The sequence below is a fragment of the Lupinus angustifolius genome, chromosome LG09 (genome assembly GCF_001865875.1).
Source record: "Lupinus angustifolius cultivar Tanjil chromosome LG09, LupAngTanjil_v1.0, whole genome shotgun sequence".
Taxonomy (NCBI): Eukaryota; Viridiplantae; Streptophyta; class Magnoliopsida; order Fabales; family Fabaceae; genus Lupinus; species Lupinus angustifolius.
In genome coordinates this window covers 20649160-20707583 of record NC_032017.1, presented here as the reverse complement: position 1 = coordinate 20707583, position 58424 = coordinate 20649160, and the positions used below count along the sequence as shown (strand labels likewise).

At 32.1% G+C, this 58424-nt stretch overlaps 10 protein-coding genes across 14 annotated transcripts; 6 read left to right on the top strand and 4 right to left on the bottom strand.

The window, feature by feature from the left end:
- LOC109355913 lies at positions 7288-9814 on the bottom strand. 4 transcript variants are annotated; one of them, XM_019599193.1, is made up of 6 exons: positions 9659-9814; positions 9500-9595; positions 9181-9266; positions 9071-9123; positions 8215-8284; positions 7288-7661 (listed from the first exon to the last, which is right to left on the bottom strand). In XM_019599193.1, the coding sequence occupies exons 1-6, from the start codon at positions 9759-9761 to the stop codon at positions 7515-7517; spliced, it is 555 nt and encodes a 184-aa protein (XP_019454738.1). In that variant the 5' UTR covers positions 9762-9814; the 3' UTR covers positions 7288-7514. The 4 variants fall into 4 exon arrangements, with proteins under 4 accessions (XP_019454738.1, XP_019454739.1, XP_019454737.1 ...); XM_019599194.1 differs by having other exon boundaries at positions 9071-9152; positions 9210-9266; XM_019599192.1 differs by having other exon boundaries at positions 9071-9266; positions 9500-9550; positions 9641-9814.
- LOC109356057 lies at positions 10398-12519 on the bottom strand. The gene is made up of 4 exons (XM_019599385.1): positions 12357-12519; positions 11976-12104; positions 11688-11858; positions 10398-10710 (listed from the first exon to the last, which is right to left on the bottom strand). The coding sequence occupies exons 1-4, from the start codon at positions 12429-12431 to the stop codon at positions 10615-10617; spliced, it is 471 nt and encodes a 156-aa protein (XP_019454930.1). The 5' UTR covers positions 12432-12519; the 3' UTR covers positions 10398-10614.
- On the bottom strand, positions 17391-20661 carry LOC109355772 (sodium-coupled neutral amino acid transporter 5-like). Its single transcript, XM_019598982.1, has 5 exons — positions 20202-20661; positions 18612-18764; positions 18329-18529; positions 17760-18231; positions 17391-17651 (listed from the first exon to the last, which is right to left on the bottom strand). The coding sequence occupies exons 1-5, from the start codon at positions 20575-20577 to the stop codon at positions 17531-17533; spliced, it is 1323 nt and encodes a 440-aa protein (XP_019454527.1). The 5' UTR covers positions 20578-20661; the 3' UTR covers positions 17391-17530.
- On the top strand, positions 23160-27194 carry LOC109357216 (alpha-soluble NSF attachment protein 2-like). The gene is made up of 9 exons (XM_019601008.1): positions 23160-23438; positions 23573-23622; positions 23903-23975; positions 24458-24537; positions 24725-24876; positions 25411-25570; positions 25659-25706; positions 25915-25995; positions 26867-27194. The coding sequence occupies exons 1-9, from the start codon at positions 23294-23296 to the stop codon at positions 26945-26947; spliced, it is 870 nt and encodes a 289-aa protein (XP_019456553.1). The 5' UTR covers positions 23160-23293; the 3' UTR covers positions 26948-27194.
- Positions 29080-30949, top strand: LOC109357215. Its single transcript, XM_019601007.1, has one exon. The coding sequence runs from the start codon at positions 29143-29145 to the stop codon at positions 30769-30771; it is 1629 nt and encodes a 542-aa protein (XP_019456552.1). The 5' UTR covers positions 29080-29142; the 3' UTR covers positions 30772-30949.
- Positions 34740-35844, top strand: LOC109356437 (protein SODIUM POTASSIUM ROOT DEFECTIVE 2-like). 2 transcript variants are annotated; one of them, XM_019599758.1, is made up of 3 exons: positions 34740-34888; positions 35001-35076; positions 35588-35844. In XM_019599758.1, the coding sequence occupies exons 1-3, from the start codon at positions 34880-34882 to the stop codon at positions 35734-35736; spliced, it is 234 nt and encodes a 77-aa protein (XP_019455303.1). In that variant the 5' UTR covers positions 34740-34879; the 3' UTR covers positions 35737-35844. The 2 variants fall into 2 exon arrangements, with proteins under 2 accessions (XP_019455303.1, XP_019455302.1); XM_019599757.1 differs by having other exon boundaries at positions 34740-35076.
- On the top strand, positions 36205-39163 carry LOC109356096 (cation/H(+) antiporter 15-like). Its single transcript, XM_019599435.1, has 3 exons — positions 36205-36442; positions 36621-37619; positions 37874-39163. Exons 1-3 carry the CDS (start codon positions 36230-36232, stop codon positions 39089-39091), a joined length of 2430 nt encoding a protein of 809 aa, XP_019454980.1. The 5' UTR covers positions 36205-36229; the 3' UTR covers positions 39092-39163.
- LOC109355921 (arogenate dehydrogenase 1, chloroplastic-like) lies at positions 41185-43681 on the top strand. The gene is made up of 6 exons (XM_019599203.1): positions 41185-41640; positions 41974-42129; positions 42849-42931; positions 43024-43093; positions 43188-43262; positions 43375-43681. Exons 1-6 carry the CDS (start codon positions 41320-41322, stop codon positions 43465-43467), a joined length of 798 nt encoding a protein of 265 aa, XP_019454748.1. The 5' UTR covers positions 41185-41319; the 3' UTR covers positions 43468-43681.
- LOC109355767 (PRA1 family protein B3-like) lies at positions 44979-46045 on the top strand. Its single transcript, XM_019598974.1, has one exon. The coding sequence runs from the start codon at positions 45050-45052 to the stop codon at positions 45701-45703; it is 654 nt and encodes a 217-aa protein (XP_019454519.1). The 5' UTR covers positions 44979-45049; the 3' UTR covers positions 45704-46045.
- LOC109357271 (sorting nexin 2A-like) lies at positions 49001-52952 on the bottom strand. The gene is made up of 5 exons (XM_019601101.1): positions 51900-52952; positions 51278-51487; positions 50823-51083; positions 49328-49414; positions 49001-49225 (listed from the first exon to the last, which is right to left on the bottom strand). The coding sequence occupies exons 1-5, from the start codon at positions 52860-52862 to the stop codon at positions 49145-49147; spliced, it is 1602 nt and encodes a 533-aa protein (XP_019456646.1). The 5' UTR covers positions 52863-52952; the 3' UTR covers positions 49001-49144.

Genomic DNA, 58424 nt, shown 5'->3' with positions numbered 1-58424 from the left:
GTGGAGATTGTTAGATGCCTCTCATTACTATGCCTTAAAAGAATTTTATGACAATTTTATGCTCTCTTTAAGGGCATTTTATGTCACTTTTATGGTTTTGTTTCCAAGCATCCAATGCTTCATATCCAAGATACCAAGACTTTGCTTGCCTATAAAAGGACACATATAGAGAGCTTCAAAATCATCTTCACAACACACAACATCTCTTTCATTTACACATATATTGTGAGTGCATTCTTGGTGAGAATTCTTATTCCATTTGAGAGAGTATTTGTCAGAAAAAATATTGTCATTTGTCCTCATCATTATAAGAGGATTTCTTGTACTCTTCTTTTTTACATAGTGGAATTTTGCTCTTGATCGCCCGTGGTTTTTTTCCTCTTACACTGAGGGGTTTTTCCACGTTAAATCTTGTGTGTTATTTTCTTTATCATTTACTTGCTTCTTTTTTGTTCTCAATTGATTCAATCCTATACTTCTGCATTGTGCTCTATCCTTAACAAAATATGATAGGATAGGACCCTTACCTTCACAATATCAAAGGGTATATTCTTTCCTAAAAGTGGAGTTAGGATATCTGAGAATAAAATCACCTGCTAATAATGAATTAATACCAAGAAAACTATGAATGACAATGAAATCAAACCTATAACAAAAATGTCCTACAAGTTCATAAATATATAGATGAGTGGTAGAGAGTTGTCTTACCCCATCAGACTTGAAAACATTCCATGGTTACAATGAAATTCTACAATAAGATCAACATTTTCAGATCTTTCACGAAATGATGGGCATTTGTCACATAGGATTTGGCAACTCCGGTTAAATTAAAGGTAAACAAATTATATATATGTTAAAAGAAAACAAATGATATTATTTATATAAATGGAAAGAAGAAAACATATGATAGAATAGCCTACCATATCTGGTGCACAATAAAGACTTATTATTGTGACGGATAAATTTGATATAATAGAATATTTAATGGATAACACAAAAGTTATGAAAGGGAAAAACACTAACTTCTCTTCATGCATGTATATCAAACCGAAAAGGAAGTTCTCAGTTTGCAGTTGAATTCAACTAATATAGAAACTATAGGTATACTATAACAGGCAGTGATGAATGATAACTTGAAAACAAATAATGTATCTAGCTAGTTTTATAGTACAATCAAATTGGACTATGCCATGTTTAGTGGAGCAAGGTAACCCATGAAAATGATTTCTATAACGTTTGATTTTAATTGTGCATACCATTTAAAATAATTAAAAGAGATACAATGTAATGATTAGTGAATGATGAAGGTCTTTTGCCAAATAATTAAATTGAAGTATGTAGCAGCGGGTTTCATTCTTCACAAACTTCAATGCGTCTAACTATTCAAACTCACAAATAAACGTGAAGAACCCTCTATCCCATGCAAAGATGCACCATTCATACTTTGTTATTCAGCAATGCTTTGTTATTCATTAGAACTCATATTTGGTTTGATTTGTATAATATGGATCACAATGTATAATTTGATTCGAAATGAATCAGTAATCCAAACTAAAATAAAGTAGAAGATTGGGGGCTAATTACATACGGTATAATCCCTATATATATACACGAATCTTTATATCTGTCACAAATTTTCTCAGATTCTAAAAACACAAAAACCCTAAAATTTCAATGCTCTTAGGCTTCAATAATTCGATATGAGTGAAAGATATGCGTTCCACTTGGCATTTGAAGATGTAAGCAATGTGTCAATTCCAAGTTACAATGTGAATATATGTCTAAGTGAATATCGAAGTATGCTATATATAAAGATGGAATAATAGTGTATGCAAATGTAGTGACTAAATATCATTTATAAGGGTTTACATAATGGAATTACTTGCTGACATGCCTGCATCATATGCATTTATTCATTCAAGATTAAAATGTTCGATTTATCACAAATACTAGATACCACACCAGCAAAATGCAAATTAATCTTGTCCAACATTTCACCAAAATATATGAACTGGTGTAGTTATTATCATTCTCTATGTCAAATTACATATCAGCAAAACAACCAGAATTATACTCTTCCAGAAGACCTTCACAATAAATTCCAGAACGAGGTTCCTGTACAAGAGCAAAATTATTTGCCATTTAGAAACTGCATATATACAACTAAATTTTCTATCAATATGTTGTTCCCACATTCAACATAAAGTAAGAGTAATATAAATATAGAATCTAGTTTCAAGGTTTATTTGCATTTTCAGATATTCAAATATTGAAAATTTGAAGTTACTCTAGTTAATAATGAGAATGAGAGAATGATGTATTTACCGTTCATGGAAAACCAGTACTGGAACCGGAACAACTTCCGCTCTCTGAAGATGAGTATATCACCTCGTACTGTAAGCCATTCAAACAAGCCATTACTGAATGATGTTTCTGTCAAAAATGGAATATTCATTTTGAGATTAGATGTAGGAATTTACCTTATCAAACGTCCCAGCCATTGATGAATCTGCTTCATCATCCACCTAAACCAATATCAATTTGTCAAGGATGTAGTGAAAATCTCAAATTTGAAAGAATGAACAGCATCAAAATATAACAAGCAATGAGACGAGTGTCACAATATATATATATATATGAGAATGGGTGTGAAAATAAAGGATTTCACAAATCAAGCTTCATTTCCACCTCTTTCCTTATTATCATCTTGGATTATTGCTGTTATTATTATTATTATAGTTATTATTATTCAAATCTACTTAATGACTATGATCATGAGGAAGTGGTGTTGATAGAATATTATACAAGGCAGGATATTGAGAAGCTTTGCTTCATGTTCATAACATCTCATAAACAATGAAAAAAAGATAATACTAATGTTAAGGTTGCAAACAAAAATGAAAGACATGAATCTTAGAAGCTGAATGTTTCATCCCAATGTCATCCATAAGAATTAGGCTTGTAATTTGGGCAAGCAAGATGTGATTCCTGTGTCTGTCGATTATGTTCAGAAAGCCAACCTAGCTAGCGAAAAGGACAACATCGAAAGGATATAGTTCAATAAGCATCTACAACGTAGGAAAACCTTCCTATACCTTAAAGGTTAGGCCACATTGCCTGAGAAGTACAAGTTCACATTGTCCACACAGCAACGGCAGACCAAAGCTACAATAATGTTACTCTAAGGTGGGATAAAGTCATGTCGTTAATAATGATGAAAGCACATATCTTAGAGTGCTCCCTATAAATAGAGGAAGTCAATCATAAGGAAAGATATACTAATTCTCACTTTACTAAAGCATACACATATAATGAATTTTGAATATTGGAGTTCCTTTTTAGGTTTCCATCGAAGACGATCGACCAAGATCAACCCTTTCTCAGATTCAGTAGGAAGATTCAATTTCTGACAAACTTCTTCCATATCAAAGGACACTAAATAATAACAAAACTCATATTTGAGGGAATTTGAAAAGGCAACAATGTCATTCAACTATCAGTCAATGTCAATAATCATCAACATTATAAATTAAAGTGTTAAAATTCACTACTGTAGTAACTAGTAACTTCAAAATACAAGTCTCTCAAGAACCCACAAATAACAATTTGAAACTCATTGGATAGTTTCTTATTAGGACGCAAAAATCAGCAAGCCAAAATAAATTTCTGAAGGTAAATGGTTATCAATATGGCCATTGTCTAGTTACCTTTACAATCTCATTAGCCTCCTTATTCAAAGCTTCTTGGTGGAAAAAGTCCAACATCTTGGCACGAGCAACATATGGATCCTTCTCCTGCAAAGAAAAGGAAGTTATGCTCCAAACAAAGTAAACACAAACTTCATTTTGATGACATGAAAATAGGGCAGGTTTAAAGTTTTTACCTCCTTGGGCATGTTCAGCCACTTCTCATGCCCTTTCCTATCCATTTCAATGAAATTTTCAGGTTTACAACCCTTCATGAAGCTTTCCCTAAGAAAGAAAATTAATCAATATAACATGACTTTTGCCATAACCAAGCATCAAAATTCCATGAAATTCTACTAAAAACAAAGGTTATGGTTAGTGAATATAGAGAAGAAGCAAAATTAAAATCTCAATGATCATATCTTAAAAGTAAAACACAACTACTATGTACAGCAAAATCTAAACTAAGATCAAGTATAAATAAGAATCACTTTATAAAATGTACAGTTTTAAAATACAATACCCTATACATAATAATTGCAAAGATATGAACACAGATCTGCAACCATTACCAGTACAAAATCTTCACAAAACAAAACATCATATATATTTAAAGCCAACATTGGACTGAATTTCAATACTAGTCCAATGACCAAACAACATGGGTAGAAAGAAACAAAATAAAATGATAAAGATTAGAATGTTACATAAACAAACGATAAGGAGAAACAGGTTGGTCCCTAAAACGATGTTGAATAGTTTGGAAGCGACCATGGATTCTGATCGTTCGCACGACCTTGCCTGAGTTGTTCTTGTTATCCATTTTGTATATCAGACAAGGCAATAGCTACATGTTCCACTAATATATATACTTGCATAAATAAAACAGTCATGTTCTAGAAATGTGATAAGAATGAAGAACAACCTTAAAATAATAATAAACATATACAAGGAAAGTAGTTCAAGTATTAAAAACGAAATAGCCAATAATATAAAAGCATTAATGTTTTGTATATATTTGATGTCCACATTAATGCAAAGATAAATTTACCATATTTGAAAGGCATATACCCTTTTCCTGGGTATTGCTCGTATGGCCATACGTTACTTCATGCAGTTTTTGACTAGGTTGATGGTTCTGCAATTACAAGCTTCAAACTTGTTCAAGTTTATTGTACAATGACTCATATCTCTAGATAACAGTAATATAAGTTATGGGTTTGGGGTAGAGGGCTATACATATTGATGTTATATAAACCTAATGTAACAAAAGGAGAAGAATAGTAAAATACTAATCTTTATTCTCTAATAATATATAGGTGTAACCGTTCAACGCTTCGGGGACATAGGCACAATTGGCTGAACTTAGTTACCGAATCTATATTCGTTTTTCCCAACAAAGTTATCATAAGAATTTGGTGGTGGAAAATGTGTATTGATTATTGGAATGTTCTACTCTTTAGTACTCATCCGAAACTTTCATCTTGGCGCCTATGCATGCAAATTTTTACGGCTCAATCCGAAATTCATTTTCTTCCCAAAAGTTTATTTTATTTTTGATGATTTATAAACAATTAAAAACAAAGGGGAGAATATTATTAAATTTAAAGGTCAATTAAAAGCATTTATATAACTTCGTATGTGTTCCAAGAAGTATTTTATTTGCCTAACCACTCTTCTCACTCCAATTTCAGATTGAGGATTAATCTGACAATTTTTTGTTTTTGGTTCTTTTGATACTCAGTTATGTTTGTGTCTCCTATAAAATACATTTTTTTAATAGTCATAAAGTACATAGGTTGACTTGATATATTGGATTATCTTTTTCAAAATTTTAAATGAGAAATATATATGGTTTTTATCTATTTTTAAATAAAAATTATTAATAGAAAAAGTTGAATTAATAAATATATCCATAGTGCAAAAACATATTACTTTTATAGAAATATTAAGTTATTAACATTATAGAAATGGGAACAATTAAGATTGATTCAATATAATAATGCAGTGATACTTTTGAATATAATGATGATCTCAAGCTGAAGTGTCAAAGTCTTATAATTTTTGTTAGTCTTATTTTTGTGAATGCTCTGATAATAAAATAAATTGTGATTCTTTTAGTCTTTTACCAAAGGTTCATGTAATTTTGGGACGAATTAGCGAATGTAAATAACTAAAGTATATAAAAAGTTATAAATGATATTTTAAAAGTAACACACATGGAATTTAAAAATATAAATTTAAAGTATGGTACAATAATTTATTCAAGAGTAAATTACACTGATACCTATATTTTATTTAGTATAATTAAAAATATCTCTCACTATATGGATAAAAAACTAATTCATTTTATTGTGTATAATTGTTTCTATTAACAAATACATACAAGACTCTGGAACAAATGATATGATGTATTTTGGAATTCATTCAAATCTTGAACAACATCTCATTAGTCATAAACCATTCATAATATATATGCATTTATTACACTTGATACATTGTATGGGGCCTATGTAATAATTTAAAGAAGATAATAATTAATGTAATTAAATTATATAAGTGCAATTTAATACTTATCCATTATGCAAGAGTTTTGTGAAGAAATTTGATTTTTGAGGTAAAATTCTAAGGTGAAGAAATTTGGTTCAAAGTTTAGAAATTTGTGTTTACTATTATGCACTAATATTGTACTTAGAAAAATCTTAAAAAGCTAAAATGAATGTTTTTTTCTTGGAACTAGCAAGGAGGAAGATGAACAAAATGAAGTTGTTTAGTATTATTTTTTTTAAAAGATCAAAACGATATCCTTTCATTGAGTTGTCAAAACTTGCTAACGTGGAATTGCCACTATGTCAATGTCAACACTTATTAGTGAGACATAGGCAAATTTATTAATGTTAATAGATAAGAATAGATGAAAGGACTAACGTGGTTTCACATTAAAAACATTATATTAGGAACTAAGTTGGTAATTTAAAAAATTTGGAACCTAATTGATAAAGTTAAAAAACATGAACGACTAAAGAGTGTAATTACTTTTTTTTCTGCCTAAAATTTTATACGTATATAGCAAATATGTAAAAGAGAAAAAAAATTATGCATGTATAGTATATTAGTTTTGAACATCATCACTATATCATCAACTATTTATATTTAATCATCATTTACTTTTCAAACAAATTATAAATAAATAGAAAATAATGTAATAATTGTATATGAATTTTTACACATTAAACTCTATCCAAAATTCTCTAGGTGTTATTTACCATGCCCGTATATCTCTATATTTATTACTGACATCCAATTAGTCAACGCAAGTTTTTTCATTTGAGAGTTGATCTTGTTCAAATAATCAAATTGACTTTTTATTTTACTTGACTAATATTATCTTTATTGGAGTCAAGTGTAACCATCCTGCTTTATTTTACTTGAATAATATTCCATTATTACTTGACTAATATCTTGTATACTTCTTTGACATGATTTTTTTAGTTGGTACATCAAGTTGGAGCACGTGTTTAATATTTCTCTTCCCCTGTTTGGTGTATAAGATTAATCCTTGAAGAAGAAATATGTAAAACTGTAAAGACTCCACATGTTCTGAGGTGAGATGGATTTAACTCATTTAATGACCATATCTTTCAACTCCACTTTTTACTCATTTTAACCTCTACCAGCATCCCATTATTTTTTTAAAAACTATGCATTTATACATTTGATCAAGGTGGCAGTTACATCATTGTGAGGTATTATATCACAACTATACAACCAACCTAAAACAAACAAGTTTCAAATCCACTAGTTATACATGTACTACACCTCTTCAGGTTAGTCTAGCTCATCACCAGATTCAACCTCCTCCTCTGACAGTTTAAATTCATCAATTGCTTTAAAGTATGCTCTCTGTTCTTCAATAAAATCTTGCAGAACCGGATCCTTTAACGCGTCTTGTCCAGAGGAGACAGATCGATGCTTCTGAAAAAGCAAATATGCACCAAAAACTTCAGCAAATATACACAGTGTTACCCTCCAATGGGCAGATAGATAGCATATGTGTCTTGCAGCAATGGGCAGATCACAAGCCAAAAAAACCTTACCATTGTGTTAAGGTTCACTCTTCACATTAATTCAGATACTATAAATAGTGAAAATTCATTTTTATATGTTAAATATGATATGAGCCAATCAACAGACCTTCCTTAATCTAAAACTTTCTGCATAATATACTTAGAATTGAAGCATCATGAGACGTATATGCAAAAGTGTCCCATGTAATCACGATAAATATAAAGATCAATCATGCTGTAGAAATGTGCATGCCAACTGCAGCTAGCCAAGCAGGAATATGCATCTTATACAGTATGTGTAAAATCCATGGAAAATGAATATTGCAATATTTTCAAAATGGAAGATTTCAGAACAGATAAACTTATTGTTAAACAACCAAATCAACATCCACATACTCAGAAGATATTTGAAGTTAAAAAAACCCACAGAAACTTGGGAACATATTATAAAATTAATATACCTTTCTTAAAGGAACTGTCAGTGCTTTGGCCTTATGTACATTCACACCTTCAAACCTGCCACTTTTCTCCCTGTTTTGCATGACAAAGGAACATACATGACAATTTATTAAATGATAAACCTGCCACTTTGAATCCCTCAATTAAGACCACAGACAGACCTACAGCTACGGCTCTATCCAAATCCAACCATATGATAGATACCACCAAAGAAATGAAGGAATTATGAATTTCAAGGCTAAGATGCTCTCTAATGGAAAAGTAAGACAGGGGTGAAAGAAACAGATAGACCTTTAAAGTGTTCCCATAACATGTGCTTGCTCAGGTGAAGGAAACACTGAAACAGAGAGACCTTTTAAGAGTTCAATCAATATCTACTACTCCATGAATTCCAAACAACCATCTCCAATTTTCCCTTTTATCGTAGTTTCTTAAACTTAACAAAACTTCCAGTGCAGCACTATGGTAGCATTTGGTATGCGGATATTAATAGAGTGGTTTATAGTGTTTCTTCAGTGCCACCTATTTTAGTGGAACCAAAATGTCCCACTTTTCAACTTTACATCTTACTCTATGCTTTTTATAAAATCAGTTTTGCTATCTATTGTCCTATGGTAATGGAATAAAAAGAGTAAGTATTATTGATAAACTAAATACCGTTATTTCTTCATTTATTAAGTGCACTACTACTTCCCTATAAAAATGTACCCTTTTGAGTTCCTTAACAAGCAAAACCAAAAATCAGGTATACATCAATCAAACTATTTATAAAACCCATATGCTATGTTTTGTCTCGTTCTAACACATTTACCAAATTTAACCTATCTCTATCAGAATGTTAAACAGAGAGAAACTTACCAACTATTAGAAATTCTCAAATTGGGTGTGCTACTGAGAGGAGTGGCTATTGCCTTCCCCTTATCCTTTCTTCGATTCGAATAGCTACTACTAACAGGAATGACTACAACCTTCCCCTTATCCTTTCTTTGATTCGATTTGCGCCTCCGGCTGTACTTTATTGAAATACAACCAGAAGCTTCAACATCACCAGTCCCTGGAATCAAAACATAGAAAATTATCAGTTCTAAAAGTAATAAAGAAACACCACTAACCACATATAGTACGGAACTTTGAAGCTCAAGACAAAAATAAAACCCTATTCTAACTACAATACCAGAAACGCAGAATAGTAACAAACAATATCAATATGCCCATACCTAAAAGATTAATATAGAATCTGATTTGAAATGGTAAATTATGAGATGAGATGTGAAATAATTGAAGTACCGTGAAGTGAGGATGATGAATTGAGGGAAGGCGTAGAAAGAATAGGCGAAGTAGGGTTTGAAGGAGTATGAAGATTTTTGGAAGAGATGCGTTTAGAGGGAGTTTTATTGAAGGAATAAGAAGGTGGTGGTGGTGGCGGCGGCGGTGGTGGGTTAGGTTTGATGGGAAGAGAGGGAGAAGAATGAGAATTGAAAGTGTTGGTGCAATCAGAGAGAGGTTTTCTTTTGCGTGTGAGAACTCGTCGTGTTGGGTCTGGTTCCATTCTTAGGTTGAGTCACATGAGTCAATGTTTCTTTCTATTCCCATTCTTATATCAATGACTTGGAACGCAAAACCAATATAATATATAATACTCCAATATTTATACAACGCTCTCAGATATTGTGTGCTTCGTGGGCTAGGAGTGTTCAATGTTTTGAGGCCCATCTTATCACATATCATTTCTTATAAATCGTGACTTGTCATGAAAATATGTTATATTAATTAAAAAAATTAAATATTTGGTATTATTATTGTTCTTGGTTCATTAATCCGATACAACATATGAGAAACAGATCTATGTTCGTATGTAACTACACAATAGATTGGCCAATCATTAATTCAGGACAATGTGATTAACATGTACAAGTTCATAGATAATCTAAGCTAGGTTTGACTCCTTATATCACTCAATTGACAATTTTAAGTAGAACTTTAGTGTGAGTTGAATCAAGCAGGCTGAAACACCATATTCATACTTACTTAGTTAACTTAAAAGGAAATTAGTGGAATGTTGCCCAATAACTCTTTCTGGTTATTATCATGATTTTATGCCCCTACTCCTTATTTTTCTCTTGCACTACTCGCGTTTAGTTTCATTAAAAATTGCAGAAAGGGATTTGAGATTGGGAAGCTATTATATACAAAGCTTCGTTCATATTATTCTTAATCAACAAAATTGCGCCATGGCAACATAAAAGAAAATGGGAAATCGAAAAGAAAAACAAATGGAAGACACCAAATTATATAAAATATACATATAGCAGAATCTCGTAGTCGTTGATAATATACTATGTCAGATATCATAATTAACAATGATCATTTATGATGATTTAACAATGGTCATTCATGATGATTTACTCTTGATTGACACTTTGGGTCCAATTCTTTATTGCTTCTCTCACTACTTGTTTGACAGCTTCTGCATCAATTGTCTGAACTGCTTCTTCATTCTAAAAAAGTTACAACACTTACACTGTCACTTTCAAGCATAAAATCTATATCCAATAAACTTGAATATCTTTCCTATAAAATAATGTTATGGGCTTTATACCTATTGTGATAAATTCTCACTTTGGGAAAAGAAATATAGAAATGATAAGATTGTATATAAAATATTTCTCAAAGTGAATGGTCTCCATCCTAAATATCAAATTCAAGTGCATAATAAAATTGTCCAATCCTTAAGACCATAACATACATGAGATTGATTCTATTCTTATTATTTATATAACTCATTATGGTAGCTATAATTTTTCATATTAAACCGACCATTTTTTCCTCAACTCTAATAACTTATCCTTATTTTATATTTTGTTTGATTGTTTAATGTTTGGATGTTGTGTTTAGGAAATTATGGAATGATGTGAGGCTATTACTTAGTCAGCATAATGATCTTAATATTTATGTTGCTACCTAGCTATTAGGATCAATTGGATAGTGATAGTTACAGAGTTTACAATAATTTCTCGTTACATGCATGTTATTGGTATAGGCATCTAGCATTTACCGAAGCTGTTCAAAAAAAGCATTTCTGCGTTCTTGTGACACAACTCATGAAAGAGAGAAACTTTTTATGCAGAGAAATTCTGAAGTCCTCTTATAACTTTTCAATATATCATTAAATAAATCATGTTTTAGTCACTAATCTTTTCCTATCTCATTGAAATGATATATGTTTGTTCCAAAAAAGTGATAAATCAATTGAACCAATATAATTAAATTAAAAATATATTAGTAACTAGTAAAACTGAAGTATTAGTCAAGAATAATGTCTTCATTTTAAGGTAGCAAAGAATTCCTCTTCTATAAAAGGGCAATGCATATTAAATCCTAAATTAAAAGTGTAGTAAAGGGGGATATAAATCAATGATATGCATGTTGAAGTAATATGAAAACTGTGGTAATATTTTTTTATTATGTTTCTTACTTCTCCTCCAACTGCTTGAAATTGAAAAGTGTCAGTACAAGAAACCCTAGCTTCCAGCAATGTAACACCCATATCTTCAAAGGCTTCAAGTATGAAAACCAGTAAACCTGGACAACTTTTTGCTGCAAAAATATTTATAAGAAGCCCCTTTTCTAGGGTTTCTACTGTAACCTGCACAAGTAGTGCACCCATGAATTAATACTGCCCCAATCAATTTTTTTTATTGGTGGATGACTAAATATACTAGAAATTACATTGTTGACTTTTCTTAATTAGTTAAGAAAGTACCATTGGCAATGGATCATTGAGGTTACTTGAAGTTTCTGCAGTGGCTATTTCTTCATTTAGTCTTCCTACTTTTTCCTTCAGCTCTTCTATATACTTTGATGCATCGATTATGATCGAGGTTTTGTTTAGCTGCCACCCACCATGCACAAAGAATGAACATGACATTGGTCAATAAGGAAGAAAGAAAAAATTGAGCTGTGAAAGATTTAATTGAAAAATAGAATACAATAACTCAAATATATAAGAGGAGGATAATAATAATCAAATATATATATTGTCTAACTGAACATTCTTTAAGGGAATTGGTTGATTTCCTTGAGAATATTCATGCAGAAACCCAATGAAAAGAAAGATAACAGAAGATAATGCAGAGAGAATTACAGCATGAGAGTTTGTAATAGAACGAAGGAGTTGTAGCTTCTCATGTAGTGCTCTCTTTTGCTCTGTAGAAACCATTTAGATTATTGCTCTCTTTTTCTCTCCCCAGTTATGGTTTTTTCTTCTTGGCTTTATTTTTCTTGGGTGTTTTTCTCTTGCATGTGTTATCACCTCTTTAGAGTTCTGTGGTCATTTTAAAGAGGAGATGAGTTCTCAAATCTATATGATCTCGTGTGTTTTCTTCCCACATGACTGTCTTAGTTTCTTCACAAACAGGAATACTATATTGAATTTGTCTTTTCACTTACATAAATACCCTTCTTTTGTATTTTGGAGTCTTCCCCTCGTCTCGTTTTGTTAATCTCAAGAGCTTCATCTATTCTTAATTTGAAAAGAGTTAATAATTCAGATATTATTATACAAGTGTAATTTGAATTTGTGCAAGTGAGGAATTGTACTTTAGAAGTGAAGAACACTAAGATCAAATTATAAACAAAAATTAGATCCCACATATATATGAGAGAGGGGGCAGTCTTATAGATTTTGAATTAAGATATATATTTTTTGGTACGGTTTCTCCTCACCCTTTTTAATTAAGTAACTAATCATTTTCAGGTACGTGACTGTCTTTCTCAACAAGTATCGTTCCAATGTCAAACTTTTGACTTTTTGGTCATCTTAAGAATATAATGAAATCTTACACTATTAGACCAATACATTGAATCCTCGTAGCCCAATTCATTGATGTGGTTGCATGTTAATGTTGTGATTATTGTATATCAATAAACATAGAGCATTTATAAATCATATTCAACTTCAGTCACCTTTCCATTTGATTAGTATATTTGATATTAAGGAATAGATGAAGTTAAGTACTAGCTAGCGAGGGATATGTTAGGGAAAATGGAATATCTGACATAAGTTTTGAGTTGGAATAAATGGGAGAAGAGGAATGGTGAACTCGTGATAGAAAGAAGTGAATCATAAGCAACAAAATAAAGCATACATATAGTGACCGAGACTCCTCTCCATTAATAGAGAGATAAGTGATGTATAAAAGTAAATAAAAAATAATATATATTGACACTTATATCTCTTTTATGTGTAAAATATTACATTTCTATCTTTAAAATATAAAGGAAAACGTCATTTGTCTGTCTATTACTTGAGAGGAGTCCTCTATATACTATATTGTGATATTGGAATGCCTCCAAACACTTCTCACGGGGGCTTTTTTAGACTCTCCTCAACTCTCTCATTTCCTTCTCACAACACCAATCAAACTTAACTTTTGTCTTTTTTCTCCCTCTCTCTCCACACGTGCTATCATACTCTAATTTTTCTCATCTTATGAGCCACCTAATTAAACTCATTTTCATTTTTTTCATCTTCAAAGTGAAATCTAAATGTTATGTTTTTATATATATAGTCATCTCAAATATTTTGCTGTTTTGTGCTAAGATAAATAATAAAATCAATAAAATTATTCAAAAGAGACGAGAAAACACAAGAGATAAGATTTTGGATAATAAATTTCTATTTAAACTCTTTAACTTAGAATCTAGGACAAAACAAAGAAAAAATGACATGACCCTTTAGATATAATGTGATAAGACTTTTTAGCAAAGGAAAATTATGAAATTCCCTATCCAGAAAATTCTTTTTCCATATTCATATACCATTACCATGCATGTGTTCCAATAAAGAGATCAACGTCCAATTACCCAGGAACAGCATTAATTGTCCTAATCAATTGTATGCTATCAGTCTTCAATTCCCATCGAAATTCATCAATAAGTTGTTGGTAAACCATATACAAGTTACATTCCAAGACATATTTTTGTCAATATAGGGGATTCAAATCCTTAAAAAAGTATTTTTAATAGAATTAGCAACCAATTTTAAGAAGATTAGTTTTGAGTTTCTGCCTTCAACAAATCTTATAAAATAAGGGGCTAGTATACATCAAGTATACAATCAATGACACGATTTTCAATCAATGATATGTATATATATATATAGGTGAATATAGATTCAGATTTATACATAATTACATAGAGAAGATCAGATACAATGACACAGATCATAAGATATGAAATGTATTTAGAGCTGTTACTTTTTGTTGCTTCCGTCTTCCAGTATATTGTCATCATTCCACAAAGACAAATAACGTACCCACCTTCATTCACATGCATTCCCATTAATCATCACAACAAAACAATTTTCTCCATACACTTATCCCTGCTCCTACATTGTCTCTTCCCTTACACTATTGTATTTGTTCCTCTTAACTCACTCTTTTAGATTCTATATTATTACTTCTCAACTAGCATTTCCTTGTGACCCCCCATTTTTACCTCCACAACAATATTGAGGATAAAGCTTTCTTGGTAACCTTATATATGCCATGCATGAACCATATAATTTAGCTTAGTTGCATTTTTATCTCTCACCTTTTGTGATTAAGATGATTTTCTTACCAAATGTTGAGAGAATAAGATAGTTTCTCATATTATGAGGAGATTGTTGCTGATTGTCTTAGTTTAAAGAGTGCTTTTAATTTTTGCTCTTTACCTCATATTACTAGATCAGCAAATAATGTAGCACACAGGTTATTTGCTAACAAAAATGTCTTTCTCTATATGAGACTTGGGGTATTAACATTCTATTTTTACATGTAATAGACCTTGATTATAAGGATTACATGAGACGTGAAACTCATTCATAGCCACTGCTATTGAAATCCTAGTCATTTATTGATAAGCAAGCAAATTCATTGATAAGATTACAATTGATATTCACACAATTACTATAATTCATGTATTGTTAATTAGAATAGATGTTGCTGACATGTACCCACTTTGTCCATTTGTATAAAATCTCATGTGACCAACATGAGCACACCATATACCAAAATCAGAAAAAATTAGGGTCCTACTATATATAAAACTATATTGCTCAATTCAGAAAAGTTCCCCGTGACATTCCAAATAATATGAAAATGTGTATAAATTTGTCTCTTTATTTGAAAATGAAACTGTAGCACATTCACAGAATTCACAGAGCCAGCATTTCATCCACCTTGTTAATGTAGATATATTATACCATGCATGCATGGTAATTTTATCTGCATATTCCAAATTCTAGGATTCTTGTGGCTTACAAAAGCTACCAAAACTCACGTGATTTTTTATTTAATTTTTTATTGATAATACTCACGTGAATTGCACTTTGGAAAAGTACATTCACATGTCAATGTGACACAATGGAAACAAAATTTACAAGATCAAAATGTTTTAAATAATAAGAATGTTTATTACTTAATACCTAACAATATAAAATTGAGTATGAGAGCTTCCCTTGTTCATGTATAAGTAGCAGAAAGAGAAAAATGTTGCATTTCCCACAATGCAAGAATCTATCAAGACAATGTAAACAACAAAAGCAAAAAATCAGACATATCACATATGTATTATATTATGTGTATAAAAGCTGAAATTAATGAGAGAAAAATATATTAACAACTAGTTCAAATATTTCTTTCCCCTCTTCTTGCATTTCCCTTTTGATCCGAAAGATATATGCAATTAAGGGTCATTGTCCATTGGTCTTGGTATAGGTAAACATAAAATTATTGTTAGCTACGTTACACCCCTACACATATCTTTGCTGTTGTAAGTGTGTTCCATTCAAGAGAGAGCAATTTCTGCAATCAGATAACATCCTTGCACTATGGACAACATAGCACTTTGTCCTTTCTCTGACATGTTTTTGTTGCTTATTAACTTAATTTAATATGCTAGCTATAATATTAAATCATCAACTTTGTTATCTTCTTTGTTATTTATCATCTTAAATTTGAATGTATACGGACCACGAAGATGATAGGATCATAAGTATCAGACTTTAATTTAACAATATCTTCATGTCAGCTTCATTCAGATTTTTAACAACTATGTTATATAATGGCTGCGGCAAAGGGAGTACAACATGGTCTCATATTTTAACTATTATCAGTATTTTGTAAAAAGTCACAATATATATATATATATCTATATATATATATATATATATATATATATTGTATATAGAATAGAACAGCTATGTAAAATGTAACATATAAAGCAGATAATACTGGATGATATCCAAATTTTCAGTTGATAATGGATACTGGTGTACACATTAGATATCAGTTGAATTATTTTACAAAGCTAGTGATTACACAATTATCTATCATTGCTGTGAATGTGGAGGATGAGCATGTAACATATTGTTGTATTATTGGAGAATATTTTCTTAAGAAACAAGATGTTCTAGTCCCATATGAGAGTTATTTTAATATTTTTATTGCTAGGTTTAGTTGTGTTAGAAGTGATTCTCGTGGCAATAATTCGGGTAGGAAAAGTTCAAAGATAAGTTCTATGTCAAGGTCATATTATAAAAGATGAAGAGTGCTATTATTGTTATGTGATAAAGCTGAGTACTATTATGTATGTAACCTTCCTCCTTAGTCGATGAGATCGATCATTTCCAATATTTGATTTATGATCTTTTAGTCACTAAACAACAAGTTTATTATTATGCTAAAACTCATCGAGTGATACGGATGTACGAGATTAAATTTTATTGCAGGAAGATGAGAGCAATGTAGCTTAGGGAGTGAGCTGAGTTGGTTCCAAACCCCATTACGAGTTTCTAAATTTCAACTAACTTAGCATTGGTAATGTCAAGACCAATAAGCTAAATTACTCACCAAACCACTCCCTGTTCCTCATATATTGAACCTTATTTTCCAAGTTGAGTACTCTAAATATCTACTTCCCACATTAAATGGGCATATACATACTTCATTTAACTCAATTCAACTGGTTAGAAGGTTACTTCTCAGTTGGAATGTAAAAGTTTTTTTTTATCGGCAATTCATTTAATAAATAAGAAAATAGTAGGTATTAGAAGAACAAGTGATACTCTTATCCACAAAAATATTATACAATATAACTCAGACAACTAGAAGGTTTCAATGTCTGTGTGCATATTTATATAATCCTCTACCTATAACAATGAAGTGATTTCAGTTTTCAATTGCACAATTATCAATAAATGTCTCAATAGGGACAGGAATGAAAAATGTGTAGAGCAGGCCAAAGATTATCATGTGTATGAGATTATGGTTATGGCTAGTGAGCAATTGAACTATACAAGTTGGTCCATATAGCAATTGCACTTGTCCCCACAGCCAAAACAATCATCACTATTGCCACCACCTTATCTTTTGTGGTTGAGATGCCATGCATATCCCTATGTTCAAAAGGGAGGGGGAAAACAAATCACATATTTATATATCAAGCTAATAATAATATACAGACAGAGAAAAATAGCTGAGAAATTGATGGAATATTGGCATACCTTAGAATGATTGAGGCAGGGAAAATGAATGAGAGACAAACAATGGTTGTGGATCCTAAAAATTGATAGAAATCCCAAATGTTTGGGATGGCCACAGCCACCAAGTATGTTAATGCAAGCAAAGATAGAGTTAGTGACACAAATCTAGGTGTGTCTAATGCCAGGGGAGGCCTATTTTTGTTTGAGAATACTAGTTCATCTATGTTGGCCCTCAAGGAATAGCTCATGATGGGGAACACAAGCGCTAGATGGAGTGCATAGCTTAATCGAACAATGTCGTTGAGAAATCGACCTGCAGGGGTATTGGAACTATGATCAAAGTTTACTAGCATATCAGCCATGATTGAGTCCCCAAACAATAGGTACCCGAAGAAGCCTATCGCGAAGTAAATGACCACGGAGATTATCAACGAAATCCGCACTGCCCAATTCATGTCTCCTGGTTTTCCAAGCTCTGCTCTAATAGGATGAACTGCACCAAATCATACAAGATTTCAGTACAATATTAGTAACGGATACATATCAAAGACCAATATTTATAGTGAGAAAGTTATGTTCCTTAAACTAACCATTGACATGGAAGCCGAAACCTGTGACAAAGATTGGGACAGTGGTGAAAAGGTCTAAGACAGTGACTTGAGAGAAATCAGGGAGTATCCGAGGCGATTGAGTTTTGCCGCGCCATAATGCATAAAATGACATGGAAGAGCATATTACAACAAAGACTAATGCTAGTAGGATTGATATTGCAGAAGTATATCTGAGTGAATCTGCATATATAATAAAAGCATAGAAAATATAAGGTATGGTTCAAAAGTATAAGGTATAGTGGATTTAGATAGTGTTACTAACCAACACGCTTTAACATAACCAATGGAAGAATAATGAAGAGTGCAAGTATTAGAAGAGCAAAAGCACGAGAAGTCCACCAATGAATGCCAAACCAATCTTGTAGAATACCCAAGTGTGTGATTCCATTTGACTCATTTCCACATAGCACATCTCCTACAAGAACAAGGCCACTAAGATTTACATCATACAACAATAGGATAATGCTAACTTCATATTTTTAGGCTTATACACAAGTTTATGCTATGATTTTGATCATCAAATTCTAATCCATCTCATATAATCAAGAGTGTAATATATATATATATATATATTGTCAGTGTAAATATTTATACACAGCCACTACATCATTCATTTGGATGGTGAATGATGTAATAACAGGTATATAAAACTGATACACTCAAAGTGCATTCATCATTTTCTCTATATTTAATAGCCCTACTTAATTTACCCTTAGGATATGAGCAACATTGGTATGGAGTCATTAAATTTTATTGAAGCCTTTAATAATGAATCCATTTTCTTTTTCATGAATCTAATAATTGCTTGATTAGACACATTTGCATACAGGGCCAAAATTTTAACAGATGTTAGGCAAAATTTATAATAACCCATTTCTTTTGTTATTTTAGTGTGAAATAAATGACAGAAGGAAGAAAACAAAATTTTAAGCATACTAAAAAATGATTGGTTTCAGGTGGCTTACTTGATAGCCACAATTTATAACTTTACTTGATAAAGTCTAATTCCTGAATTCTTTTTTATTTGACATATTAAAAAACTATACATTATATAAGAATAATATCCGATCCATTTTTTAAGGGAGGGGTGACTGGTTCTGTCACTGTTTTCATACATGTATTGCTCAATACATATTGCTTACAGAACTATAGCACCTTAAATAAAAGCAGGCTAGAAACTAAAGTTAAGGGTATTATTGGAAAATTATGCTAAAAGTGAGGGATGGTAATTAGTGAGTTTGATGAAAATAATTTGTAAATTGGAAGTAGTAAGCATAGTATTAGTGAAGATTGAGAACTGAGAATATAGTGAAAATGATGATGCTGATAACTACGTTATGATAATGAAGGAAAATGAGACAGAGGAATGACATTATCTAATATGTATAATGATGTTGTCCCAAAGCATGTTCTAAAGTTTGTCTTAAATTAATTATATTATGTCATAAAAAAATTAAATATTTATGACTTTATCAATTTTTATTTCATTATGATTTATTATGGATAAGTTTGGGGACAGCAGATCCTCGTAGGTCTAATATTTCTAAAATGGAAAAGATCATTATTTAATTCTCAATGACATTCACGTCTCAGAAAAACCACGTGCAACTGTGGCCCACACCCACAACCTAGTAGGCCCAACCCATTATATTTGAGTTTCACCAGAAACATCGTTTTTTAATTTCATTATCAAAAAATACATGAACCTAAACTTGGGAATATGAAATGTTCCAAATTTTCTATGAAAAAGTATAAATTAAAATCTGAGATACATAGCAAAAGTCATACTCTGCATATAATGGACCACAAAAAAGAACAATATGAAGAAAGATTATGAAAATGAAGAACATACCAAGAATAATGAGATAGACAATAAGGACACCAAGATTAGTTATGATAACACAAATCTTAACAGCAAGAGATCCAAAGGGACCAAATGATTCTCCCACCATGCCAGCATAGGTAATAGATTTGCCTGAACTTGTGTACCTTAACATAAACTCAACTGTGATATCTGTTACTAGTGCCACCAACACAATCACCACCAACCCTGGAATTATTCCTAGCACCTTCATAGTGGCTGGGATTGACATGATTCCTGCACCAATCATGGTGGTTGATATGTTGAACACTGCTCCAGAAATGGACCCATGTTGGGAACAATGATCTTCTTCTCGTGGTAGGAGAGGGGCAACAACATGGGTGATGTTAGATTCTGAGTCAAGCATTATTTTGGTGTTTCAATCTTGAATGAAGACACACAAAAACGTTGTTCTTATCTTTTATGTGATATGTGTCTATCAGGAACAGATTATTATTTATTAATTGTAACGACAGTTTCGTGGTGACACTAGCATCTTAATAAAATAATATATGTTAAAATTTTCACGACAAAGTTCATACCTTTCTATCAATAATTGGGTATATTATAGTAAAGCGTGAATGTAAATATTTATATACATTCAATTATCATTTATTTATATTACTTTTTGAATATTTAATAATTATTAAATATGAATAATAAATGAAATAGTAACAATTTTTCTTTCTTGAAGGATTCAATAACAATATACTAGGGAAGAGTAGGACTACTCTAAAACCCATAAAAACAATATGAAATATTATTTGTGTCCTTTTTTTAATATGAAATTACACTCTTATTTTTAAAAGTAAAAGAAAAAATAATTTCTCTCTTCATTAATGGAAAGGATCTTGTTCCATTATGACTATATCCAAAAACTAAATAATTCAGATTTAAATATAATCGTAAGATTTTCTGCTCAAATGTTGAGTTGTTGACCATTTATTTTTTGTATTATCAGGGGTATCTCATACTTTTTTGAATAGGAAATTAATCTGTTTGAAGGTGTGTGATTGTATCTTCTAACTAATGTTACTTTCAGTAATTGAACATTTAATTTTTTGATCATTCTCGGGATCTAATTGGGCCTTATACTAATAGACCAGTACATTGTTTTATTCTTTTCTAGAAATTAAAATTAAAATATTTATATTCTTAATCCTGGTTTTCAAACAAATTAAAATTAGCACTAAAAAAAGGAACTGAGTTTTTTCAGAAATTATTCTTTTTCCATATAGAACTATTACTTTAGACAAAAGTTTTATCATCAACAACTTAACTTCCATTCTTTCCTTTTCACTTATGGAAAGATATTTATATTATAGATTGAAGTAGAAAAAGAGAAAAAGATGTATACATTAACACTATAAACAAATTTATATTGTCTTTGCATTATCTATCATTTATATTTAATTATTATTGACTTTTAAATATGAATAATACAAATGTACGATAAATAATATATCAATGTACATAAATCTTCACACTCAATTAGTTATCTAACAATACATTAGTCATACCAATAACCGAAAATTAAGTTGACAACAAATAAGGTAAATTGGAGACGGAAAAATGAAGTTGATCTCATATGTTCCATATTTTTTTTCTGTATATCTTCACCTTTTGGGTAATAAATTAATTCCTTCACTTTTTGAGTAATAAATTAATCTATTTTGGAGTTTATGACTATTCATCCTAACAAATGTCACTCTTATAAATTAAACTCTTGACGTTTTGATCATCCTAAAGATCTAACGAAATCTTACATCACTAAACCAACACATTGTTGGTTCATACGTCGAATATGGTGGCATTGAAAATGAAAAAAAAAACAATAAATAGATTAATGAATAAAAGAGCCACTTATTTTGTGAAGAAACAAATAATGAAAATATATTCTTTCACAATGAATCACTGAAATGAAAATATCAGAAAACATAAAATCTAAGTAAACCATTTGTTCTTTGATAGTTGGTCGGATGATCAGATATGATGCTCGATTGAAGTGACCTTCTCCTGAGTCTGGTTGGTGTAGAGTTTGAACCCGTCGGGGAGGTATCTAAAAATGAGATGGGTGACGTGACATATGTCCAATGGTTGATGGTGACTTGTAGCAGGTGTTATAGGCCTATAATAGGCTTGTTCTCATTCCATCGTATGTAGGTCTGTTCCTGATCGTACTGTCAGAGAGACACGCTAAACTTGAAAGTGACATGACACTACCCAATTGGGGATGCATTAAATGAAGTGTTAGAGGTAATCATAATGCTTACGAGAGAGACACAAGCCTCCAAGTTGTGCTTGTTTAGCCTCTGGTTGGTTGGAAAGGATTTCATCTCAAGCGTGCGAGGTATCCAGATGACCAAGATGCAACAACATTAAATTACTAACAACTACGACACCTAATCTAAAATTCTCTTATCTTATAAATTTATTGAGCATGTCACTTAACTTAATTACTCTCTAATATATATAGTGATTTTATGTCAATTACATAACAATAATTGAATCTGATCATAATTAACCTTAGTAATACAGGTCTCTCTCCATGGTCATGTAATATCAATCCAGATTATAGGAGACATGAACATGTTTCTTTATGAAAATATGGTAGAATAGACTTATAAGTTGTTCGCTATACAATAAAAAATAAAAAAAACATAAAATAAAAAAAAAATCTAATGTCATTATAACATTTTTAGAATTAGACATAACAATATACCACTTCAAACAATTTCACATTATATATTTTTAAAGTTCAATAAAAAATCAAAACATAACACTTAATAATTACCCGTTAATGGATAGATTTAATCCAAAAATTACTAACCTACCCCTCTGATATAGAAGATAAAATAATAAATTGTTTCTTGCCTAATAAGGCTGGTAATTGGTGCAGCCCATAAAATAGTGGAAAAGCCCAATAATCAGAGCCCAGGGGAAAAGCAAAAATGGAGAAATGTGGTGTGTTAAACAGAAACCAGTTAGGTTGGGAATAGTATCATTCTGTAATTCTTCCATTAATATGTATCCATGTGAATTGAATGAATTGAATTGAATTGATTATCTTCTTATATTTGAAAATGGGAGATCAATTAGCAAGGGCTGAGGATTTCGAGAAGAAAGCAGAGAAGAAGCTTAGTGGTTGGGGTTTGTTCGGTTCCAAATTTGAAGATGCTGCTGATCTCTTTGATAAATCTGCTAATTCCTTTAAGCTCGCTAAATCATGTATCTTACGTTATTATCCTCATTCATTCATTCATTCATTCATTCATTGCTTTAATACATTGAATGTTGTGAATTTCGTTTTGATTTTGGAATACTTGTTGTTTTGTTATTAATATGTGAATGTTATGTTTCAGGGGATAAGGCAGGATCTACCTACGTCAAGTTGGCAAATTGTCATTTGAAGGTAGCTGCATTCAATTTTTTTCGATTGTTCCAAATTAGCGTTAGTTTGTTTAGCCTTAAAGAAAAGTTATTATATGAAAATGATTTTTTGAGAAGCTGGAAACTAATGTTTTTAATTTAAAGCTCAGCGGAACAAATGTGCACATGTCAGAAGTGATTTTTTTAATCAAAATAATCATTTTTGTTAGGAAAGGTTAAACAAACAGGCCTTTAGTTTTTCCACTTGTATCTCTTTTGTGTGCTTTATTTCTGTCTTAAGAAGCCTGTAATTTTTCATGCAGCTGGAAAGCAAGCATGAAGCTGCCCAAGCTTATGTTGATGCTGCACATTCTTATAAAAAGACAAATATAAATGGTATGTATGTAAGTGGTTATATGCCTGCGGATCAAGTCATCCTATTTAAATGCTACTGACCATATCGATATCAGAACTTCATACGATATTGAAATTCTAAATGCACGAAGAATCTTGCTGTGTTTATGGCCTTATGTTTTCAGAAACAAAAAATAAACTGTATTATGATTCATATGATCCATCATGTGAACAAGATTTCACGGTAGAGTATTTATCTTAAAGTGAATGGTGGATAATGGATCCTTTCACTATTTTAGCATTTATATTTGTATATATAAAATTAATTATTTTGTTTCCCTACCCAATAGCGGCCATCCCGCTTTAGCATTTTTGGGGTCAGCCGCTAAGCTCTGCTATCCGGGCACTTACACTTTTTTATTGGGGTTCATGATTAAGTTTTGATTCTAGAGTTAAATATACACATTAATATGAAAATGATATCACTTTCAATATTAAGCTCCGTTTGATCTCTTTTTATGCAGAAGCTGTATCTTGCTTAAACAATGCTGTAAATCTTTTCTGTGAAATTGGAAGACTCTCTATGGCTGCTAGATACTTGAAGGTATATATATCTAACATAACTACAGATTTTGCTTTCAGAAATTCAGTATTCTCATTAAAGTTAATTTCTTGGAATGTGTATTTGGTTATACATGGTTTCCCTCCTCTTGCGTTATCTTTTCTGAGGTATTCTTACTGGAATCACCATATGAACATGTCATAATTGGGTTTTACTAATATTCACACAGGAAATTGCTGAGCTGTATGAGTCTGAGCAGAATATTGAGCAGGCTGTTGTTTACTATGAAAAGGCAGCAGATTTTTATGAAAATGAAGAAGTGTCAACTTCTGCGAACCAGTGCAAGCAAAAAGTTGCTCAATTTGCTGCTCAGTTAGAACAGTTAGTTTTTCTAGTCTTTGTATATATATCATGTTTGTTAGTGTAAAAGCCTGAATGATAATGCTTTTACCTGGTTTTGTTCCCTGTTTACTGCGTACTATGTTTATTTGTTTAAGAAACTGGCCTTCCTTTGTATCACCTATTCTTACTGTTTAGTATCAATTTTCCTGTCCGACCTTCCCTCCTCCCTAGTTAACCTCTGCTCCGGTTTAAGAATTTATTAGCTTGAATTATTATTATTTCCATTATTATTATTAGCTGAACACCATTGTTTTCCTTTTACAATCCAATTTATTTGTACTTGCTAAGACTTGCATACAAGGTGTTAGTGAAAATTAGTCCATTGCTGCATTTGATCTCATTCATATATGTTGGTGGCTTTAGTGCAGATGATGTTTTTCTATTAGAGTAGGAACTGGTGGAATAATGTAAAGAAAGCGAGAATTTGTTTCAAAATGAATAAGGAACTTATGGCATTCTGTTGATGTTAAATTAAATATTAACTGTTTTCTATTTTTTATTGTAATTGTCCAGATATCAAAAGTCAATTGAGATTTATGAAGATATAGCTCGCCAGTCTCTCAACAATAATTTGCTGAAGTATGGAGTTAAAGGACATCTTCTTAATGCTGGCATTTGCCAACTTTGTAAAGGGGATGTTATTGCTATTACCAATGCATTAGAGCGATATCAGGTATAATATTTTTGGAAAATTTACATCCCGAGATTGGAACATCACTTGTTGCTCAATTCTTTGGATGTGTATTTGTTTTTTTTTTCAGGAATTGGATCCAACATTTTCAGGAACACGTGAATATAAACTTTTGGCGGTAAGTCATTAGATGTGGAATTTTTAATTTTTTATGACGAAGAAAGTTATATGAGAACGTGTGGGCTTTCAAATACCTGCTTCCTCTATTATAATGTTGTAATTAATGTTTGAAATTTTATCATAGCATTGTATTTATTGCATTGGATGATTCTTTACCTTCATATTTTCCAGATGAGGTACTAACATTTTTCTTAAATAATCGGTAGGATATTGCTGCTGCAATTGATGAAGAAGATGTTGGAAACTTTACTTCAGTTATCAAGGAATTTGATAGCATGAGCCCTCTGGTAAGCTCCAAATTCTTGGAAAATAGTACAATTCATAGTTGTTCTCTTCTGCCGATCTCCGGAGCAACTTTTAGTTGCTGCTGGACAAAAAAGAATACCTCCAATATGTTCATATTTTTTATAACAGAGTAAACATGAATTTATCATAATTGAATTGCCCATTTAACATCAATTTGATAATTATGTTTTCAATATTTTGCTTCTGCTTAGGATTCACCCCTGAAAAATTCATTTGATTGTCATTATTAAATTTAGTTGCTAAGAGAGATGATTTGTAGCCTTGAGTTGCAGGGCAGTGTTTTTCTGCACTATTTCAAAACTTGCATTCTCTACTTTCACCAAGTTCTACTGGCTGAAATATTTGTAGGTGGTGTTTGGAATCACATAAAATTGGAAATGATTTTATCCAATTTGATTTAGAAATCAAATTTTGTGTTTGGAACTTATCATGAATAATGGGATTTGAATTTATTTGCAAATAAGTATGTTAGTAACTCCGAATTCATTAAAATAGGACCTGTTTTATTTAAACCAAATCATATCAAATATGATGAAATTTCATCAAAAGGAGTAAATGCACTAAATTTTAGAAATCAAATCATTTCCCATTTTTTGTCATTGTAAATACAGGATTTGATTTCCCCATTTTTTTACATTCCAAAGACAACTGCTTGTTAATTGCTTGTGAAATATGGGAAATGAGAGCGAACGAAAATTAATCAGTTTCTGTGTGGAACTTTGTTGAGTTGGGTTATGAACTGTTTTTTACTTAAACTTCTGTCCTTGTTGTGATCATTCTATTTTGCATTCAATCCGCAGCCATACTCTCAGTATTTCATCAACATTGTCTGTTTGTATGAACGTTTTGCAGGATTCTTGGAAGACAACACTTCTTTTAAGGGTGAAGGATAAGCTGAAAGCCAAGGAACTTGAGGAGGATGATCTTACTTGAATTGCACCATAATCTTTTATCAGTTGAACATTTGCTTGATAACTTGCACTGTATTATGCTTGTCTGTCCAGTTTATCTTACATATCTGCTTATATAAAGCATACTTGATTTGGGTTTCATGGAATGAGTGTGTTGTTGTGAGATTGCTAGAGTCTGATCTTATCCGCTTTTATTGGATTTGCATATTCCAGCAACTAAATATGTTGGCATCATAAAGAGATATTATATATATTAGCTAATTTGGAAAGTTGAAAAAACTCCAGTAAGATGGAGCATAGAACTTCTCACACTGCTATTTCCACTTAAGCAATGTCATTTTGATCCTTTCTGGATTGTGGCAAATTTGGAAGAAAGAGAGCTTCTGTAATTTTGTATCTGCATTTCTTTTGTTTCTTTCATAACTATCAATTAAGTTTATGACTGAATGGGTAGGGAAAAGAATGAGAATTTAGAAATTTTGGAACTAAAACTTAACATTTGCTTGGTATAGTATAAACTAGGTGAAAATCAATTATTTACATTAAGTGATGATATTCATGATACTGTAGCTGAATTATTTCCTTCAAATGTACATTAATCAATGAAAAAGTAAATCATGTACAATTTTAGTGATCCAAATTTGTTCCTGGAAACATTGACTAATGACTAAGGACTAAACTTTCATACAATCACAATTTTAGTGATTAAATAGTTTTTTCTAATAAAGAAAAATGTCCCATATAACTTTGAAGTTAAATTGTTCTAACACTACATAAATTTTAGTTTGAATTCGTTTAACAAGAAATAAACTTAATTAAGAAGTTTTACTTATTTGAAATTGTGTCAAGTTAATGCATGAACTAATCCACCTTTTTTTCAAAATAAAAAATAGTGGCCAATATGCAATATCTCATCAAAATAATGGTCAAGTAAACAACAATGATACCCAAACACCTAGATTTTTATGCAGTAGTTATTTAATAATCATTAATAATAGGATGATTCAACCAGACCGGTAATCAGGTATATACAATAAACAACATCATATAATCCTTGGAAGTTTGAAGTGATATCACTCTAAAATGATATTTAATTCAAAATAACTAAACCATAGAGTCCTTGCAGGTTCTATTATGTACAGCTCATAAAAGCTGAGCTCAACATACACATTTCAAAAATTGCTTTGACCCCATAAAAAACAAATAAAATTGAATGTTACAATATATGTTGACTTTATCAAGAATCTTACAAATAAAACTTGACAGAAATGATGAGAGATACTGTTCAACATGATGGTGGGACCCATGTTTTCCTTCCATTGACAACATTGTAAACAAATTTCCATTTCTCTCTTGTTCTTTTCCATGCTGTCTTCCTTGCTTGCTGAAACTTGAAACTAAGCTTTTTTTTTTCAACCCACCAAATGAAAGTTTCAATCTTTTCATTGTGTCCTTGCTTTTTCTCTTTTTTTGAGAAGTGGCACATTAAGCAATTTGTTTGAGCATTTAAAGTTACCAGCTAAGGGTGTAAGTACAAGTATATAGAACTACTCTTGTTTTGTCAACATCAACTATTTACATGTGACTACTTTCTTTATACCTTGTGTAGTTAAAGTTTAGATTCAATTGTTTGATTGCTAAATTTGTAGAATACAACTCTTACTTGGATTCAATGTCTTCTTGTTCCTCTTGTGTCACCTTTTAGGTATGTTTCTACAAAATTATCTAGCTTTCCTTCAAAATTTGTTGTTACTGGTCTGGGTTTTCTACCAAGATTTTGAGGATGCCTATCATACATATTTGAAATGAACATGATTTATCATATTGCATTATGGAGTCGTTCAATCGAGGTAGTCGAGCACTCTTGTTGGGATAAAGGCTTTGTCGTTGTTGTTGTTGTTCTGTCATACATATTTGAGGGTTTTTAGCTGTTCCTGAAATGAATCTGTTGGTATTATTTGAATTAGATTTTGGGTTTTGAGTTTTAAATTATCTTCCAATGTCTAATCTTTGAATTGTGAATAAGTTTATCATGATCTTGTTTTTTATATGCTAGGTTGCCTTCTTTGTTCTTATGGATTCACATGAAATTTGTTATGGATTTGGATGCTTATACCAAAATTACTCTATCTTTGTGCTTGCAGCATTTGTTTTATACATTCACCATTTATTACATGGTTCTGATTTTGGTTGAGAAAGATCGGACATAATATCAGAATGGTTTCAGTTGATAATGGGGATTCCAAAGAGGAAATTGAGGAATCTAATGGAAGTAAAGTACAGGAGTTTGATTCCATAGATATTTCAACTTCGAGAAAAACATTGCCAAGCAGTGAAAATCCTCAGGAAAACATGAGTTTTGTTCCTAATAGAATCAAGTTCTTTAATTTTGGCTTTGCTTCTGCCAAATTCAAGCGCCACGCTATTGTGAAGGACCAGATTTCAGAGTTGGCCCCTTCTAGTGGTTCATTAAGAGAGTGCTTAGCTAAGAAACTTAACTGGGATTCACTCAAGAAGGTGTGCATGGAATGGATTAGGGACCCGGTGAACATGGCGCTTTTAGCATGGATCTTGTGTGTTGGTGTTTCAGGTGCAATTCTATTCCTTGTCATGACGGGCATGTTGAATGCTGTGCTGCCAAATAAGTCCACGAGGAATGCGTGGTTTGAAGTAAACAACCAAATACTCAATGCACTATTTACCCTTATGTGTTTGTACCATCATCCTAAGAGGATATACCACCTTGTACTTTTGTCTAGATGGAATCCAGAAGATATCTCTAGACTTAGGAAGGTTTACTGCAAGAATGGAACATATAAGCCCCGAGAATGGGCACACATGGTAGTTGTAGTTATTCTCCTTAATGTGAATTGTTTTGCTCAGTATGCACTCTGTGGTCTAAACTGGGGTTATCGAAGATCTGTACGCCCTCCCATAGGAGTTGGAGTATGCATAGCTTTTTCGTTTGGTGCACCCGCAGTCGCAGGTTTGTATACCATCATTAGCCCCCTCGGAAAAGAATATGATTCTGATATGGATGAAGAAGCGCAGGTTCAAATTTCCAAGGCTCAAAAGAAAGAGCAGCTGAGAGTGAAGTCATTTGAGAGGAGATATTCATTTGCACAAAGAGATCAACAAAGGGTTGTTGAAAGTAAACCACTGTGGAGTGGAGGAATACTTGACCTTTGGGATGATATTTCTCAAGCATACCTATCACTTTTCTGCACTTTTTGTGTGTTCGGTTGGAACATAGAGAGACTCGGATTTGGAAACATGTATGTTCATATTGCGACCTTTATGCTATTCTGCATTGCTCCCTTTTGGATTTTTATCTTGACTGCTGTTAACATTGAGGATGATACTGTTAGGCTAGGTCTAGTAGGTGTTGGGATTGTCCTATGCTTCCTTGGTTTACTGTATGGTGGCTTTTGGAGGATCCAAATAAGAAAGCGGTTCAATTTGCCGGCTTATAACTTCTGTTTTGGCAGGCCTTCAGCTTCTGATTGCACACTTTGGCTATGCTGTTGCTTGTGCTCTCTTGCTCAAGAAGTGAGGACTAGGAATACATATGATATCATAGAAGATGAATTCTCCAGGAAAGAACATGATACCAGCAGTGACAAACTACAAATTTCACCTTCGCCTCGCGAAGATATTGAATCAAACAAATCCGGCTCAAGTTCTCTTTTTGGTAGCAGCTTCCCTTCTATTAGTCCTCAAAGTTCAAAGGGATATCACAGTCCGGGTACGCCACTATCGACTGTCAAAGAAGATAATCCAGAAAGAGATGAAAATGGAATAATGAAGTCACCAACTCCGCCGTTAATACACAGAGAATCTCTTTAGTCACCGAAGGTAAAAGCCGGTGATCTTTCCGGCTTGCTATATATCTATGACATTCTAGGCATCCTGAATCATTTATATCAACATTTTATCTTCGGAAGCAGGTTGTATATGTTGATTATCAGTCACATTATGTAATTAATTGAGTAGGTATCTGAATGAACCTGCAGTGTTTTCCTTCTTTCTTGAGAAAGTTTTCTTCATATTTTCCCCCATATCAAATGCATTTAATACATGAAATGATAGCAGACAACATTTTTTGTTTGTTTTCTGCAATCATTCATTTTTTAACTGTTTTCATTAACAGTTTATGATGAAAAGAAAACAACTCTTGCTTTCATTATTTCCTATGCAAAAGTAGAAAAGCAGTACAAACCAACCAAATACACCTGAGACTCTTTACTTGTGTTCTCTCTTCTGAGCATAAAATTAATGATTATGGATACACAGGTCTTATTTTCCAACTTGTTTCTTGTAAATGAGTAAGGATCATCTTCATTAACAAAAAGAGTGTCACACAATAATACATAAAATATAACATGTAATAATATTTTTATGCATTTGTTTATCATAAAATCACATTTTTGTTATTGAAAATATAAATAAAAATAATCATTTGTCTCTCTATTAATAAAGAAAATCCTTATTACATGAAAATAGCCATCTGGCTTGGTTAACAAAAAAAAAAGGATGTGCATTGCCATTTTATTCTTTCAAATTGTTTTTTTTTATCAGCAATGAAAACTTTATTAATCAAGAGATAAAATATTAGGAGAATCTCAGTAATTAACAAAGAGAAAGACAAGTTGATGGATGTCTCATCCAATCAACAAAAGAGTAAGAGAAGAAAGGAAAGCGGGCAACAATAAGGTTCCAGGAATGCAGAAAAATAAGCTCCACCATCTCCTCTATTTGGAACCTCAAGTTCTCAAAGATAACTTTGTTCCTAATGTGCCAAATAGTCCAAATTGTGACAAACCAAAGAGCCACCCATAACTGTTTTTTCTTCTTCTCCAACCATATCATGTTTTCATGAGATGCAAAGAGAGTCATTACATCATTATGAATGATAGATGTAAGACCAAAGCAAGAATAAAGCTTTTGCCAAACAAGATAGGATATTGAACAAGAAAAAACAAGTGAACTAGTAGTTTCCTCCAACTCACCACAAAGAGAACAAATAAGGGGATCTTGCATAGATAATCCACCTCTATGACCAATGTTCACTATAGTTGGAACCCCATCCAAAGCAATTCTCCACACTAAGCATTTCATCTTTGATGGAACATTAGAACTCCAAAGCCTCTTAAAGAAAACAAGGTCGTGACTTCCTTCCACATGATGCAAAGATTGGTAAGCACTCCTGACCGAGTATTGTCCACTTATGTCATGAATCCAAATCTAAGAATCAACAGTATGTTGTTTAGGCGTAGAGTTATGTAGGAATCGTAGGAGACCTTCATATTCTTCTTCCTCCCAAATGAACAGTTTCTTCTCCAATGTATGCTCCAAGACCAAACCCCATTACTCCAAGCACCCACGGATTCAACAGTTGTATCTTTTTCTAAAGCCACTTGAAATAATCTTGCAAATGAATTTTTAAGGGTATTTCTCCCCACCCATAAATCAGTCCAAAATTTAATAGAAGAGTCACTTCCTAAAGATCTACGAACACCATCATTTATCCAACCACAACCTATTCCCTCTCTGGACTGACTAAGATTGCCTAACTCTCTCCACCAAGAAGAACCCCTCTTGAAACACTCTAATTCACCCCCCCCTCCACTACTTAGAAACTCATCCCCATATCTCGATTTTAAAACTTTTACCCAAAGAGACTCCCCCTCACATAACAAACGCCATCTCCATTTACCTAAAAGAGCTAAGTTAAAAACGAATAAGTTTTTCAGCCCCAGACCACCTTCTTCTTTAGGCCTACAAACTTTCACCCACCTCACCCAATGAATCCCTTTTCTCTCGTCACCCTTTCCCCAAAGGAAACGCCTTTGAATTTTGTCAATCATATTAATAACAGAAATTGGAGCTTTAAAGAATGAAAAGAGATAGATAGGAAGAGAACATAATACCGATTTTAGAAGAGTTACCCTACCGCCAAAGGAGATGAGCTTGTGCTTCCAAAGAGAGAGTTTCTTTTTGAATGAATCAATGATGGGAGACCAAGTAGAGAGCCTTTTAGGATTTGCACCAACAAGAATACCCAAGAACTTAAAGGGGACAGAGCCAACAACACAATACAATTTATCAACCGCCTTCGTAATAAAATCACAACTTGAGTTAAGACCCATGAAACAACTTTTATGAAAGTTAATTTTCAGCCCAGACGCCAACTCGAAGCATTTCAGGATACTTTTAAGCACCATAATGTTATGCTCAGAATTCTCTCCAATAAGAAGGGTGTCATCCGCATATTGCAGGTGAGAAATAGAAACCTCATCTTTACCAACCTTATACCCAGTATAAATGTTCTTCGAAACTGCAGCCTGCATGATGCCACTAAGACCTTCAGCAACTATTAGAAAAAGGAAAGGTGCTATAGGATCACCTTGCCTTAGTCCACGAGCCATAGTAAACTCTTTGGTAGGACTCCCATTCACCAAGATAGATACAGAGTTAGAATGAAGTAAGTTTTTAATCCACTCCCTCCATTTGAGACAGAAACCCAGCCTCTCCATCATATAAAGGAGAAAATCACAGTTCACTGAATCATACGCCTTTTCAAAATCCACTTTAAGAATGAAGCAATCTCCTCTCTTCTTCTTCCTAGCTTGGTCAATTACCTCGTTAGCCACCACCACCCCATCCATGATGAATCTACCTTTGATGAAAGCAGATTGACATTCAGAAATAACCAAGTAAATGACCTTTTTAAGTCTAGCGGCAAGCAACTTCGAAACGATCTTTTGGATACAGCCAATAAGGGAGATGGGTCTGTATTCATTAAGGCTCTGTGGACAATTGTTCTTCGGGATTAGAACAATAAATGACGCATTACACCCTCTAGGAAAATTCCCAAATCTATAGAAATCCTCCACCATACTGATTATATCATCCTTAAGGCAATCCGAGTACTTTTAAAAAAAAGTAAAATTATAACCATCAGGTCCAGGGCTTTTATCACCATCGCAGCTCCAAACTGCATCCTTGATCTCATCTACCTCAAATGTAGCAGTTAGGAAAACATTATTCTCTTCAGACAAACAATTGAAATCGATACCATCAAGAGAAGGTCTACTCCAATGGCTCTCATCAAACTTTGCCTCAAAGAATGATCTAATGTGAGATTTAATTCTGACTGGATCTTCAATCCACTCACCATCAATAGTCAAACCTGTTATCTTCTTGAAACTCTGATTCTTATTGATGCATAAGTGAAAGAACTTCGAGTTAGAATCACCTTCATGGATCCATCTTTGTCTGGATTTTTGCAACAAAAGATTGTCCTTTTGATATGAGAGATGCCACAGTTCAGCAGTAGCCGATCGTCTAGATATGATATCTCCCTCCGATAAACTACAAGAGCTACCTTTAGCATATTCTTTCAAATTGTTGAGAAAAAAAAAATTATTCCTACCCCAAAAGTAAAATATAAAATGAGAGAGTGCAAGAATATTAGTAAAAAAATTTACACATTAATTAAAATCAATTTTTTTATGATCCAACATTTTAATAACAAAACAAATAAGGTAGACATAATTATTGCTATGTTTTTGTTTCATTATCTTAAAGTAGACATAATCTATAGAGCATATCTTTGTAGCTAAGTACATGTGAATCTTTGTTCATTTGTTTTGTGGTTGCAAACTTTGGTGAGTGAGTGGATGCCAGTTACTCCCAATTCAGCATTTATAATTATTAGGAATAAAGTTTCACCTTTAATTCACACAAAGTTATAGATTCCATCATTCACATAAGGAATCTAATTCTGTGTTCACGGTGCAATGCTGCTTATTTATATGCATATGTTATTCTATCATCTATGTCACACTCTCCACAAAGACATTCAACCAAAACTGCTATTAAAGGCTTATATAGCAGCAGAGACCATTGGTAACAATTTTCTCTCATATTTCAACATATATAGTCAATCAAAATGACTAATGTAAGAGCTAATCACAAACCCACTTTCTATTTAATTACCATATGATTATCTATATTCCTTTTCATGCATGGGACTCATCAATGTTTTCTTTTCATGTTGTGAGTGTGGTCAGGTAGTAGAAGTGAAGGTTGGTTTTCATTGTGATGAGTGTATCAAGAAAATTCTCAAAGCTATCAAGAAGATTGAAGGTAATTAACTGATGAGTAGTGTTACACCAAATTCCTGTCATTTCTTTTTTAGAAAAAGAAATACTAACACAAAACAAATGAGATAAATTGTGTTTGTAATCATAATTAATAGTATATTTGTCTGGTATTACCAAATATATTTTTCAACTTTTTTTGGATAATTAACACTTTCGGAATTTGTGATTGTCCCTCCAAATAAGTGTAATTTTAAAAAATTAAACATTCGACCTTGGTATGTGATATAATTGAGTGAGACTCCTCTCCGTTAATGAAGAAAGAAATGTTATGTAAAAGTAATACACATTGACATTTATATCTTTGTTATTTAAAATGATACTACACTTTTATCCTTAAAATCCAAAAGAAAAAGTCAATTATCTCTCCATTACTTAAGAGGAGTCTCACTCAATATAAATATATTTTAATATAATGTTCTATGTTGAGGAAGAATTTCATGAACTTGTAATAATTGCTTTATATTTTGCAACTTATAACGTGAGTGGCCTTGTAGATATTGAAACGTATAACGTGGAGAAAGAGCTTAACAAAGTAATCGTTACGGGCAACGTGACAACAGAAGAAGTGATTAAAGTGCTTCAAAAGATTGGCAAGAATGCAACACCATGGGAAGATGTTCTTCAACCTCAACCCAATTGCTGAACTCACTATTCCATTATACGTAGTAGTAAATTCAGTCTTCACTACTCCTTTTTCTATGATATGTAGACATTGTAGAAGAATATTTATATAGCTACCTCAGTTTTGTAATGTTTTACCTTTATATGCAAATAAAACACACATCACATTGGTTGAAATGGTATACCTTTTTTAAGATAGTTAGCACATATTGAAATAAAATGTGCATATGTGACAATGTGCAAAATGAAAAATCAAAATGACATTATATTATAATATCTGAAAATATTATGGATGATGAATATCAGAAATCAATTACATTATTAGTATCCTACATGAGTCCCTTGTTTGAAGGTAATCCGTTAAAATATATGAAATTCCAAAGTATGAGGCAACCCTCTCATTTTCTCCTCTGAATTTCAATTCTTTACACCTTTCCTCCTTTCTTCTCTTTCCCACAAGGAAAAACACTAAAAGCATAAGAAAAATCATTCCTTTACATTATTGACATATATTTATGAATATTGGATCAGGAAATAAGTCATCGTTGGTGGTCTGCGTAAATCCTTTCATGCATGCATACCATCATGATATCTGGCACTTAGGCAACCCTTTCCAGAACCCTGCTACTCTTTTCTTTCTTCAGTGTTCTTTGATTTTCATTGTTTCACAATGCATCGATCTATGTCTCAAACCCTTAGGCCAATGCTCTATTGTATCTCAGATTCTTGTAAGTGTGATACATTTTATATCTTATATCCTTATTATATGACAACAACTACCATATATCATTATTAGATAATATTTGGGACAACAACTCATGCATGCATGCAAATGTTGTCTTGATATTATCTAAAATCATTGTAAAGAAAACATTTATGTTTCTAACAAATGTTGCTATCGAACAGGGTGGAGTAATACTTGGCCCTTCACTTTTAGGGCACAATAAGTACTTGGCAGAGTCGTTGTTTCCTGCAAAAGGTTCTACAACAATTGACACATCAGCAACATTTGGAGTTATGTACTTCTTCTTCACAGCAGGTGTTAAGATGGATCCAACCACATTGTTGAAAACAGAAACAAAGGGTGTCACTATAGGCCTTTCTGTATTTTTATTCACATTGACAATCCCTACTACAATGTCCATTCTAATGGTTAAGTATGTATCCATGGACATGAGCCTTGCAAAATCACTCCCCTTCATAGCTACATCACAATCCATAACTGCATATATTGTCATAGCCATCTTCCTTAGAGAACTTCAAATCCTAAACACCGACTTAGGCCGTCTAGCTATATCGATAGCTATGTTTGGGGATATGGTAGGCTTTGCCTCGCATGTGATTTTGGTTCCAATAGTATTACAAATGAAGGGTGGTCATATAGGGAGATTAATATTTCAAATTTCATCTGCTATTGCTCTCTTTTTTGTCATTTTTTATGTAGTAAGACCAATGCTATTACGAATCTTAAGACACTCAGCCAAGCCTGTTAATGAATTGTTAATTATTTCTATCTTAGTCCTTGTTCTCATATCTGGTCTTATTAGTGAATATATTGGGCAGCATTATGTTATGGGGCCATTACTATTAGGCTTAGCTATTCCAGAAGGACCACCTTTAGGAACAGCTTTGATGAGAAAAATGGAGACACTCACTTATGGTTTCTTTTATCCATCCTACCTTGCTGCAAGTGGATTGCATATTAATATCTTCAAAGTGGATTTGAAGTCCTTGTGGATTGTGTGTGTCATAGTCGTTGTTGCAATCGTGGTAAAAATATGTGCTGTTATGTTAACAGGATATTACCATAATGTTTCCATGAAAGACTGTTTTGTGATGGGGCTCATTCTAAATGCAAGAGGCATAGCAGAGATTGTTGTTTACAATATATGGAGAGCAAGAAAGGTATGAACATGAAGTTGAGATTATCAAATTCAAATGTAACATATGCTCCTAGATTGTAATATGTGACACATAAATTAAAAATGTACTCAAAAGTAGGAAACCCATAAATTCGATGTGATGTACAATCGATAAGGTAGAATAAGAGAAATCCGAGTACTAATTTTTCTCAAAAAATCTAAAAATATAAGTAGATATATTTTAATTGATTGGTTAACTAACATAACTGAATGAATCTCTTATTTTGTCAATTGCAGCTAATGACTGATCAAGAGTTCTCTTTGGCAGTGTTATCCATCATAGTGGTAAACGCTATCATAACACCACTAATAAAATTCTTGTATGATCCCTCAAAACAATACTATTCCATAACAAGATGTTCAATGCAACATAGTAAGAGAGAATCAAAGCTTCGCATCATGGTCTGCATTCACAAGAATGAAAGCATCCCAACAATGATGAGTCTCTTAGAAGCATCCTATGCTAGTGAAGAAAGCAATATTGAAGTGATAGCACTCATCCTGGTGGAGATTTTAGGAAGATCTAGGCCTCTTCTAGTTGCTCACCAACCCCACGAAACCCTAAATTCAACATCACCCAAATCAACTCAAATCCACAATGCCTTTAGACAATATGCATATCAGCAAAAAGGGTGTGCAAAAGTTCAATCATTTACTTCAATCTCCAACTTTGATACAATGCATGATGATGTTTGCCGAATTGCACTTGATAGAAGTGCTAACATTTTGATCATGCCATTTCACAAGCATTGGGAAATAGATGGTAGTGTTGTTATAATTAATAGAGCCATCCAAAACATGAACATTAAGATCCTTGAAAGAGCACCATGTTCAGTTGGTATCCTTATTGATAAAGGTATGAATATGATTAATAGTTCATTATCATCACTCTTATCTTCCAAACCAGTGTATCATGTAGCTGTATTCTTCATTGGAGGTGCAGATGATACAGAAGCACTAGCCTATAGTTCAAGAATGTGCAGGCATAAACATGTAGAGGTAACAATAATAAGGTATATACAATTTGGATCAGAAAACTCAAAAGAAAGAAAACATGACAGTGATCTTATAGATGAATATAGATGTGTTAATATTGGAAACAGTAGGTTTAAGATAGTTGAAGAAGTGATAAGAGATGGTGAAGAAATGCTATCAAGTATTAGAAAAATGAAAAATAAATATGAGCTTGTAATAGTGGGAAGGGAACATCCACAAACTATTTTGGTTGATGGGTTTCAAGAATGGAGTGAGTGCAAAGAACTAGGAGTTGTTGGGGACATGCTAGCTTCACAAGATTTTGAGACAAAGGCATCAATTTTGGTGGTGCAACAACAAAGAATGATTAAGAAATCTGTAAAACACAACAAAGGAAGCTCCATGCCAAATGAAAGAGATCAAAAAGTACATGATTTTCCATTTCATGAGATTCCAAGATCAGGATCATGGTCTGTCTAAATGTACAAACTTCATCATAAGTTGTTGGAACCCTTTACAAGTTCAACTTTTTTACTGTAGTTCATATATATAATCTCATTTTTTTATTTTTTTATTATTATTATTTATTTACTACAGTATTTTAATAGTGATAAATAATTTAATTGTGATATTTTACCCAATACTAATAACTTACATTCAACAACTAAACATTGAATAAATAAACGAATGATTAAAAATTTGTACACTTCTTATTTTCTAACTAACAAACTAGCACTAAATCCTCTTTATTTATTTTTATTGATGCTGGATAGATAAAAGTAGTATGCTGATTATTTATCACTAAATTATATATCGTTTCAAAATTTGTCCTTCAATAATATGACAATTCTTATATTTTCGAGATTTTTATCTTGAATTTTTTTAGAAAGCACCAACAATAACAATACTCTTTTATATTTTAAATTTCATGTAATTTCTGTCGCAAGAAAATCCATTTTGTAAATGTGTGATACTAATAACTCACCGTCTATTATGAACAAAAATTATCTTTATTAATGAAGAGGTAAGTTATTGTTTTTACTCACATTTTTAAAAAATAATAATTTTATAGTAAACAAAATGATAAAAAAATGTTATTACATTTTATATTTTATGTATTATTATTATGTGACATTTATCTTTCCAGAGAGATATTTACTCATATATTATATACCAATATATAAAGGGGATATTTCTAGATAGTTATCTAGAAAGATTTATTTTTGTTTTTATTGTTTTCAACTTTCTTACTACTGAGGGAAAAGATTTAAAGGACAAAATGACAATTGTACCAATGTAATTTTAAAATATTCAAATTTTACTATTACTATTTCCTGTATTTATTCATTGAATGATTAAATAGATGTAGATAATAATACATAATAATTAATATTTAATATATGAAGAAAAAAATTCTATATAAATTCTTTTTTGTCTTTGCAAAATGAATTGTTATCTTTTTTCATCTAACGAAATTATACTTATATAATACAAATAGGAAGAATATATTTATAGACGTGGTAAATTGGCAATCAATAAAAAAATATGAGTAAGCTTCAACCTTGGAGTGGTGCCAAAATGTATTTGAATTTTGAAATTTTGAATAGAATTAAGTCTATTGGTCTCTTTTTACATATAAAAAAAAAAAGTTAATTACATTGACACCCTTGAGTTTTAGTGAAATTACACAAATCATCTCTCACTTTTCTACACCTACACAAATCTCCCATAATTTTTATATTTTCGTTACACTGACCACCCCTGCATGAGAAATAAATGGAATCTTTTAAATAAAAAATGTGATAAATGCAATTAAGTTAAACAAAACATGGTATATTGTGAGGAAAAATCCAAATAATATCAAAATCAATGTATCTTTATTATTTTTTGTTACAAAATGGATCAACAATTCTAAAGGAATATTGTTTAAATCGCTCTTATGTTGTATCGTAATGAACAAAAATAATAATGAGGTATTGATTCATATATTATTTGGATTTGTCTCCACGATATACCATGTTTTGTTTAACTTAATTGCATTTATCACAATTTTTATTTAAAATAGAACAGTTATTTCTCATACGGGTGGTCAGTGTAACAACAAAAGTATAAAAACTAAGGAAAATTTGCATAGGTATAGAAAAGTGAAAGACGATTTATATAATTTCGCTAAAACTTAGGGAATGTCGGTGTAATTTACTCTGTAACAAATTAACGAAAATGTGAAGTAATGTCCCGGTATACTCGTGAAAGTAAAATAAGTAGTTTTATCATGGGAAATGACACTTTTAACATTTCAAGAAATATTTAACTTATTTTCTCGATAACGCATTTATTTGTTTCGTCTTCTTGACTAATACCGGTTAGAAAGACCCAAAAGCGAATGGCACTGCGGAATGCGTACGCAAATTTATGATTGTTAAAAAAATATTTTTGTTTAAAATTATTAAATTTATCATTCATCTATTAGAAAACCTTATCATATGCATAAAGTGGGAAAACCTTATCGTAGATGTAAAAAATACCGGCTGCTGAGACTAGCCCCACATACATGCATGTTATCAGTTCTGACAGGATTCTTCCGGTCCGACAACTTGCGCGAAACCAAAAAAAGGTGTAATAACGTATCTGATCCCAAATATTATATCTTATCAACGTGCTAGTGAGTAAGCAATGTGCGATCTCGTTCGAGTTAGACACTTACATTGATGGGGAATCTGAAAATTGGCGTAGTTGGGTTTGGGACCTTCGGGCAATTTCTGGCGAAGCGTATGATTAAACAAGGCCACACTCTACGCGCTACTTCTCGATCTGATTACTCTCAACTCTCTCTCCAATTAGGCATTCAATTTTTCAGTGATGTTACTGCACTCCTTCAAGCTGATAACGATGTTATACTCATATGCACTTCAATACTATCTTTTTCACAAGTTATGGAATCTATGCCACTCGCTCGTTTGAACAGATCAACAACACTCTTTGTCGATGTCCTTTCTGTTAAAGAGCATCCACGACACCTTCTACTATCAGTAACTTTCAATTTCCTTCTTTTGTTTTTTATGTGCTTCCTCTGATTTTTGTTGTTGGGAATTTTTAATGGTAACTGTTGTTGGTTATGTAACAAGAGAAAATGTATTGAGGAGAATGTTTGATTGTATTCATTAACGAGACATATAGTTTATACAGCGTAAAAGTTTTTTTATTAGCACTGCATCATTAGTTTTCAAATTATCATTGATTCTTAAATAAAAATAATAATATAAATAAATGGTGGATGATGTATTAACTGTTTTTATTTTTGTTTGGAAAATAAATTTAATCGAAATATTCATGCTCTTTTAGCTTGTATATGTTGATGACAGGTATTGGCAGAGGAGTCAGACATACTGTGCACGCACCCGATGTTTGGTCCAGTTAGTGGGAAAGATGGGTGGAAAGATCTAACTTTTATGTATGATAAAGTTCGAATCAGAGATGAAGCTATCTGCTCTAGTTTCCTTCACATTTTTGAAACTGAGGTAGGTCCATAACCTTCTTAATTTTCATCTATCACATAACCTTTCCAACTATATTAACTATATTGAGCTTCTAGTGAAGAATGAAATAATAGGGTGTCAAGTTAGTTTCAGTCTAAGATGGTTTGGACTAGTTTGGATGTGAGAAGAAAATAGGTTGAAGCTTCAATTAAGAGAATCCACTTGATGAAGGATATCCTTATTACCACATATATTTAAAGAGTGAGGAAGATCAAGGAAAAACTTTATGTGAAACCAGTGTTTTAAATTATTGTTGTGATCTTGATTGTGGTTATTGTGATTGCGATTGTTGTTGTCGTCACGATTCAGATTGTGACCGTTGTGGTGTGAATTATTTTGCGATTATCTTGATTGGTATGATGCAGTCCGATGCAACCCAAGTACGGTGTGATGTGGTTGTCTTAATGATATTGCGGCCATGTGATGCGGTTTGCTATTTGAATCACTGCGTGAAACTAAGAAGGATTTCAGGCCAATTAGAGGAGTTGATTTTTGATATAATTTTTTTTGGCATTGTAACCAACATCATAAACAAAAACATTAATCCAACAGGGTGTGTGGGAAGACATGCAGCTAGTACCCTTGTTGCAGAAAAAAATATAAATCACAATTCATAATTGATAAGAACAAAGGTATCAATTGTGACTGTTTCACGTTTATCCTGAGGTAATTAAGCATTCACTCTGGATTTTTGTTAATAGGGTTGCAAGATGCTACATATGTCCTGTGAGGAACATGACAAGTTCGCTGCCAAGAGCCAATTTATCACACACACTATAGGCAGGTATGTCGGTTTCTACACATGTAATAAAACATCAAGCATATATACTGATATTCATGCTCACTAGATGCTACTTTGGGCTTATTTTATATCAGGACATTGGCAGAAATGGATATTAAATCCACACCTATCGATACAAAGGGCTTTCAAACACTTGTTCAGCTGGTACAAGTTCGTTCATTTTGTTTTTGAACTTTCCCTTCATTTTTTGTCTTGTAATCAATATGCCATCAATTGACATAACACAACTTAATTACAGAAGGATACCACAATAAGAGATAGCTTTGATCTTTATAGTGGATTATTCTTGCATAACAGATTCGCTAGACAAGAGGTATGAATATTACTATTTCCAAAATGTAGCATTCAAAACTGCTTTTGGCCTGCATTGAAGCATTACATCAAGCACATAAAGATTTGACTCATGAGTCATGCCAAATATGCAGCTGGAAAACCTTGAACATGCCTTGCACAAAGTCAAAGAGATGCTGGTTGAAAGGACAACTGAGGAGCAGGGTATAGAAAAGGCTGAACGTTGATGCATAAACTTTTGATGACAAAGACATATTCATGAACTATATTTATCATAAAGTCACCCATGTTGGATCAAGCCGTTTGGGTATCAATGGCAAAATTATATCTCAATTATACAATAAGTATAGTGGTGGTTAATCACTTACATCTGTAATCAATTAAATCCTATATTTGCTGCTTTGGGAAGGTAAATTTAGAAAGCTTGAAAAACTGAGTTTCAAAAACCATTTTATCCCAAATCATCTTCCTTTGGCTGAGTTCATTATTTCAAGCCAAATCTTGTCTCCATTCTCCTAAAAAAGTGACTAATTTAACTGCTAAACCTATAATCCTCAAGGATCATGAATACATCTTATGGCCTAAATCTTGAATGGTTTCTAAGCAGCAAGCATGCATTTCATATTGATCATACAAGCATAACCTCAAATTGCTTACCAAAAGTTAAAGCACTTCACAGTGTAAAGACTGCAACAAGGGCCAATAGGGTATACATTATTGATACAGTGGATGTGTTTATGACATTGGGTAGAAGCATTGCTGACATTGGATGACATTGCATGGAGTATTAGTGTGAAATTGCTGCTAAGGAGTGTCAAAATTGCTAATGCTCTCAACCTTATACATGTAGATATCTAACATGGTTGTCCTTATTAAAAAATAAAAAACTTATTAGATCTCCTACATCTCTTTATTTTTATATAGTTTTTAGTATTGTACTTTTTATAATCAGTATTGTATTTCTCGCATCTTAGCTTTTTAGGACTTGTTTTCTCCTATTCAATGATATAATTGATACTTATGAATTCACATTAATTTGGCTTATCTTGTCCATGCAGAGGTATACGCATATGCTATTTAATAAGTAGAATAGATCAATTTTGATAGTTTTTATATCATCAACTAATCATATATTATAGATTATGAAAATAAAATACTTTCAATGATATTGTATAGTTAGATAATAGTACAAAACAGAAAACAAGCTAATACATGATTGAAAACAAGATAATAGTACAAAACTTTTTCGTATTAACATTAATTGCCAATGACAATTTGAAGGGATAAAACAATTTCATAAATATGTATTTTTTTCTTTCCACCCTAGAATATCATTACTATTAGTAAAGATTTTTTTGTTTCCTTCCCTGAATATCTTTATTTTTAGTAGAGATGATAGTTAGGTGAAACTCTCTTAAATAATGATATCAACTAATTGATAAAAATCTAAGACTAAGTTATTTTTATTGTGATGTTCATTTTTTAGTATCACATAAATAAATATATTCTCCTTTTGATATATGAAAATAAAACAAACTCGCAATCTGTATTTTATATAGAAAAATGTCTGTATAATAAATAAAAATGAAAAGAATTCTAAAAAATAGATCAATTAAAATCTGTTTGTAAAATAATAGATTTTATTAAATTGAAAATTTGCAATTCTAGGCAAAAATTCTAAAAATAATATTAACATTTTACTTATTCAGTTGAATAATAAAGTAAATAAATAGATTCATTCCATAATAGCATTTACAACCCCTCCCACCCATTTTCCCTCACATTCCAATCGGAGTTCCACGCGCCACCATGTCTTCCTCGCCGACACTCCCTATTTCAAGCCCCTTAGCCAACCACTCATCCACCGTATCCTCCCAATCTCAATCCCCAATCGCAACCCCGGCCCTCCGCTCCTTCGTTTCCCGCCTCACCACCTCCCTCCGCCACGGCTTCTCACAGCGCCGCCCTTGGACGGAGCTCCTGGATCGCAACTCCATGTCCAAACCAGAATCGTTATCCGAAGCCTATTCTCGGATCCGAAAGAACTTCAATTACTTCCGCGTTAACTACGTAACCCTAATCGCTATCGCACTCGCTCTCTCTCTCGTCACGCATCCGTTCTCTCTCCTCGTCCTCATCGGCCTCCTGGCCTCGTGGTTCTTCCTCTACCTCTTCCGCCCCTCCGATCAGCCACTCGTACTCTTCGGCCGCACCTTCTCAGACCGCGAAACGCTCGGAATCCTCGTCGTTCTCACCGTCTTCGTCATCTTCCTCACAACCGTTGGATCTCTATTGATCTCTGCTCTCATGGTTGGTTTGGCGATTGTGTGTGCACATGGAGCGTTTCGTCTTCCTGAAGATTTGTTTCTCGATGATCAGGAGCCTGCGAATGCTGGATTTCTCTCGTTCCTAGGTGGCGCCGCCTCTTCTGCTGCCGCTTCCGCTGCCGTATCGCATGTCTAAGTGGTTGGATCTGGAGATATGTTTACTCCGTTGGAATTTTGTGAGGTTCGTTCATTTTAAACTGATCTTGTCGTATCATGTTAAATTCAAATTTGTTAGAGATTCTTTGGCTTTTCAGATTCAAAGCAAATTGCTATAAGATATAGATCTTTGCCATTTTTTTGTTTATCAATTAATGCAGCTTAGTCACTAATTTTGGTTTCTAGCACCACTACTTGTGATTTTTGATATATTTGCTTTCAATTTTATGATTTCTTGATTATAAGGATAGAATGCTCTGATTTGTTCTCAATTGTAGATTGGTAATTATATAATATTGGAGTTCTTATTCTAGTTTATATTTGCACCGTTGCACCGAGTTCAAATTTCTGGAAACCTTGGCTTATTTTAATTGCAACTTAAGGTGATGATTCAGTGGTTTCTGGAATTATGGATCATGCACCGAAATTTGCACCAGAAACTAAATTTTCATCCGAATCAGTGTGCTAATAACTACTAAGGACTACTACTTGCAAATTGCTTATCATACACAAAAGTTATTTTACTTATTTGGATGCTGTAAAAATGATGTACAAATGTTGGGGTGTGAATAATATTTTTCCAATCTGAAAGCCTTATTCATACAACTAGGAAATTTAAGTGTCATGCATAGTTATGAATTTGTATGTTGTGGCTTGGGCTAGTTTTAGCTGAATTTTTAATGATGGTAACAGAAACGGAAATGGTTCTGTCTTTTGCCGTCACCTTATATTTGATTGTGACAAGTTTTAATATTTAATAATTTTTAAAAGCATAAGATACCCAATTCAAACCCTTTTTTATTTCAGTCTACTTCAAAGCATTTCATTCGTTTCAATTTTGTGGCAGAAGAGGCGAAAGATGCTGATTAATGTAACATTTCAAAACTCATTTTTTTATTACACATCCACTGCGAACAAGTCCAATACCAGTGGTATATAAGGAACTAATAATTTATGATGAGGTCCAGTAATAGATTGTTGACTCTGCATAGTTCAATAGTTACAGTTTTAGAAAACATCAATTATGTAATGGAACAAAACATCATTAGAAAATACTCACATCATCAAATCAACAATAAGACAATGTAAAAAGATAACAAAATTCTTATTATGGTTAATATAAATGATAATAATATTTAATTAACTATTCCGAATGGTCTACGAGTAAAAAGAATAGTGTCATGTTAAATTTCATTATGATTTGAATTATTACTTTCAAACGGTGAGGCACGTTAAAATGAAATGTAATAAACACAAAAATAAAGAAAAAAACATTATATAATCTATTTGTATTAATATATTATATAAATCTGACACGAATACTTGCCTCGATGAAACATGTAGTAGTACAAAAATTAATTCAAAGTAGATATGTTAATTTTATTGGTTATATCGTCAATCAAGATAATAAAATCATTTCAATTTTCATGGCTAATTACCCTAATTTGGCAAAACGAATGACACAAAACGAGGTGTGATGTGTCTAAGTGATTTTATCACAATTAATAAAAAGTGATTTGCAAACAATATAAACATTGTTGGTATAAAATATTTGGAACAAACTGTATTTCAGGATATCAAAAAATTTGAATTGATGGAAACATAAACGATACCTATAAACATTATATTCATTCTTCAAGGATATAACAACCATCTAAATAAAACAATCAACAAATACATTCATAAAAGTCTAAAATAATCACTATGTAGTATAAAATTTAGTCTCTTCAATTCGCTTTATCACTAAATACATCTCTAAAAAAGCCGAAGAGACGGCCATTTTAGTCTTTCAGAACTAATTTGGAACCTGATGACAACCTCTAGGGGGATGCCTTTGATTGTAGTATCGTTTTAGCTTAAAATTAAGAGTTTTATAAATCAGAATTCGGTTTTGGTATTTGATAGAGATTTTTAGGCCAATTTTAGGAAGATTTGTGGGGGGAAATGGAAAAGATATGAAGATGAAGACGCCACAAGTTTAAGAGCTTGATAAGTCAATGATATTCACCACAAGGAAAGATCCTTGATAAGAATTTTTTAGACGCCACACCAAGAGGGTGAGTCTTATAACGCCACAAGAATTAGGGTTCTTGATAAGTTGCAATTAAGGAGCTTTGGCTCAACTTTAGGAATTCAATCTAATTTTTCTCAAAAACAAACTTAACTTTTATTAATTTTATTAATGATCAAATAAAATATAAATAGGCAATATGCCTTGCTGAATAAAGATAAGACTAAGATAAAATCTTAATTATCATCTAATAAACAAAATAAAATTCCTAATTAATCATGTAGATAAGATCTAACTGATTATGTGCATCAAATTAGGTTGGTTGAGTTGAAATTGCTTGCATGACTTGGTCTCCACGTTTTTGTTTGATCTCCAATGCCAAAGGTTGCCAAATTCAATTTGACTTGTGGCCGGATAAATTATGATGATTAAATCATCTTAATCTTCACATTATCTCTAAGCAAGAACATAAGATTAATTCTCATAAATCAAACATGTTGGATTTCAGATTGTTATCTCCACATTATTTTTTTCAATTAATTTCTCAACCTATATTACATGAATAATTGAAATAACCACTTGAACATTTAACTGAAATAACTCCTAAGACATAATTAAATTCTAAGAATACCCATGAGAATAAATTCTCATTAATTAAACTTAAGCAAATAAACAAATAACCTAAAAACTTTTATAATTTCTTTCCAAGAATATGAACTCCAAGTGGCTCTCCTAATTGTAAGATTGTCCTCCACAAATCATAGGTTGTCCCCTTGGTTTACATGAGAACCAGAACATAAAATGACTCAAAATAAAGCTTGAATGGAAGACCAAAACAAAACAGCAAAATAAAGAGAAGAAATAAAGGATATGCGTATCCAATTCTATGAAGTCAAATCCCAGAGCATACCAGACGACCCAAAACAAACAAGGGAGTGGATAGTGGGATGAGGGCCATATGGATATTTACGCAAGCAAAATAAGCAATTTATGCCGTACACATAAATGCTAAAAAAATACACGATTAAATATATAACAAGCATGTCCAAATGACCAAAGGGCCCCAAAATGGGACACTGTTTTAAAAATCGGGCGAAATGGGGTTTTAACCCGTCGTCCCTTTCACGGTGAGCTCCCGCTGAGAAACTGGGATGGAATCCTGGGATTTGCAATTGGTATCGCTGGGATTCCGATCTGGGATGGGATAGCAAATCCTATCTCGGCGATGGGATCCCAGGATCGAATGCTTAGATCCAAATCTGATTTGTTGAAATTAACTTAGCTAAATGTAAAAGTATTTCTAAACTACATGAGCTACTCTTTTAAAATTAAGTGTTTATAAATCAAGAAACAAAAACCTAGAAGGTAGCATAAAGAGGACAAACACAAAAATTTACAATAACATAAACTTTAGCTACTGTCTCTTGAGTATGTAGTCGTTTCTTCTGCAAGCTTCTCCCACACAGCTGCCATCTTCTCTGCATAGCCTGCCTGTAAAATGCATGCACAGGGTATATTTGTTACTGTTCTGAACCATAAATGGGCATCTAAAATATAAAATCTGGCCTAACAGAAAAGATAAATGTAGCTTACTTGATTCACAACAAATCCTCGCAACATGCTCAAGAAGTCATCATGCCTCTCTTTGTCGATTCTTTCAAGCTCGCTCCTATTATTTTCCTGCAAACATCCCACATTTAGTCATACCTGATTTAAATTTGCAACAGCCAACATATTCACACCTAATATTGTCATAATATTCTAAGATTAAAACTTCCCAACAATATTTCTATAAAAAAAGCTATAGAAATATGAACTTTTACTAATCCTGTTATATGTAAAGTCTACTAAAATCTTACACTTCCCTCAAAAAACAAGCCATTAAGTCGACGAACAGTGATGCTGCCCAAACACGTTCCATGGATACCAACCCACAGGCTCCATTATCTCTCACTCACTATAATCATGCCCAACTCATCTTTCTTTTCCTCATTTTTATTATTTCTTTTCCTCATTCTCTTCAGGTTCAAAATTCAAATAGCTTCTCAGGGTTTTACATCCACTCCTCCATCGAGTAGAAAGAGGATAGGCGATGCAGATCAAGGACGCCACCAGTGACAGCAACCCCACCGAGTTTAAGAGTAAAATGGATTGGTTTATATGGCTGGGATGAAGAAGATGAGGTTGACTAATCTACTCTTTTTGTTTGTCCGTGACACTTGCTACGACTAAATCAAAGAATCGCTTAAATCATGAAGAGAACAGAGAAATGTAAGAATGCTTTATAAGGGTTTCCCTTTTATAGGAAGGATGAATATGAACAACAAAAAGGAAAATTAATTCTGCCCTGAAGGTTTCCTTTTTATAACTGACTGAAACTCTGTTGTCCCAAGTCCAGACTAAGAAAATCAATAAATGACTCTCCTCTACAATTTAACCATCTCACTCAATTAACTAGGTAACTAAATACATAACTAATGAACTCCCTAAAAAACGAATGAACTCCCTAAAAAAAGAATGAACTCCGTTATACTAACCCTCGTGCCCAACACTTGGCTATAACTACACTTGCATTACAGGCAACAAAATTACGTGAAAAATAAATCCATAGTCAAATTTATCATGAAGGTGTAATGATAACAATTGTTTGTATGACCATTAATGATAACAATTGTTTGTATGACCATTAATGATAACAAATGTTTGTATGACCATTAATGATAACAATTGTTTGTATGACCATTAGTGATAATTAATGGGACTTAATTGTCAATTTTCTTTAAGGGTGTTTAAGTTTGGGGAATAACTGAGCATATCAAACTCACCTGCTAGGTTATAGTGTGTTCAATTTCTCCTAGGCTAATGTATAGTACACATTAAATGAAAGTAACTAAAGATAATCTTTAAACGATGATGAATATAGAGATATTAATTAGTGTGTCATAGAAATCACATGAAAATCGGTTCTGAAAGTGACAATATATAAATATGTAGAGGAGAAATGCTCGAGGTTACAAAAATACGCCCAAGTCAGTTACAGGTGCCTAGGGAGAGGGGAACAAAGAAAAAAGGTTAGTGAAAATGTTACCTTGATTCGTTCATACTCTCTATCTGCACATGTTTTAGCATTCTCGGTAACTCTATGAGCTTCTTTCAACTCCTCAATTTTCCGCATCCTAGACTTGTCCCCACCAAATACTTTGGATGAGGCAACTTCAAGTTTCTCAATCCTTGAATTTAAAGAAACTAGCTCTGATGAAAGCGTTTGAACCGTCAATAATGCACTTGATCGGTCAGCAAATGCATTGTTGACGGCAAGCATTGTCCCAAGGTAGTCATGTAGTTTATCCTGCAACATATAGAAGATTCTACTCATCAACAATAGAAAAAAAAAAGTGTCCTGCTTCAAAATGGCAGACTGGCAGGTAGATATATGCTAAGTTACTAACACAATGGTCATGGTCGAAGTTTCCACTTTCCAGGATAGATTTATATACAAGCTAAAATGTTAAATAATAAGTCATTAGGACATTTTCAACTAACCAAATGTTTGATTGTTTGTGTATTCAGCTCTCTATATAACCTGCTTGCTTTAACAGCTGCTGTTGCCACATTCCTTGTGTCAGTTGCTCTTATTCTCTGAGCTTCAAATATGGCTTCTTCTGTCTCAAATTTAGTCAGTTTTACAAAGGCCAACCCAAGCTCACCCACTGTTTCACCCATGTCTTGCTGAGACTTCACGAGAGATTCAGCCTGCAAAAATATAGTGTGTATGAAAACAATCAACAACATAATAAACCAAGCCCTAGCATTCACTGGAGGAAAAACAACATTGTTCTTGAATAACTCATTCAGCCAACAATTAAGTGTAATCAATCATGCTCCGTAACAAAAATGGCAATGCAGTTTAAGAAAGGACAACATTTTACAAAATGAAAACAGATTATGACTTTCCTATTAACTCTTCCGCGGTTATTTCAGTAAGCATATATAACTGAGACTTAGGAAATAAATTCTTCTTAGATTATTTCATTGATATCTATTGAATAGGTGCTTAGTTAAGTTGTTTAGCCAACATTGCCATCAATCAAAATCTTGCTAAAAAAGATTTTGAACAAACAAATAAATCGAAATTTTCTCCTAAAATGAATGAAACTTACTATACCTGCTGAGAAACAGTGCTAAGTTGGTGTTCAAACTCCACCAACTTCTCCTTCTTCTCCATAAACTCCTTATCTTCCTCCATAACCAAGGGCTTAGTCCCACCCCAATCATTAGAAACACTTTGCTTCAACTCCTTGAAAATCCTAAACAAATCCCTCCCACCTTTCGCCGGCTGCGCCACCTCACTCAACTCCGCACCGGCCTCAGCCCCAAACAACTGCCTCGGAAGCTTCACCGCGCCATCAAGCATCCTCGATGCCACGTCAGTAGTCTTAACAAGAGGCAATTTCCCTCTAACCTCAAGAAACAACCTCAATTCCTCACTCTTCCGAATCACAGGGTGCATTCCCAATTTCCTCAAATATTTCTCCAAAGCCAATCTCCTCTGTTCAACAAACTCATTCTTCTGCATCACCTGGCTCTCTACAGTGCTCTTATCCGGCCGAACCGGAACAAAGTAGCCACGATACGTCTCCGATAACCGGTCCGATAACGTAACAACATCACGGAAGCGTCTGCGAACGGAGAATTCGGATCCGGGTCCACCGAAATCGGGTAAATTGGTTCGGGTTGTAATTAAGTATGTGTAGTAACTGTTACCACCAGGAACAAGAGAAGTAGCGAGTTCTTGTTCTTTGAGAGGATCGGTTACGGAGATGAAGAGAAAATCGGAATCGGAATCGGATCCGGATCCGGGTTGGGAAGAGAAATCGGGTGATTGAGGGTTAGAAGAAGATGAAGAATTGTTATTGTTATTGTTGTTGTTATTGTTGTTATCGAAGGAAGTGAATATGGCTTCAGCGTAAGAAGGTGGATCAAGGAAAGAGTTGAAAGGGTGAGGGATGGTGACAGGCTGAGGAGGTAGCCGGTGATCAGTGTCAGGGTCATGAAGGAGAAGAGATTCCATGTCTTGTTCATCTTGGGATTGAGAAGATTGAAGGTGAGCTTCCTCTTGCTTCATCATTTTGCTTTGTTTTGTTTTTTTTATTTATTCGAGTGATTGGAAATGTGAGGGGAAGAAGAACATTCAAAGAGAGATTGAGAGGGTTTGTTAATTCACATATTTATCAAAATATCTATATTTTCAAACAATTATGGCTCTATCCTTCATCTAATTATAGAATTATGTTAAACATAATTTAAAACAGAATAAATTATATTTTTATATCAAAATATAATTTATCTCCTCTTACCGTAAAAATATAATATATGTACTGTTTTGTTTTGTTTTATTTTACAAATATTTTTATAAAAAATAATTAAATTTAATATATATCATAATTTTAATAAGTGTATGTGATAAATTATCTTCTTATTTTAGGAGATAGTTTATTCTCATTTCAAGATACATTCTGAGAGTTGGAAAATTTTATTCAAAAACCACTTTCTCACAAACAACCACCTCAAACCAACAACCTCTGTTACTATGGGTCATTTGTTGTCTCTCCTATAATATTTAAAATAATTCACTATGAAACGATATTTAGTACTTACATTATTTCGATGGTGTTAGTGTGAAGTGTATTTTGTGCGCAGAGTGTGCCTCATATTAGTAAAACAACATGGTATTTTTATTGTGGATGGTTTTATTGGTTATGATATGGGTTGGTATAATTGCAACCAAAACCAAACCCTAGAGCCAAACCAATTATTACTCGCTCTATAAAAAGTGTTCCCCATCTTCAAATTTTGGACCTTTTACTTTTATTTTCCCACAATCCCACCCATAATTATGTATCAGTGACAATTACTCATATAATCACACCAAATAATCATTAATTCTTTCTCTCACTCATTAGAGGATCCCTTAGTTCAAAAACAATAACTTTGTCATCATATTGAAATAATGTTGTGAAAATGGTACCAATTGGTTAACCAAAAACCAATACAATAGTTATATCGGTCAAATCAGTTATATTGGTCAGGTTTCAATTGAACACTAGTATACTAATCGATTTTCATTCAAAATAATTTTTTTAATAAAAATGACTTCATTTTTACTAAAATGTTGGTATTAATAATCAAACATATAACTATTAGCTTTGTTTATACTTCTAAAATATGGTCTAATGTTAAAAGATGCATTTTATTTTAATAAATGATATAAATAAAAATATTCATTGACTTCTTTATTAAATTTTCAACAATAACTTTATTAGGGGTGTAAAAATTCGGTTCGGTTCGGTTCGGTTCGGTTCGGTTCCACGGTTTTTAGATTTAATTTTTGGAATTTTTACACCCCTATAGGCTAGCCCACTTTTTGTTTGGGCTAACCGACTTTTGATTCGGGTTAAAATGAGTCATACTATTATTATAAAAAATTATGAATCATATATAACAATACACTTCATGATTAGTAACATATATATCAATTAGCAAAATATATAATAATTACATTTATAACCTTACATTTTATAATTAGTAACACATGTAACAATATATGATATATGTCGGTTTCAAACTCAATATCACAAAAGTTGAAAAATATGTTCCAAATCATAAAACATTAGGAAACAAGTTAGTAACTAATAGCATATATAATACTAACTTAATAACAATTTAGTAACATATGTAACACTTCAATTCATACAAAAGTTGATAATTTAAGCTAGAAAATTGGTTGAAGAATTTAAACAATAATAAAATATTATTTCTTAATCCATAGTATATATTTCTTTAATATGCGGTTCGGTTCAGTTCTAACGGTTCCTAAATTTCTAAAATCATAAACCGAACCGAACATAAACGGTTCCTTCAAAAAAATAACCGAACCAAACCGCGAAACCGAACCGAACCACATTTTGCGGTTTGGTTTGGTTCGGTTCCATCGGTTTTGCGGTTTAAACCGGAACCGCTTACACCCCTAAACTTTATTATTATATATACCTTCAAGTTAATTAATGAATTGTTGATTGAATTGTTTATATTGATCTATTTGATGGGATAATACTAAGAGTAAAATTTATGTACCGAAAGTGTAAATTTTTTTACACTATCAACACATCATCTACCATTGATCATATTACTTTAATTTTGATTTGAGAGTCAATAATAATTAACCAATCAAGATAAATGATTTGCTGACAAAGTAAAAAAATAGTTACTCATATAAAGTAAGTATAAAATGCTCGTCTTTAAGCTCCTCTCTCATCTCATACATTTGGGCCCAGGCCCAGTTTGGTTGGAACAGGGCCCACGTTCTAGTCTTCAATCTTCAGGGATGACAAGAAGGATTTGCCTGATCCACTCGAAAGTGTCATCATATTTAAGGCTTTTACCAGCACAAAACAAAATCCATAAGCCTACTTTGGTATTGTCTCATACTTTTGTCACTTCATGTATTATAAGCTTATAATTGGTTAGAAGAATATTTAATAATTAAATTTTAGCTTCAATATATTTTTTTGACCAATAACATATCCCTAAGATATAGAGTGATACAAAATATGGGATTACAGATGTGCTCTTTTTGATATGAAGCATGCACAACTTCACACATCTACCAGCAGATCTGTTTTTTTTCTTCCTTTTTGTCCAATCATTTCTTCTTCTCACAAAAAAAGTATAACTGTTAAGCATGCAAATATCTTTTACTTATAATAAAAAATTACCATCTCATCCTTAGATTTAATTATCACTACAAGTCTACGCTAATCTATCCTAAAAGGAAGATGTATTATTTAAATTACTGAATATCGTATTGGATCTAATTTCACATTCACACATAATAATTATGGTATAAATGAATTATCAATTGTTAATATTTTAATTACAAAATTATTTTATTAATTTCATGATATGATTTTCTGTGATGAGTTTTATAAGTTGTTTTTTAGGTGTTGTTAAAAGTAAAGTTTCTCACATTATTATCTAGTAAAAGTAAGATTTTAGACTATAGACAAAAAAAACAATAATATATTATTATCTCCGTCTAATTTCAATTTGTTCCTTTAATTTAAATTTAATACATATGAATTAATATAACTATTGAAAATGTATTCCTTCATTTGTCTATGAATATAATATAAGACACATATTACTAATTCATATATAGAAATGTACTACTTTGATGAATTTCTTTGAACGACATTTATTGGGAGATGCACTCATACCCAAAATGATTAGTTCCTTACCCAGACAAAATAAAAAGGTAACCATAGTATGTAGTACAAAAAAAGTGACATTTTTTCAACTATCTCTATTTATCCAATAATCTTTTTCACCTCCATTTTTTCTTCCTTTCAATTTAGTCTCCACTTTTATCACTCATCATATACACCAATATAAACTTGTAATGGTAGTAGGGATTTGGGATAAATATGACGGTGAGAAACTAATGTGGTTAATTATTGGAAATAGGAATAGATCAAATTGGGGTATGTTAGCAAAAATATTTCAAAATTTCATATAATTAAATTATTTCTTAATTTATATTCATAAGCTAAAAACATCAACATTTAAAATGGAGGGGGTAATAATTAAAGAAATCAAAATAAACAGTAAATATTAACTATTGTTGGTTCAAGTGTTATATGTTTGATTCCCCTTAAACAAGTTCCCGAGTTCGAGTCTTGTAGATAGAAAAAAAAACCTGTCATAAGAGTTAGCCCCACATATCTTTGAATGTTCCCAGTCTGGACAAGATTATTTTCAGTGCGGGAATACCTATGAGAAACCAAAAAAATAAATAAACAGTACATATAAAAATAATTACTACAATAAATTAATAATAAAGCACTAAAAATGTAAAATGTTAATAAATAATGCATTGAAGAAGAGCGTTTAATACTTTTGAATGGATATATTTTCTAAGATGGGCGTATTAAATATTTTTTTGACTATCTTGAGAAAAAACTAATTAACAAATGTTAAAATTTTATTTATATTTTATTAAATAATCATACTTCTGTAAGCATAATACAAAGAGGAGAATACATATATTGACATGTATCCACCCTTCTGTCATCCATAAGTCAAAGAAAACTTTAATAATAATAAGTATCCATTTAAATTTCTTTATTTTTGGATCAATTCCCACATTTTAAAGTTTGAACAGGAAAACTATAATAAATATTTTTGGCCCCAATACAAACAAAAGAATTGCAACAAGAAGGTGCTTTAAATTTCTTCCGAGGCAAAGAATCTTCACTGGTGATTCAGGTGCCTCACACCACTCACACATAATCTAAAACAACATGTAATTGTGTTTTGTAGTATATTTGAAAGTCGAAATTGTAATTTTTAAAGTCATAAATATTATTATATTTTAGTTTTTGGTGCATTTTCTCAAAATTAATTATTTTCCTAAACAATCATAAATGATGACTCATATAGTGATATGTGGATAAGAGATGTGTACCTACCAACGTAACTCCTTAAATCATGCAAAAGACTCCCACTTTATTCGTATAAATAATTATTTTATTATATTATTTATGTTTAGAATTATTCATCTGAGTTTGGTACAGAAAACTAAAAAAGAATTTAAGAAAGAAAAAAAAAGACTGTAAAAAATTGTTTAATTCTCTTTCTATATATCTAATTTCCCTATATTTTTCAAGAATTTAACTCGCAAATAATTGGTGTTTTAAATTTCCACATTATAAATAATGCTAATATAAAATTTGAGATCTTAACAAAATAAGAGTTAATATCCCTAAACGCATACCAAAAAAGATGACATATGCACCAAGATAACAGCTAATAACTCCAAGCCACGTACGTAGTGATCAAATATGTTGTTTTATAAGTTGTGCTACTACGTGTATCATTCTTTTGTTATTAGTTGAAAAAATATATTTAAATTAAAAAAATAATAATTAATTATTTTCCTAAACAATCATAGCTGATGACTCATATAGTGATATGTGGACATGAGATGTGTACCTACCAATGTAACTCCCAGCTTTTGTTGGGGAATATTTTTATATACTCTTTCTCTAGTCATATACAGCTGCTCATACTAATACTACAGTTCAAAAATTCAACTTGTGACAAACAAATTCCTTAAATCATGCAAAAGACTCCCACTTTATTCGTATAAATAATAATTTTATTATTTTATTTATGTTTCGAGTTATTCATTGAATTTGGCACAGAAAACTTAAAAAGTATTTAAGGAAAAAAATGGACTCTCAAAAATTGTTTAATTCACTTTCTATATATCTAATTTTCCTATATTTTTCAAGAATTTAACTCGCAAATAATTGGTGTTTTAAATTTCCACATTATAAATAATGCTAATATAAAGTTTGAGATCTTAACAAAATAAGAGTTAATATCCCTAAACGTATACCAAAAAGATTGACATCTGCACCAAGATAAGAGCTAATAACTCCAAGCCACGTAGTGATCAAATATGTTGTTTTATAAGTTGTGCTACTACGTGTATCATTCGTTTGTTATTAGTTGAAAAAATATATTTAAATTATAAAAAAATAATTAATTATTTTCCTAAACAATCATAGCTGGTGACTCATATAGTGATATGTGGACAAGAGATGTGTACCTACCAACGTAACTCCCA

What these genes read in the sequence shown, in the direction of transcription:
- LOC109355921 (XM_019599203.1), top strand. Translation starts at nt 41,320, where the DNA reads ATGGGGAATCTGAAAATTGGCGTAGTTGGGTTTGGGACCTTCGGGCAA. An exon ending in CACGACACCTTCTACTATCA is followed by an intron (nt 41,641 to 41,973) that starts GTAACTTTCAAT and finishes TGTTGATGACAG; the next exon opens with GTATTGGCAGAGGAGTCAGA. An exon ending in ATCACACACACTATAGGCAG is followed by an intron (nt 42,932 to 43,023) that starts GTATGTCGGTTT and finishes ATTTTATATCAG; the next exon opens with GACATTGGCAGAAATGGATA.
- LOC109356096 (XM_019599435.1), top strand. Translation starts at nt 36,230, where the DNA reads ATGAATATTGGATCAGGAAATAAGTCATCGTTGGTGGTCTGCGTAAAT. An exon ending in CTATTGTATCTCAGATTCTT is followed by an intron (nt 36,443 to 36,620) that starts GTAAGTGTGATA and finishes GCTATCGAACAG; the next exon opens with GGTGGAGTAATACTTGGCCC. An exon ending in ATATATGGAGAGCAAGAAAG is followed by an intron (nt 37,620 to 37,873) that starts GTATGAACATGA and finishes TGTCAATTGCAG; the next exon opens with CTAATGACTGATCAAGAGTT.
- LOC109357215 (XM_019601007.1), top strand. Translation starts at nt 29,143, where the DNA reads ATGGTTTCAGTTGATAATGGGGATTCCAAAGAGGAAATTGAGGAATCT.
- LOC109355913 (XM_019599191.1), bottom strand. Translation starts at nt 9,761, where the DNA reads ATGGAACCAGACCCAACACGACGAGTTCTCACACGCAAAAGAAAACCT. An exon ending in TTCATCATCCTCACTTCACG is followed by an intron (nt 9,267 to 9,499) that starts GTACTTCAATTA and finishes TTTTGATTCCAG; the next exon opens with GGACTGGTGATGTTGAAGCT. An exon ending in TTGAGAATTTCTAATAGTTG is followed by an intron (nt 8,285 to 9,070) that starts GTAAGTTTCTCT and finishes CATGCAAAACAG; the next exon opens with GGAGAAAAGTGGCAGGTTTG.
- LOC109357216 (XM_019601008.1), top strand. Translation starts at nt 23,294, where the DNA reads ATGGGAGATCAATTAGCAAGGGCTGAGGATTTCGAGAAGAAAGCAGAG. An exon ending in CTTTAAGCTCGCTAAATCAT is followed by an intron (nt 23,439 to 23,572) that starts GTATCTTACGTT and finishes GTTATGTTTCAG; the next exon opens with GGGATAAGGCAGGATCTACC. An exon ending in TTTGCTGCTCAGTTAGAACA is followed by an intron (nt 24,877 to 25,410) that starts GTTAGTTTTTCT and finishes GTAATTGTCCAG; the next exon opens with ATATCAAAAGTCAATTGAGA.
- LOC109355772 (XM_019598982.1), bottom strand. Translation starts at nt 20,577, where the DNA reads ATGCTTGACTCAGAATCTAACATCACCCATGTTGTTGCCCCTCTCCTA. An exon ending in TGTCTATCTCATTATTCTTG is followed by an intron (nt 18,765 to 20,201) that starts GTATGTTCTTCA and finishes TTGTTCTTGTAG; the next exon opens with GAGATGTGCTATGTGGAAAT. An exon ending in TTTCGGCTTCCATGTCAATG is followed by an intron (nt 18,232 to 18,328) that starts GTTAGTTTAAGG and finishes GATTTGGTGCAG; the next exon opens with TTCATCCTATTAGAGCAGAG.
- LOC109357271 (XM_019601101.1), bottom strand. Translation starts at nt 52,862, where the DNA reads ATGATGAAGCAAGAGGAAGCTCACCTTCAATCTTCTCAATCCCAAGAT. An exon ending in GAGAGTATGAACGAATCAAG is followed by an intron (nt 49,415 to 50,822) that starts GTAACATTTTCA and finishes GGATGTTTGCAG; the next exon opens with GAAAATAATAGGAGCGAGCT. An exon ending in GAGGATTTGTTGTGAATCAA is followed by an intron (nt 49,226 to 49,327) that starts GTAAGCTACATT and finishes TGCATTTTACAG; the next exon opens with GCAGGCTATGCAGAGAAGAT.
- LOC109356437 (XM_019599757.1), top strand. Translation starts at nt 34,956, where the DNA reads ATGGGACTCATCAATGTTTTCTTTTCATGTTGTGAGTGTGGTCAGGTA. An exon ending in AGCTATCAAGAAGATTGAAG is followed by an intron (nt 35,077 to 35,587) that starts GTAATTAACTGA and finishes GTGGCCTTGTAG; the next exon opens with ATATTGAAACGTATAACGTG.
- LOC109356057 (XM_019599385.1), bottom strand. Translation starts at nt 12,431, where the DNA reads ATGGTTTCTACAGAGCAAAAGAGAGCACTACATGAGAAGCTACAACTC. An exon ending in TCAATGATCCATTGCCAATG is followed by an intron (nt 11,859 to 11,975) that starts GTACTTTCTTAA and finishes CTACTTGTGCAG; the next exon opens with GTTACAGTAGAAACCCTAGA. An exon ending in TTCAAGCAGTTGGAGGAGAA is followed by an intron (nt 10,711 to 11,687) that starts GTAAGAAACATA and finishes TAACTTTTTTAG; the next exon opens with AATGAAGAAGCAGTTCAGAC.
- LOC109355767 (XM_019598974.1), top strand. Translation starts at nt 45,050, where the DNA reads ATGTCTTCCTCGCCGACACTCCCTATTTCAAGCCCCTTAGCCAACCAC.